This window comes from Perognathus longimembris, chromosome 10 (assembly GCF_023159225.1).
Source record: "Perognathus longimembris pacificus isolate PPM17 chromosome 10, ASM2315922v1, whole genome shotgun sequence".
Taxonomy (NCBI): Eukaryota; Metazoa; Chordata; class Mammalia; order Rodentia; family Heteromyidae; genus Perognathus; species Perognathus longimembris.
In genome coordinates this window covers 70,466,633-70,536,050 of record NC_063170.1, presented here as the reverse complement: position 1 = coordinate 70,536,050, position 69,418 = coordinate 70,466,633, and the positions used below count along the sequence as shown (strand labels likewise).

The 69,418-nt window shown below is 61.9% G+C and overlaps 1 protein-coding gene across 1 annotated transcript; it reads right to left on the bottom strand.

Moving 5' to 3' along the window:
• Positions 1-18,491: 18,491 nt before the first annotated feature.
• Positions 18,492-52,718, bottom strand: Wnt7a (Wnt family member 7A). The gene is made up of 4 exons (XM_048355063.1): positions 52,648-52,718; positions 50,688-50,914; positions 41,226-41,497; positions 18,492-19,086 (listed from the first exon to the last, which is right to left on the bottom strand). Exons 1-4 carry the CDS (start codon positions 52,716-52,718, stop codon positions 18,607-18,609), a joined length of 1,050 nt encoding a protein of 349 aa, XP_048211020.1. The 3' UTR covers positions 18,492-18,606.
• Positions 52,719-69,418: the final 16,700 nt, after the last annotated feature.

Genomic DNA, 69,418 nt, shown 5'->3' with positions numbered 1-69,418 from the left:
AGCATTGCAGACGTGAGTCAGCAGTGTCCGGTGACTTTAGTTGTGTTCTGTTTTCATAGCTACCGTGTGCCAAACCCATCTCCATTTTGATGACGGTGCTGCTTTTAGTGACAGTAAAGCAGGCGGTGAGTTTTAAAAGCTGACTCGGGTAAAACTGTAAGTAATAGCAAGGGGTGCGATCCTTTCAAAGCCTACCCTATGCAGAGTCGCCCCGCCCTGCCTGGCTCCCGCTCACTAAGCGTTGTGGGGCTCTTCTACGCCAGCTAGACTGCTAGCAGCACCAGAATACGGACAATCTCTGCCGTGTCAGCCTCAGCACCCAGCAGAGCCTGGCCGCAAAGCGCTCGGTCCAGCACACCAAGGGAGCATGCTACGTGTTTGGCAAGCGGCCTCTTCCTGAAGGAGTCGACATCTCACTTTATTTTTCTTCCGTTCTGCGTTTCCTGCTGTGCTGGGGATGGAACCCAGGGCCTGGCCCATGACAGGCAAGCACTGTGCCACAGAGCCACATCCCTGACCGGCGTCTTCTCTTGTTCCTTTGCTGATACTTCCCAGACGTAACATCTTCTTCCCATTTCCCGGCCTGGCCTGCTTCCGCTAGTGGCTCCAGACACAGCGTTCTGTGGCCCGGTGGCTCCTGGTCACTTAGCGGGGCGCTGCTTAGAGATCTTTGCTGGCTCTGATGTTGGCGACTCCCAGCCGCCAGCCGCACGGCCGCCCAGAGCCTCGCAGGGCCTCTGTCCGCAGCTGGCTCCGCGCTTCACAGGAGCCCATGTGTCCCCTGGGTCCTAGCTGGCAGAGGAAGAGACCAGGTTGTGGCGGAGCCGAGCCGACAGCTTTGCCATTGATTCTCGATGACCTGATTCCTAAAGATGCCTAATGGCAGGGGGCCAGGGTCTGATGGCACTCTTGGCCATGACCTGCAACTGCACACACATTACAGGGCCGTCCCCCACCGCGCACCTGCCCACGGCTGCCGCGAACGCCCGGGCCTGAGGTGGAGCTGTCCAGCGGCACCCGGCGCGTCTGGCTGGCGCTCAGTGCTAAGGGGAGGTGAAGGCGCGGAGCTGGGCTGCGAAGGCCCGCTGCGGGCACCTCCCCAACCCCGGCCTGCCCACACCCTGCAGGGCGGCTCCTCTCAGGCCCTCCGCCGGGCACACCTGCGCTGGACCTGAGGTGCTGGGGGGTGGGAGGGAAGGCGCCGCCGCCCTAGGATGGCTGGGGGGGGAGGTGGGAGGGGAGGAGCTGCCCTAGGATGGCTGGGGGGGGGAGGTGGGAGGGAGGGCACTGCCCTAGGACGGCTGGGGGTGGGTGGGAGGGAGGGCATCTCCCTAGCATGGCTGGGGGGGGGGGAGGTGGGAGGGGAGGCGCTGCCCTAGGATGGCTGGGGGGGGAGGTGGGAGGGGAGGCGTCTCCCTAGCATGGCTGGGGGGGAGGTGGGGAGGGAGGGCGCTGCCCTAGGATGGCTGGGGGTGGGTGGGTGGGAGGGAGGGCATCTCCCTAGCACGGCTGGGGGGGGAGGTGGGAGGGAGGGCACTGCCCTAGGACGGCTGGGGGTGGGTGGGAGGGAGGGCATCTCCCTAGCATGGCTGGGGGGGGGGAGGTGGGAGGGGAGGCGCTGCCCTAGGATGGCTGGGGGGGGAGGTGGGAGGGGAGGCGCTGCCCTAGGACGGCTGGGGGTGGGTGGGAGGGAGGGCATCTCCCTAGGACGGCTGAGGGGGGTAGGTAGGAGGGAAGGCGCCCCCCTAGCACGGCTGGGGGGAGGCCGAGCACAGCTGAGGTGTGAGCACACACTATGTCCAGGCCAACCAGCGCCTCCCACTTGCTCTGGCTGGTCTTTGGCTTGGCTCTGAGAGGATAGGTGTAAAACCTCCGGCAGGGCGCGTGCCCTTGGCCACCTCCCCTCTCCCCCCCCCCCCCGTCCCCCTTCCTCCCGTCATCCCTTCCTGTTCACCTTGGCTTGACCAGCTGGGCCCGTGGCTGAGTCTGCGGAGGCCGTGTTTGGTCAGAGGACTCAGGCTTAGGGGCTGGACACCATGTTGAAGTTTGTTCTCTAGTTCTTGCCAGCTGAGCGGCCGTGGACAAGCCTCTCGTGCACACGCGCGAGGAGGAGCGTGCGGAGAGCGCTGGCGGCAGGCCTCGGCGGTGGGGGCGCCGAGAGGGTTCCGACACGGCCCCCCGGTCCCGCCGAGCCCCGGGGCCTTCTGTGCTTCATGCCAGGGGGGAGTTACAGCTTCTCCATCTGTGAGAACGGGGTGCTCCCCACCTCGGAGGCCGGGAGCAGCCTGGGTACGGAGGAGGAGTTAGAATGGTGCCTACGCACAGCAGGTGCTTGGTCTTCTGGGCTGTGAGGCTGCGAGACGGCGGGGGAGAGGGCGGAGGTCAGGACCGCGCCCCCTTTGGTGTGACGTGCCCTCCTGTGATAGAGCCCTCGCCTCGCAGGCATCAGGCCCCCAGCTCTGGCCAGCCACACACACACACACACACACACATACACACACACACACACACACACACACACACACACACACACACACACACACACACACCACCATTTCTACTGAATACATACGTGGCCTTTCCACGATCATAAAGTAAAAAAAGGTCAAGGCCTTCCTCAGTTAACCGGAGCCCCTGGCATGACTGTGAAGCACCGCAGAGCTCCGAGTCACCCTGTCCCTCCCGGCCTCGAGTTTTCTAGACCCGGATTCCCATCGCTTTGTGTTTTTCCACGGGTGTCTTCAGAGCCTCTCCCCGCGCTGCCCCTTGTACGTGACCCCCCACGCCCACCCGTTCCTGTCTGTTCACGCGCCAGTCCACGCGTCTTGGGCCTCCTTGCATTGGGTCTCACACCCCACTCCTCTAAAGTGGCCTTGTGACCCCCGAGGGGTGGCTGCCCCCGTGTGTGGACGTGGGGCTGCTCTCGTGGGGACGCCTATGCCCCCCACTTGCGGGCTCAGCGGTGGGTCAGCGTGGCGTGGCCTATCCCTTGGAGCTCCGGGGAACCCCTCTGAAGCAGCCCCTCTGTGGAGCTCCGTGGGAACCCCTCGGAAGCAGCCTCTCCCCTGGAGCTCCGGGGAACCCCTCTGAAGCAGCCCGCTCTGTGGAGCTCCGGGGAACCCCTCTGAAGCAGCCCGATCCCGTGGAGCTCCGGGGAACCCCTCTGAAGCAGCCCGCTCTGTGGAGCTCCGGGGAACCCCTCTGAAGCAGCCCGATCCCGTGGAGCTCCGGGGAACCCCTCTGAAGCAGCCGCTCTGTGGAGCTCCGGGGAACCCCTCTGAAGCAGCCGCTCTGTGGAGCTCCGGGGAACCCCTCTGAAGCAGCCCGCTCTGTGGAGCTCCGGGGAACCCCTCTGAAGCAGCCCCTCTGTGGAGCTCCGGGGAACCCCTCTGAAGCAGCCACTCTGTGGAGCTCCGGGGAACCCCTCTGAAGCAGCCCGCTCTGTGGAGCTCCGGGGAACCCCTCTGAAGCAGCCGCTCTGTGGCTCCTCCCTGGCTCAGGGCCCCTGGGGTTTCCCTGGAGTTTGAGTTTGAATGGAGGCCCATGCGTTGAAGGCTTAGTCCAGTGGAGCTGCTGGGAGAGGCGGCCCAGTGGGAGGAAGCAAGGTCACGGGGCATGACCTTGAAGGGGTTACAGTGGGGCCTTGGTCCCTTCTCTTTCTTTTTGCTTCTTGGCCATGAGATGAGTCTCTTTGTCTTGCCACCTGCGTCTACCGGGAGGCGCGGCCCCCACCAGAGGCCTGGGAGCAAAGGGTCCGCCCGGTCATGAACTGCAATCTGTAAAACTGTGAGCCCAAGTCACCTTTCTCATCCTAAGTAGCTTATCCGAGGTATTTAATCTCGGTAACCGAGAGTGCGTAAAGCGACCTCCTTTTAGGACAGAGAGCCAGGCCCATCCGTGCTCCCCTCTTCCCCCACCCCCCCCCCCCGCCCCAACTGGCCAGCGCTGGTCTGTTGTGTGACTTGTTAGCTCGTGCTGTAAACATAGGGGTTTTCAGCTCCAGGATGAAACCGAAGGTGTGCATTTCCTCAAGAGAACTCCCCCACAGCCCCGTTCTGAACAAGGGAAACTGAGGCGCCTCCTTGAGCCACCTCGGAACTCAGGCCAGCAGGCAGCGGCTCGCTCTGGGTCTGGCTGTGGGGCCCGCCCCTCCCCCACGGGCCTTTGGCCTGTCCCTTGGCCTAATCCCGTTTTCTGCCCAGTTGAGCAGCGAGAAGGCTTATTTCTCACCCATTTTAATGCAAAGGAGTTTGCCGGGCCTGGCTTGTTCTGCCAGTGGTGACAGTGGCCATGAATGGGGACCCCAGTAACGGGGACAAAAATGTGACAAGGCCCTTCATCATGGTATTGTGTGGCGATCAGGACATTATGACTCGGTCCGGGAACCCGCTTTGGAGGGGGCGGGGCCTCTGCCGGGTATGCTAAGCAGACAGGGCCCAGGCCGCCCCAGCCACAGGCCTCGGCCTCGCCACCGCCGCCCACACACTGTGTGAGGGGCTCAGCGCTGAGGGGCTCCGGGCTCCCCGGCTGCCTCTCCCCCCTCACCTGCCCTGGAGGGGTGCTGGGCCCCGTCACCCTGCCGTGGGCTCGCTCTGAGCCCGCACTGGCGGCGTAGCCGGGCCAGCAGCAGGCGCAGGGGGTGGTCTGTGAGTGCGCTGGACACCGTGTGTCTCTCTCTTCCTTTTCTCCCGGGAGCCCCAGCAGAAGGAGTCGGAGTCCCAGCTGTAGACAGGGACATTGGGCAAGCAGCCGGGGGCCAGCAGGGTTTGGGCCTGGGGCATGCAGTGTGTGCCAGAGGCATGAGACGAAGTTTGAAAGTCTATCTCATACAACTCCACCGGAGGGGCCAGGAATGCGGCGTAGCGGCAGAGCGCTTGCCTGGCGTGCATGAAGCCCTGGGTTCGATTCCTCGGCACCACATACACAGAAAAAGCTGGAAGTGGCGCTGTGGCTCAAGGGGTAGAGCGCTGGCCTTGAGCAAAAGAAGCTGAGGGGCGGTGCCCAGGCCCTGAATTCAGGCCCCAGGACTGGCCAAAAAAACCCCAACACCCCAAAACAAAAACAAAACACAAAAACCTCAGCTGGAATTACGACGACACAGCCGAGCGGAGACTGCCATTCCCTCATGCTGCCTCGCGTTCGTGCTGTGAACGGGGTCCACTTCCCCTCTCCTGAGCCCTCAGGAGCCGTGCACCCTGCCCGACTCCTGACCCCGGTGGGCCTGGGTGCCTGTCGCGGGCGGTCCCGTCCCCTTAGGAGCCGGGCCTAGGGCGAAGTTCCGGGTGAGGACCCAGGCCACGGCTGGACCGCCTCCCCTCTCCGGGCCCAGTGGGATCCAATCGCTTCTGGTGCTGTCCTGGGGTGGAAGCTACAGGCAGCGGGGTGCAGGTGGGGTGAGCTGGCCGGACATGGGAAAACCCAGGAAGAGGGTCCCAAAGACCGCTGCCCTCCAGTCCAGCTTTTCCGCCAAGTCCATTTGCGGCAGCAGAAATGCAGGCCCCGGGATCGGGGGCGGGGGGGGGGGGTGGCAAGCTCCTTCTGGCCTCCAGGAGGAGTCTGCCTGGGAAGTCCAAGGTCCTGGCGGGGGGCTCGGCCTTCGCCAGGCCGGGGGGTGGGTGAGGGGGGGGCAGCCGGCTCCCAGGCAGGCAGCACGCAGCCACGGCTCCTTCCTCCCTCCACCTCAGCCTTTGTGGCCCCATTGATCAAGGAGGCTCCCGTCCTCACAACCACAGGCCGGCCCGCTCCGCCGGCCCCCGGCTCCCTTCCATTTGCCACTGGACGGCTTCCAGGGCCGGAGCTGGGGCAGGCAGCGGGAGAGCACAGGCCGAGCGATGGAGGCATGAGAGGTGGGGGCTGGGCTGCCGGGCGCAGGCCCGCGGGCCCCTCCTCCGCCCTCTCCCCGGGCGTCCAAGGCTGGCATGGCACCTCTACCTGCCCCAAACTGGAGACCGCCCCAGAGGCGCACAGGGGCTCGCGAAGGATCCCGAGATCCGTGGACTTGGGGCTTTGAGGCACTTCCCCACCCCATCCTGAGCCACGAGTCCTTCCCTGCCGGCTCAGCACCCCCTGCCCTGCCCGCTGGGGTCTTTCAGGCCCGCCCTCGCTCCTGGGCTCAGACTGAGCCGGCCTGCTGGAGGAGGCTGACTTCCTATTTCCCACCTTCATGTGGTGGGTGAACTTGAACGCAGGTCTCACCAATCAAGGTCTACGCCCAGCACGAGGGAGGCGACTTCTGTGGTGACTTTACCTGGGTCCTGTCCCCGGGGGCCGGTTGAGAGGAGCCCCCTGCGGGTGGGAGGAGTCGGCCCCGGGTGGGGGTGAGTGCTGGCCGGGCCTCTGCAGGTCGTCCTGCCGCAGGATCTAGAGGACAGAGCTCAGGGTGCATCTGACAGGGCGAGCGGGGCACAAGGCAGGCACCCCGGGGTGGGGCAGACTGAGCCGCGGGGAGGCGGGTGTGGATGGGGGGTGTGGGGAGTGGGGAAGGGGCCTGGGTAATTGCCAGCCCCCCTGTGGCCAAGGGGCAGGAGATCAGGCTCTGCCTGGGAATGGGGTGCCCAACGAGCAGCCGGAACCACTGACATCCACAGACGGCCAGACAGACGGCCGCCCGCTGTCCATGTTACCATGGCAGCCGCAGGCCTGCGTCCCAAGCAGCAGGGGTGCTGCTGGAGCTTCACGCAAGCCCCCACACCAGGCCTTTACAGCGGCACCGTCCCCTTCTCTCTTTCCTTGCTTGCTCTCCCCTCCCTCCTCCCTTCCCTTCACCCCTCCTCCCTCCCTCGTTCCCTCTCTCACTTGTTCTGCAGTTGGCGTTAGGAATCAAAAGGTGAATGGTTCCCTACATACCTTCTGCATACTGTGCCTTCCCCTGCAGCTCGTGACCATGCTTCTTGCTGATAACTTCCCTTGGCCTCAGTTTCCCTAGAGAGCAGGAGGGACATTATTCCAGGCAGTGCTACTAATCCTGATAGGTCTGCATTCCAGGCTCCTCATGCTATTCTGCCATGGGTTACTGCATGGCTGTTCTGCATGGGTTACTGCATGGCTGTTCTGCATGGGTTGCAGTGTGGCTGTTCTGCATAGGTTACTGCATGGCTGTTCTGCATAGGTTACTGCATGGCTGTTTTGCATAGGTTACTACATGGCTGTTCTGCATGGGTTGCAATGTGGCTGTTCTGCATGGGTTACTGCGTGGCTGTTCTGCATGGGTTGCAGTGCAGCTGTTCTGCATGGGTTGCAGTGTGGCTGTTCTGCATGGGTTGCAGTGCGGCTGTTCTGCATGGGTTGCACTGTGGCTGTTCTGCATATGTTACTGCATGGCTGTTCTGCATGGGTTACTGCGTGGCTGTTCTGCATGGGTTGCAGTGTGGCTGTTCTGCATGGGTTGCAGTGCAGCTGTTCTGCATGGGTTGCAGTGTGGCTGTTCTGCATGGGTTGCAGTGTGGCTGTTCTGCATGGGTTGCAGTGTGGCTGTTCTGCATGGGTTGCACTGTGGCTGTTCTGCATATGTTACTGCGTGGCTGTTCTGCATGGGTTGCAGTGTGGCTGTTCTGCATGGGTTGCAGTGTGGCTGTTCTGCATGGGTTGCAGTGTGGCTATTCTGCATGGGTTACTGCATGGCTGTTCTGCATGGGTTGCAGTGTGGCTGTTCTGCATGGGTTGCAGTGTGGCTGTTCTGCATGGGTTGCAGTGCAGCTGTTCTGCATGGGTTACTGCATGGCTGTTCTGCATGGGTTGCAGTGTAGCTATTCTTCATAGGTTACTGCATGGCTGTTCTGCATGGGTTGCAGTGCGGCTGTTCTGCTGTGGGTTACAGGGCCAGGTCCTGTGGAGACACAGCTTCCCTGCAGCTCTCCATGTGAGACTGCAGTCTTTGAGCACTCTGGGTCTGAAGCCTCTGCGATGCAGGCACTCGGAAGGGGGTAGGAGGGCCCTAGGCCACCCCAGTGTGGAGCTGCTGTTCACTTTGAATTGTCTGAACTGCTTCAGTATGCTTGTTCTGCTGCACCCTGGGCTGGCCAGGTCAGTCACTCCATCCCTCCGCACAGCCCAGTACTCAGCGACTGCACTCCTGTCCCGGGCCACAGCACAGGGAAGTGAGCGGAGCACGGTGCTCCATCCTGCCTCCGCCTCCCTCTGCCCAGCTTCCAGGAGGGGCGCTGTCCTCCTGTCTGCGGTCTGCGCCTGTGCAGAGAGCCTGCCCCTGGCTTCAGCTCTTGCACCCTGTCCTCCCTGCTCCCCTTGTGCTCCAGGTAATGCTGGGTGCTCGCTCCTCTACCAGTGGGCTCTTCATACGCCTTCCACCCACTGCATTCACAGGTGTCTCTGTCCCCACTGCAGTGGGCATGCGCTGGCCTGGAAACAGTCACACCTGCTAATTCATACCTGCGCCTTCACACCTGCTGCCTTCACACCTGCTGCCTTCACACCTTCTGCATTCATGAAACCCGCTCCTTCACACCTGCGCCTTCACATCACCGCCTTCACACCTCTGCGCCTTCACACCTACTCCTTCACACCTGCGCCTTCACATCACTGCCTTCACACCTGCACCTTATCACCTGCTCCTTCACACCTGTGCCTTCATATCACCGCCTTCACACCTGCTCCTTTCATACCTGCTTCTCCACACCTGCTCATTCACACCTGCTCCTCCACACCTGCTCCTCCACACCTGCGCCTTCACACCTTGCTCCCACCCCTGCGCCCCCAGACGTCTCAGCGTATCACTCCCCGCAGCCTGGCACAGGCGTGCTGAGGACCCTGGCCTAGACTTCCATCCACCAGCTTCCCAGAGCTGGCGTGCCCCCTCTCCCGTCCAGCCTGTAACTGGAGCTGCAGGCAGTGCAGCCGAGTCCCGGTGGCCTGATTGCACAGGTATCAGCTGACCGCCAGTGTCCCGTTTTCCTTCACACGAGGTGCAGCTAACAATGGCTGACAGTCCTCACTGGGGCCCAGCCCCCCCCAGGGAGAGGCCCCCTGGCATGCTATCGGGCCACACGATCTCACCCCTTAAAAGGCCTGCCCTCCCTGCTGACATATTGCACAAATGGAGCCTTCAGTTGCTGCCAGCGACCGTCTGCCGCCCCAGGAGTGCAGACCGGAACCTGGGCCCCCATGCCAGCCAGGCCCGCATGGCTCGCCCTTTCCCTGCGTGTGAACCTGCCTCTCAATACACCTGACCATTCTTTCCCCCTCATCCTGGGTTACACCTCGTGAAAGCCCTTTGTTCCTTGGCCCTGGGTGAAACTGGGCTGCCCTGCTTCTGCCAAGGGAGCCATCTGCCCACGGGCGGTCCCCGGGGTCCTGGCCACTTGGGACGGCACCAGCACCGGGCCAGGCATCAGACTGGAGATGATTGTCACTGGGACAGCGATGCTACTGTGCACCAGCTGACCCAACAGCATGGGAGTGCTGATCCCACCCCCGGTGTGGCCCAGGGCTGGGTGTGCACCCCCCTCGAGCTTCTGTGAGAGCGGGAGGAGGGGGGGTGTCCACAGGGATGGAGGAAGGACGAGTTCCTTCACAAACACAGCCATGCAACAGTGGGCTGCCAAGGCCCAGGCCCGCACGAGACTGAGAGGTGACTCTAAGCTAACACCTCCCCCTGAAATATGGCCGAGTTGAAAAGAGAAGAAACCCACAGGCTCATGTAGAACTTTTAAGTCATTTTTGGCCTTTGATAGAATTCCCTTTCTAACTGGATAACCTTAGGCAACTGGCCCTGTTTCCCTCTCTACCTCCGTGCAGCGAATCTGAAAATGGGTGGTGGGGGAGGGCTGCAGCTCAGCAGTAGAGTCCTCGCCTGGCTTGCATGAGGCCGGCACCGGGAAACAGCAAAAACTAAACGAGGATCGTAGTGACTGAAGGGAGTCGCTCAGGGTCTCGGGAGGAGCAGTCCAGGTGGGTTATTCTGGAGGCACCTCAGTGCCGTCGTACCCCCCTGGCGGGTGGCGGGTGCCTTATCAACAGCGTGGTAGCCAGGAGCAGACCCTGCAGGCTGCCGACGGCCCAGGCCTGGCTTGGAGTCTCAGTTTTACTGTGAAGTCGGGGCTGCTCTGGGGGTTACCTAAAGCACTCTGCACTATGGCACAGAGAACCAGGCCGGGTGCCTGCCATGCGCTCTGCCAGTCCGTTGTTCGCGGTGATCCTTCGCGTCCCTCGCTGAGGTCGTATACAGACCTGACCCCCATGATGGCTGGGCCTGCGGCTCAGAGAAGGGCGCGGGCCAGGAACGTGGCCTAGAGCCAGTGCCCGGCTAGATGGGGTATGGACTCTGAGAGCCTCGCTGGCCTGCCCGGGCCTGGCGCTCTGCGTTTCCACCCTCCCTGCCCCCGCTCTCCTCAAGCTGTCCAAACACGGGCCGGGCGCCTGAGGACGGCTGCAAGGACGGGCCCTGGGAAAGGCCGGCCGGCCGCCGCGCGCCTCTGGAAGGAGCGGCCTTGTTTGCTTTCCCGCAGCCCAGGAGCTTCCTTCCCGCTTGTGTTTGCTTTGCTTTCCAGCGGCTGCCCGCTGTGGAGGGTGGGCTGAGTGGCGGTCCCGGGCCCTGGAGCCCCAGATGCCTCTGGAACTCAGGAAGCGTCCTGGAAGAGCGGCCCAGGCCCACTGAAGCCCAGCCTACAGCCAGCCTGTGCCCACTGCCCACGGCGCGCCAGGCCCCGTGGCTCCTGACCCACGTGGATGGACAGCTTGAACATCTAACAGGCATCCTGAGCCCATTATGCTATCCCCACTGACAGCCCGGGACACTGAGGCACAGTGTCGAGTCAGCTGACTCAGGTTCTCACAATGAGCAGGGTTTAGACTTGGTCCACGGCAGCCTGGCTTGAAGCCCCTTGACCTGGCAGCCTGCCCAGGGCCTTAACCTAGCGGGGCTTAGCCTTAGGACACGGGAGCGTTGCAAAGCCAAAGCACAGAACCCAGAACTTCGAAAATTCTCATCAGTATGACAGGATCTTATGATAAAACAAGAGACAGGTTCCTACGTTCTTAGTCTCATCATATCTTCTAATAAAAGACACCCCCAGCGTATCAGAGCCCCCTAATGCCCCCCTCCTCCCCAAGCGGCTAGCGTCAGGCTCTCCCGCCTTCTCAGCCTTGTGCTGCTCTGTCATTGAGGCCCCAGATCGCAGCCCCCTTTGTCTTTCCCTCCTGCGGCCTCTTCCTGCTCACCTGCAGACCCGAGCCCGTGGCCCTTCAACTCCTGGTGGCAGCGGGGAGGGGCATTGACTTTAGCGTCTGTGTGTCCCTCATCTGGGGCGGATAGGGACACCACCATTTCGTCATCCAGCCGATCACTGGACTTCTTCCTGTAAGACAGGATTTCTGATGGCGGCTGCAGAAGAAGCTCATGCAGGTCTCAGGCTCAGTGCCCTGAAGGTTTGCACAGAAATAAGATCTGTTAGTGGGAAGAAAGGGAAGGTCACTTGGGGCCACTCAGAACTTGGAGGAGGAAGTGCTCTGCACCGTCCTGAGGGGGGTGTTTGTACGGCAAGGCCCTCCCTACGCACGGTCCTGGAAGGGGGGCACGGTCCGGACGGTGGTGTTTGTCTCTCCCCCCCGCCCCAGCAACGGCAAGCCCCCTCCCTCTGGGGCACTGAAAGGTTATGTAGGGCCATGGTTGTAGATTGCCACTCTGTCCTCTGCTCTCTGACATAGTAGTCAGGACAAGTGTTCGTAGAGTGTCCCTTTAATTAGCAAATGTGTCAAAAATGGGAAGACCCCCACTCTTTGACCTAGAGGACCCCCCTTCCTGAGGCATGATCACACAGCATGGCTTGTGCAGGGATAGGAACATGGGGTCTTGGTTACACTAGAGAAATGGCCTTGGTGCTGTGACCGTTCACTTGTGCGTCGTGTGGGGGGCAGAGAGCAGCCTGCAGGGCAGTCCGCGCGTGGGGCTGTGTCTGGCTTGTCACTGGGAGGCCTGGCGATGGCGGTCGCCTCCTGCATTTCAGCAGCCTGGAACGGAGGTAGTAAGGGTCCTGCCCCCTCGTGGCTCTCCCGCCGGGCAGCTGGTGGAAAGAGGGATGGGCAAGGACGTTTCTTTCTCGTCCCACTTGGGAGGCGATGGTTTCTCCTCTGCCCGCTCCTCTGTGGGACGGTCTTCTTGTCTAAGGAGACCCTGCTGCACAGGAAGAGGGAGGGGAAGATGCTGGCGCCGGTGGAAAGCGGCTTTGCTGAGCATTGCAAACTCAAATGCTCTGGGTCCCTCTGCTCCTGCTGCTAATGTCTGTGTGGCGGTTGATGAAGCCGCCATGTCTTCCCCGCAGTCAGTGGGGCTGTGGAACCTCATGGATACCCGGGTGGCCTGAGTCCAGTGCCTCGGAACCACGTCTGGGCAGGGCAGGGCAGTGTGGGGTCTGCTCACAGGTTCACATCTAAAGACTCTGCCGTGTGCTGTAGATGTGGCGTTGCTCAGCTTGCCCCAGCTCTACACACACGTTCCACACACCAACCACCCGGGGGCTGCTTGGGAACGGTCCGGAGAGATGGAGCGGGCTGGGGTTGAGGTACAGAGGGCGGCTCCTGGGCCCTCCAGGCCGTGGCCGTGTGGCGTCCTGTCTGGAATGGTGCGTGTGTTGGGGGAGAGACAGCAGCGGGCCCCGCTCAGCCGAGAGGCCCGCGTGGCCTGAGCAAGTGGGGAGGGCCGCGTGGGCCGGGCGCGTGGCTGCTCCGGCTAGGAGCCGGGGGAGTTGGACCGCTTGCAGTCTTCCTGGGAAACCAGTGAGAGAGAAGCTTGGCACGGGGCTGGTGTTGCAGCCTCGAAGGTCGGACTGGAGGCCAGACGTGGGGCTGGCGCGAGGGCCGTGCCGGGAGCGCGGTTCTGGGGAGGTGGGAGTCAGGCTGGCTCTGAGAGGCCATCTCCCCATACCCTGGCCTTTTGAGGGCATGGGGCTGGGTCTCCTGCATCCTGAGTCCTCCTCCCCCCCAGGCACGCACACCCATGCACCCACGTGCACATGCACACCCATGTGCACACATATATGCACCCGTGCATTACACCCAAGCCCTGGGGCCTGCGGCTGCCGGGGCCAGAACTCCAGGTCCAAGTGGAGGCTGAGCCCCTGCCGTCCCCGGAGGCGGTGCTATCGGGTGCTCCCTGTGCCCTTGGCTGGTTGTGATGTTTCCCTCCACGAGGGCCTGGTCTCACCTTGGCTGTCTCTGAGCCAGTGTCTTTGTGTGACTGTGGGCCTGTGTGTGTGTGCATGCGTGTGTGCATGTGCGTGCGTGTGTGTGTGTGCGTGCGCGCGTGTGATGGGGGATGCTTTCTCTGCTGGCGCGAGGACTAAGCAGGGGAAGGGGCAGCTGAGCTTTCTTGTTGTCTCCAGCTCATTCTTCTGGGGCGGAGAGTGTTGTCATGGCAACCAGTCGCTGCGCTGTCAATGGAGCAGATGTGCGTGTGGGCATGGCAAGGGGCCTTGGTCCGTCTCAGCCCCCACTCGGCCCCTGGGCAGGTCAGCAGCCCAGGCCTGTCTCCGGTCCCTCAGGCCCCCACGAGAGCAGCTCTCCTGAAATACACGAGCATCGAGTGCCCAAGAGCTTTGCGGCAGGCGGGGCACCGAGCATGGACTCTAGCCACTTCCACTGCCCGGTTACTGCCTCTATTTTAACGGTGGAGAGGTGAAACTACCACCATGAAGCACAAAGCCAGTAGAAAGCAGACCTAGGACTCAGGGCATCAGGCACCAAGGTCTGTGTCCTTAGCGACTACTCTTGGGTCATTGGCGGCTCCATTGTCTGCATTCCACGGCTTACCATTCTGTGGCAGGGAACGCGTGGGGGGGTGGGGGTTGGGCCAGCAGGCAAAGCATATCCAGATTGTGATCACATGGCCCAGCGGAAGGGGTGAGGTGGGAGGGCCAGCAGCCTCGTGGCACGGTCTCCAGTGGGAAGCCGCGGGGCCGGGCTGCTGAGGAGGTGCGTGGGAGACAGGCCCGCGTCCTGCCAGCGTCGTCAGCCGCTGCCTGGCCAAACCTGTTGTGCACACCACAGCCCGGCGTGCAAGCGGCCACGTCCGTGGACTCGCGAATGGCAGCAGACAGTCCTAGGCCTCGTAACTCCGGTCAGCACCACGAAGGTGCAAAGTACTCTTTCCTAGTGTGTCTACTGTATTTTTTTGGCAGTTCAAGGATTGAAGTTTAGGATTTCCTATCTGTTAGGCAGGTGCTCTGTTGGGCTCCGGCTATAGCTTTAAGACGCGGTCCCGAGAGGCCTGCCTCTTCTCCCGCCCTGGGGCTGCGTGGCCGTTAGCCGCTCCTACCCTCTCCCGGGTCCGGAACCAGAAAGGGTGGCTCTAACCAGATGGCGGCGGGCGGGACCCAGGGGGCGGTCCTGTGGGACAGGGCGATAGTCCATGGGGGGAAGTCCTAGGACGTCGCTCTTGGATGGACAGCTCAATCAGCCTATCGCCATGCCGAGGGAGCCACTCCGAATCCCTCCCCTTCCTGACGCCATTACTGCTATAAATGTGACTGGTTTTCACTGAATAAGCCGGATTTTCGCCAGACGGATCCCCATGCGCCGGGCATCCCGAGCCCTTATTTAAACCTAAGGGGGGCTGGGTGGGCGTTATTCGCGCCTTACACGCGTCCTCGGCTCCTCTCACCAGGGCACGCTCCCGCCTTTCCCCCGCGGGTCGGGAGAGAGCGCACGCAGGCCGCGGGCCCTTGTGCTCTGCCGCTTGACCCTGACTCCAGCCCTTTGTGCTCTGGTGATTTTTGAGATGGGGGCTGCCTTCACTATCCCCTTCTGCTTCCCGTGTCGCTGCGAACCCAGTGCTCGTCGCTTAGGGACAGGATCACCCCGAGGAGAGCGTGGTGAGCGACGCCGTCATCGTGTGCCTGACACACCATGTGAAGTGTGTGTGGACACAGCCCGGGGCGTCCCCGCTGCACGCTGGCGTGTGGCGTGCGTGTGACGTGCGTGTGTGGACACAGCCCTGGGTGTTCCCGCTGCACGCTGGCGTGTGACGTGCGTGTGCGTGTGCATGTGCGTATACAGTGCGGGGTGTCCCCGCTGCACGCTGGCGTGTGACGTGCGTGTGTGGACACAGCCCGGGGCGTTCCCGCTGCACGCTGGCGTGTGACATGCGTGTGTGTGGGGACACAGCGTGGAGCGTCCCCGCTGCATGCTGGCGTGTGACGTGTGTGTGACGTGCGTGTGTGGACACAGCCCGGGGCGTTCCCGCTGCACGCTGGCGTGTGACATGCGTGTGTGTGGGGGGGGACACAGCGTGGAGCGTCCCCGCTGCATGCTGGCGTGTGACGTGCGTGTGTGTGTGTGTGGACACAGCCCAGGGCGTCCCCGCTGCACGCTGGTGTGTGATGTGACCTGTGTGTGTGGACACAGCCCAGCGTGTTCCCGCTGCACACTGGCGTGTGACGTGCGTGTGGGGACTCAGCCCGGGTGTCCCCGCTGCACGCTGGCGTGTGACGTGCGTGTGACGTGCGTGTGACGTGCGTGTGACGTGCGTGTGGCGTGCGCGTGGGGACTCCGCCCGGGCGTCCCCGCTGCACGCTGGCGTGAGTCTCCCCCGCGTCTCCCGCAGCCTGTGGACGCTGTGGGATCCGCTCACACTGCGAGCACACGCTTCTCCCGCACACTGGGCAAAGTGGCTTCCCGGGAGGCTCGGGTCCCGGCTCGGACTTGCCTGCTGTGCAGGAGGGACCCCTTCTCCGCCTGCGTGTCCGTGCACCTGTCCTCCCGCCCTCCGCTTGGGCCTGCACCCTCGTCGGCTCCACCGCCCGCTCGGCTCACGGTGCCGGCTCCCCGCCGCAGGCCGGCATTTTGCTCTCTTGAGCCTTGGGCTGGTATGTTCTCAAGACCAGTGTGTGTGTGCATGCACACGCGTGTGGAGGAGCTCTGTCCCTCCTCACCTTCTCCCCCTTTAGTCACCTTGCTGCCCCAGTGGGTGCACTGTGGTCCTGACGGTCCACCCCGGGAGACAGGTGCCACGGTGGCCTTCTTGCTGCTGGGCGCGCCCTGTGACTCTTACACGCCCCTCCCCCGTCCTCGCCAGGCTGCGCACTCGTGACCCACAGGCCGGCGCAGCCCGCTGCCGGGTCTGCCCCGCGGCCCGTAGCTGGTCCACGAGCCAGAGCTGTGGGAGGCCGAGCGCGGGGCGCGAAGCCTTGCGGGAAAGTTAGGGCTCAGCAGCGCGTCTGCAGGCTCCGGTGAGGTCTGGTTCCATCTCAGCACCATGGGAAAGCCCATCGCACCTGGTAGCGGGGGCCCACGGGGGCTCACCTGGAGCCTGCCCGCACCGGGCCCGGCCCCTGGGCTTTCAACACGGAAGGCCTGGACTGGTGCCCATTCGACGCAGCTTCTTTAACGTTCGGACGTTTCTATGTCAATGATGTTGCAACGACTTCAGGAATAAAACAAAGGGGAGAAGGAATCTGTTTGCTCACAATAGAGCCAAATATTTATTACCATAAGAATCTTATGACTGGGGGAAGGTTAGTAGCAGCAATAACAGTAGGAACAACAATGATAAGCATTCATCCATTGTTTTGCAACTCAGGAGGCCGTGCAGTCATTCCTGGGAGAATCGTCACAACGCCCGAGAAGTAGTGCTATTGTTCTAGTTTCACAGATGGAGAAACTGAGGCTCAAGGCACCTCTGAGCTGGGCACTCAGATCTCTGGCAGGGCTGGGAGTCCGCGTGTGCCAGGGGAACAGGTGACGGGCTAGCAGCCAGCCCAGCGGTCGGCACAGGTCCTTTGTTCACCTGGGGGGGGCGTGGTCATGGGAGTGACTGGCCTGAGGTCACATTCACGTAACTAAGTGACACACAGCCTCCCTCCCCTGCTCCAGGTGCCAGTGAGACTAGGTACTGGGGGACTGCAGGCTGAGAAAGCCATCCATCCTTCTACCCACCACCCATCCACCCACCCACTCGCATCCACCCACCTGTCCATTTACCCACCCACCACCCATCCATCCATCACTCCATCCTTCTTCCCATGTCCACTCATCCAGATGACCCACTGAAGGAAAAATCACAACTATATCCAAGGGCAAGAGCTCACCCACCGTCCAGCCGTGTTTGTGCCCCGTGCCATGTCCCTGGCCAAGTGCTGAAGCTAGGGAGCCGGACGCGGCCTGCCGGTGCCGAGGGCGCCCGGCACACAGCCGCCGCCGTGGTCCCCGAGGTCAGTGAGCTTCGCCAGCGGGGGACAGAGCTCAGGGGCCAGCTCCCGTTGGTTCCACGCAACCACAGAAGTCCCTGCTGTGCTGGTCACTGCATGCACACGCACCCCAGAGACACTCAGGTCAAAGCTCCGTGCACGTAACCCGGGCTCCTGGAGACACACACACGTGCTCTGGGATGTGTCGAGGCACAACCATGTGCGTGCAAATGCATGTGCATATACACAAGAACACCCACAGCCTCGTGGAGCAGGTTTCCAGGCTGACAGACCCCGGGTACAGCTGAGGTAGGTACCCCAGAGAGGGCATGCCCGCCCCCTCTCTCTGCCAGTCTGTCCTGGGAACGAGACATCCGGGAGGTCCCCTGAGCCTGGCGGCACACGGCCTTTCCTCCGCCTGCTACAGGCGGCAGCAGAGCCCACCTCTGAGTTACCAGTGTCCTGAGCCGGCCTCCGCCTGGCTACGGCAGCCAGGCCCCGTGACAGTCCACAAAGCGGAGGACGTTCGCCCACTCCCCTAGTGGCTCGTCCCCGACACCCGAGCTCCCCAGACGCCTCCGGCTCCGGGACGGCACTCTGGCCCCAGGCATCCGCCTGAGGATGACTTTGGCCTCCTTGGCAAACAGAACTCCAGAACCCAGCTGCACAACTGGCCCTGCCCCCGCACCCCGCGAGCGCGCCAGCACTACGTACGGGCCGGGGGATGGCACGGGAGACGCCATATAAATAAAATCGTCATAGAAAAATAGTCTCTTACAAAATACTCTCTTATCCAGTGGCTCACTTCCCAGAAGACGGAATCTGCTGCGAGTTTTTTATTATTCTTCCCCTCGCGCTCTTTCTCTCCTCCCCCTCCCCCCTCATCTAATGGCGCAGATTAAACTAGGAGGACAAAAGAATTGGAAACGTATTCTGGGTAAAAATGTCTCCAAGTCTGGACCGGCTTAAACTTCTGGATAAGTAGCAGCAAACAGCAAAAAATATAAACGTGTGTATTATATATATATGTATATGTATATGTATAAAGGATTTTGCTCTTTAAACATCTAGTTCTGTGGGGAGGAACTGCAGAATCGACGGGGAGAATCACCCGGGCAGGAGTAACTGTGCGCAGTTCTACGTGGCTCCCAGGCCTCGGGACAACACCGTCCCGCCAGGACAGCAAGGGCTCCACCCTGATGGCAGAAAATGGGTCCTGACCAGGCGGAAGAATTTTTTAATTAAATAAATTAATATTCTTATCAGAATAAATTGTTAAATATTGCTATGATGAGGCCCCCGGGGGTGAGCGTGAGCGTTCTCGGGGGAAGGCTCCGCTCCCCGGTCCAGGGGCCCCGGGGAGGCCGAGGAGCCCCCTCAGCACCCCCTCAGCAGAGGAGACAAGCGGGGCGCGTCTGCGGTCCCCGCGGGGCGGAGGCGGCGGCGGTCGCCCTGCAGTCCCGCCCGGGCGGGCTCACTTGCACGTGTACATCTCCGTGCGCTCGCTGCACGTGTTGCACTTGACGTAGCAGCACCAGTGGAACTTGCAGTTGCACTGCCACACGCGGGCGTACTGGTGCGTGTTGTAGCCCCGGCCGCAGCACATGAGGTCGCAGCCGCTGGCCTGGGGCGCCGTCTTGTTGCAGGCCCGGCCCTGCGTGCCCACGCTGCCCGTCACGGGGTCCTCCTCGCAGTAGTTGGGCGACTTCTCGATGTACACCAGGTCGGTGTCCATGGGCTTGCGGTAGGACAGGGGCTTCTTGATCTTGAGGAAGGTGGGCCGCTTGTTGCGGCTGGCGCGCACGGGCTCCACGTGCACCGCCTCGTTGTACTTGTCCTTGAGCACGTAGCCCAGCTCCCGGAACTGCGGCAGCGTGGTCCAGCACGTCTTGGTGGTGCAGGAGCCGGACACGCCGTGACACTTGCACTCCAGCTTCATGTTCTCCTCCAGGATCTGCGGGGCGGAAGGGAGGACGAGGACAGTGTGCGTCACTGCGGACCGGGCCGGCGCGGCCCCGCCCCCCACGGCGGACGAGGCCGGCCCCGCCCCCCACGGCGGACGAGGCCGGCCCCGCCCCCCACGGCGGACGAGGCCGGCCCCGCCCCCCACGGCCCCGCCCCCCCCACGGCGGACGAGGCCGGCCCCGCCCCCCACTGCCCCGCCCCCACGGCCCCGCCCTCCACGGCCCCGCCCCCGACTGCGAACGAAACCAGCGCAGCCCTGCCCCCCCCACTGCCCCATCACTGCGGACAAGGCCGGCCCCGGCCCCACCCTTCACTGCGGATGAGGTTGGCCCCGCCCCTCATGGCCCCGCCCCCCACTGCAGACGAGGCCAGCGCAGCCCCACCCCATCACTGCGGACGACGCTGGCCCCGCCCCCTATAGCCCCACCCTCCACTGCGGACGAGGCCAGCCCCGCCCCCCACGGTCCCGCCCCCCACGGCCTCGCCCTCCACTATGGACCAGGCCAGTGCAGCCCCGCCCCATCACTGCAGACGAGGCTGGCTCCGCCCCCCCACTGCTCCGTCACTCTTCCCCGTCACTGCGGCCGAGGCCGGCCCTGCCCCCACGGCCCCGCCCTCCACTGCAGACGAGGCCGGCCCCGCCCCCCACGGCCCCGCCCTCCACTGCAGCCGAGGCCGGCCCCGCTCCCCACGGCCCCGCCCTCCACTGCGGCCTAGGCCAGCGCAGCCCCGCCCCCCACGGCCCCATCCCTCCTCACTGACCGTGGTGTTAGGCGTTCTCCTTGGTGCCACCGATGGAGACCCGTGCTGCCACCCCGGACCTGCATGCGTGTCCTGCCTGCCCCTCAGCCCCGGTGGGGCCCTAGTTCAGTGCCCACACCGGCGCAGTCCAGAGCACACGCGGGTTCTCTTAGCCACGCAGATCTCAGATCAACTGTGAGCCAATACTTTACAAGGCGGGGGGCTCGCCTTCAAAGACGGGCGTCTGGGTTTTCTTGGCAACTCGGGTTGTAATCACCAGAGGAGCTGAGCCTGACCTGCCGGCGTGATAGCACCACGACCAGCACCGCCACCCACTGCCCCCGCGCAGGCACACACAGATATCAGGGACCCGGGCTTCAATGACTCCCACACACCTAGGCTCAGACATGGGCATGTGTTCAAGAAACAGGGTCCAGAATGCGTGCAGCGGCCCCTGGGAGTGCCCGCCCTCACGCCATCCAGACACCCGCCAGCCACAGCCAGTGACCACCAAGGCCCTCGCCTGCCAACTCAGCCACGCAGGGGAAGAAGTTAGTCATAACGGATTGCCACGGGGTGGCAGGGCAGGGGCCCATGTGGAAGGGGACAGTGCAGGAAGGAGGGTCACCGAGACCACGGGGGGGGGGCTCGTGCTGCGGTGGGGCACGGTGGCAGTGCTCTCTTCTCTTATGTGGGCAGTGGCTCCATAGATTCTGCTTTAATAAGCCGAGATGTTCCCAGGACTCCTGCACCCTTTATAAAGAGTGTAATTCTCAGTAAACACTCAGTAGGAAAAGACACTCAGTATCCTTAAAGTCTAACACACTTCACTCTAGTGGAGCCGACATCAGAAATAGATGATGGAGAGGTAGAGGAAGCAGAGATGAGGGACCCCCCCCCCCACTGTGGGGTGCACGGTTCTGACATCACCGCCTAGATGGGCCTCTGCTGTGCTGCCGCGATAGAGAAAGCCAGTGTGCTGCGTACTTGAAAAGCTAGAGAGAGGGTTTTGAATGCTTTCATCAGATAGCGTCAATGGCCGCATTGTGTGGGGTAGGGGAGTTATACCAGTACAGCCATTTTATTTAAAAAGGCATCCTCGAGCGCTGAGAGTTCTAGAACGAAGGCAGCATAAATACCAGTGTGATGGTCCCTGCTGCAGTGCTCCCCGGACAACAGGCCCTGAGCCACAGGCCGGGCTCCGGGTGCCGGGGGTGTGGCTGCCACACCCATCTCCGCCTCACCTTCGGCCCTGGGCTCCCAACTCGTCTGTGGCCACTGAGGGCCTCGGGCCCGGAAGCACTGGGGGGCCCCTGCTCTGGGGAAGCCAGAGCCTCGGGGGCTGCGGTGCATCTTCAGTGAGTGGCCAGAGCTGGCGAGGACCAGGGAGGCGGCAGCAAGCGCAGGACACGGCTGCAGTCCCCACCTCCAGCCCGCCCCGCCAGGCCAGGCACTTCAGGGGCGGATGCTCTCCGGCTGAGGCCCTGTGGCGGCCCGGCCCCGCCCCTTCCCAGAGCGGCAGCAGCAGGAGGTCAGGAGGGGCCCTGAGGAGCCTCACCAGGCGTGCAAGGCGGCTGCACTGCGCTCCAGGTACAGCAGGGAGGACGCCACCCACCGGACCCGAGCACACCCGCCCACTGCAGCCAGACACACCCACCCGACCTGAGCACACCCCCACTGCAGCATGACACACCCACCCGACCTGAGCACACCCACCACTGCAGCATGACACACCCACCCGACCTGAGCACACCCCCACTGCAGCATGACACACCCACCCGACCTGAGCACACCCCCCACTGCAGCCAGACACACCCACCCGACCTGAGCACACCCACCCACTGCAGCCAGACACACCCACCCGACTTGAGCACACCCCCACTGCAGCATGACACACCCACCCGACCTGAGCACACCCGCCCACTGCAGCCAGACACACCCACCCGACCTGAGCACACCCCCACTGCAGCCAGACACACCCACCCGACCTGAGCACACCCCCCACTGCAGCCAGACACACCCACCCGACCTGAGCACACCCCCCACTGCAGCATGACACACCCACCAGACCTGAGCACACCCGCCCACTGCAGCCAGACACACCAGACCTGAGCACACCCCCCACTGCAGCATGACACACCCACCAGACCTGAGCACACCCACCCACTGCAGCCAGACACACCAGACCTGAGCACACCCCCCACTGCAGCATGACACAGTCTCCCAGACCTCTGGCTGTGCACCTGCTGTGTCCTTATCTGGAAGGCCAATCTCATCCCCACTCACACAGTCCCAATGAGACCGCGGTTCTGCTGCTGTGTCGCCCTCTGTGCCGTGTGGAATCTCACAGACGCAGCCTCAGGGCTTGGGGAGGCTGGAGGAGTGCACAACCCCCAGGGCACGGCTGTCTGTGACGGGAGATGGCGGTGGGCCTCCGGCCTGCCCTGTGACTGCTGAGGTGCTGAGGTAGCTCTGCACTTGGCAGAGGGCTGGTCTGCGGGGTGCACTGTGAGGAGAGCAAGGCGCGGCGAGGGAAGCGTGTGCTGTGCCTCCTTTGTGAGGGGAAGGAAAGCCCTGCGCCCTAGTGCTTCTGGGAGAGCAGGCGCTTCGCAGGGCGGAACAGGAGAAATGGTCTGGAGGGGAGCGGCCGCCCCCGGTGGGCCGCGGCGGGGGGGGGGGGTGCATGGACAAGAGCCTTGCTTATTGAAATCTGGTTTTCAGCGGTGCTGGTGGAAGAACTCAGGGCTCCACGCGTGCCAGGGACGTGCTTCACTTCTGAGCCACACCTCAGTGCCGCCCCGCGGAACAGAACAGTCCACCGAGTCAGAGGAGCCGCCGCCTCCACAGGGCCTCCAATTCCGGGAGACAGAGACGCTCTTCCACAGCCCCCCTGGACGGCGGGGTCGGGGGCGCCATGGCGACCCACCCATCGCCAGAGCTCCGCTGGGCCATCAGCCCCCCGGGTGGAGCCAGCGTGATGCCCCGGTCACCCCGCAGGGAGGACGGCTGCCCGCCGGCTCTGAACCAAGCCACAGGACTTCCCGGGTTCCATGGGACAAAGCAGAGGCGGCACCCAGGGTGAAGCCAGTGCCCGCTGACCTCGGGGCCCCCGTGCCTGGTGTGGCCAGTGCCCGCTGACCTCGGGGCCCCCGTGCCTGGTGTGGTCAGTGCCCGCTGACCTCGGGGCTCCCGTGCCTGGTGTGGCCAGTGCCCGCTGACCTCGGGGCCCCCGTGCCTGGTGTGGTCAGTGCCCGCTGACCTCGGGGCCCCCGTGCCTGGTGTGGTCAGTGCCCGCTGACCTCGGGGCTCCCGTGCCTGGTGGAGTGAGTGCCGGGTTCGAGCCCCGCAGCTCTGTGGCGGCCGCCTCCGGTCCTGAGCGAGGTGGGGCCCATCGTCTGGCACTTCCCGCCGGAGCAGAGCGCTCTGCCGAGCGCAGGACCTGCCCGGGGGGCCCCTGCGGAGGCCGGGCACCCGCTCCCCTTTCCCTGCCAGCCCTGCCCCTCCCTGCCCTCTTGCGGTCCCCCAACACACACCCTGAACCTGAACCTCCACCTCACCCTCTGTTCCCAGAGGATTTCCCTGTGACCTGCTGGGGGCTGCCGGGACATTCACCCCGCTCCCCGGCCCCTGGCAAGTGGCTGGCATGGAATGAGCGCCAGCCCGTTTGCTTGGCCAGGGGCATGAAGGGCCACTTGAGCTGGAGCCGGGCAGTGGGCACAGCCGACTCCCCGGAGGAGGGAGGCGCGTGAGCCGGGCGGGTCCCGAGAGGTGTCCACGCCAGGGGCGATGGTTTGGGTGACACCTGTGGGGACCTCTCGGGGGAGGACGGGGAGGGGCCCTGGACAGGGCTGTGGTCAGTGCCCAGGCCAGAGGTGGTGCTGAGAAGGGCCAGCATCCGGTGCGTGGTGGATGGGGAGGCTCGGTGCTGAGGGGCTCGGCATGGCGCCCAGGCCGGAGGGCACGGCAGCAGCGGGAGGAGGGACGTCTTTGCACCCGGTGTGCCTGTGAGGACCGTGGAAGGGGCCCCTCGGAACACAGCCCATCCCAGGCTAACCATGCCCCGTCCAGACAGCAGGGAGGTGAGCACCCAGGATTCGCCACGGGAAACGTAGGCTGCAGCTGGGGGCTGGTGTCTCCGAGCACCGAGAATCCGGGCTACGCAGGAGTCTGAGACCTGAAGGACTGGGTGTGGAGTCAGCCCAGGCACAGCGGTCCACTAGATTGCCTCTCTAATCAACCAGCAAAACGCCAGACGCAAGGCATGCATCCAGTCGTAGAGTACCAGCCGTAAGCAAAGAAGGCAAGCAACAGTGTGAGGCCTTGAGTTCAAGACTTAGTTCCTGCACCAAGAAGTTAAAAATAAATAAACAAATAAATAAATGGCAGGAAAATTCTTTAAAAAAAAAACCCCAAAACCTTGAAAATTGCAGAAACACAAGTTAAGACTGACTTGAGAAAGACTGAAAGCTTTAGGTGGCTTAGTGGCTAAAGAGCCAGTGGGCTGAGGAGGTATTAACAGAGCTAGTGGACCCAGAGGGCGGGCTGATCTCTCTTTGTGATTCCTACAACTAGGGTATGGCATGGCAGATAGGCAGAAACGAGAGCTGCTGGGTGTATTGGTGCACACTTGTACTCCAAGAGCCTGGGAGACTGAGGCAGGAGGGTTGTGAATTCAAGGCCAGCCAGGCTACATATCAAGTTTCAGGCCGGGCTGGACTACAGTGGGAGACCCTGTGTCAAGAAAGTAAAAGAGGAAGCAGGTCTAGAGGAAACTGGAGCTGCTTAGTTCAGAAACACTGTCTCTGGGATTCTTGATCACTGTTCCACCGCTCTGCTGCCCTGTCCTGGAATGAGCAGGGGGGACCCCGAGAAGATGGAGGTTCAGGGAGGCAGAGCCTGGCAGGGGGGGAGATCAGGGTTGGGTGGTGGCTCCGGGCCCAGGGGTGGGGCCTCAGCCCAGCACCTGTGTGGGGAGGGGCTCCTGGGTGAGTGGGGGCCCCGCTCCTGGGTGAGTGGGGGGTTCCTGGGTGAGTGGGGGGCTCCTAGGTGAGGGGGGGGGCTCCTGGCCCAGGGGTGGGGCCGCAGCCCAGCTCCTTTCCTGTATGCAGCCATGGCCCACACCTGTCTGGAGCAACAGGAAGGACTTTCCGCACTGCTGGAGGGAGGAGAATCAATCTCCTTCTGACAGGTCCCCCAGGAAGTGCCAACAATGCCCCAGATGCTGTCCCAGAACTCCTCAGGGTGAGGCTCTCAGGCTTGGGGAGAAACTTGGCTCCAGAAAATTCCTTGATTCATCATGCCGAATAGATAGAATCTAAGTTGGCCTCCTGGGTCCACTGGGCTCGGGGCTGCCTGGAGGGTCCAGAGCGCACGAACTTCCTGGAGAAGGGCCGGGTCTCCAGGGAGGGAGGCTGGACGGTGGCCGCTGGCGCCTACTGGGTCCCCGACACAGGACACTGCTGTAAGCAGCTGTCCACCGCCAAGCATTCATCTTAAGAACCAGAGGGGCATGGGGTTCATGCCTGAGGCAGAGGCGGGGAGGACTGCAGGTTAGAGACTGGCCTAGACAAGAAGTTGTGAGGGGGCTGGGAATGAGGCTTAGCGGTAGTGCTCGCCTAGCCTGCATGAAACCCTGGGTTCGATTCCCCAGCACCACATACACAGGAAAAGCCGGAAGTGGCGCTGTGGCTCCAGTGGCAGAGTGCTAGCCTTGAGCAAAAGGAAGCCAGGGACAGTGCTCAGGCCCTGAGCCCAAGCCCCAGGACTGGCAAAAAAAAAAGTTGTGAGACCCCTCTTGTCCAATCAAAGGCTGGATGTAGTGCACCCACCCGTCCTAGCCGCGTCTCCCCGTTGCCCTCCCGCCTCTCCTCCCTCCGCGAAGGCCGAGAGCGGCAGCCGGCTCCTCTGGCCACTCAGATGAAGGTGGGAAGGCGACTTTCTCCTGTCAACATGGGGGGTTTGGCTCTTTGGCCACTGAGCGCAGGCGAGTGCAGGCCGGGCTGCATTCCGCAGAGCACAGCAGTGCCCAGGGGGCCTGGCCCCGCCCACCGCCCGCCCGGCCCCGCCCACCGCCCGCCCGGCCCCTGCCCACCGCCCGCCCGGCGCCCGCCCGGCCCCGCCCGCCGGCCCCGCCCACCGCCCTCCGGCCCCGCCCGCCGCCCGCCCGGCCCCTGCCCACCGCCCGCCCGGCCCCGCCCACTGCCGGCACCAACGCCCCTGCCGACCGACACCTGCCCTGCGGCACCTCCGCTGCAACTGACCTCAGTCCCGTCCCCGGGACGCAAGACCTGCGTCGCGCCAACGGTCCCTTACTACGGCGGATCTTTCTAGAGTCCTCCTCACCCACTCCCCCCTGCTGGGCTGTGCACACGAGCTCCTATGCAAGAGCCCACATCCTCCCTCCTCCCCACCTTGGCACACCAGCGCGTGTACAGGCTTTCACACCTCCCCGCACACCCACACACCCTCCCACCCAGCGGGTGAGCTAGCTCACTGCGGCCTGGGCCTTGCCGGCCCCTGGGCGTCCGTCGGAACAGCGGGATGGATCCAGAGGAGCTGGATGCGGGGGTGGAGGCTTCGGCTCACGGGGCCTACCCCCCAGATCTGCCTGTCCCCCACCACCGCTCCCCTCCTCTCCCCTGCCACCAGAGGACCTCGTCTGTGGCGCACGGGCTACCCAGGGGCCTCCTGGCTGGGCCTGGGTGCCCATCTCCTGGCTTATTCACCGGCCCTCCCTCCTTGCGCTTCGCTTGCACGCTAATTTAGTGCCTGCCCGGAGCCAGGCCGGAGGAGGGGGCAGGGGGCAGGAAGGCCCTCGTGCTTTGGAGTGGGAAGTGACCACAGCTGTCCAGCTGTCGTGACACCGGCCCCCATCGCGGAGGCTCTGAAGGAACGCGGCCCGCCTGTATGGTGGGTGGAGGGGGTCCAAACGGATGGGGTGCCAGTTGGAAACAGGGCTGTTGTGGCTGCGCTCTGCAGTCCTCACTGACGTCTCAGGGGCTGGTATGGAATCCCGTGCCACCCGTCCCCAGCTCTGGGGAGCACCGATGATGATGTGGGCTAAGTTTGGGGTCTGTGAAGCTGGGGATGGGTGCGTGGGGTCCCTCAAGCTCTCTGCGTCTCTGACCTCATCCCCTAAGTCCTGTCCGCTCCACTCGCCACAGTGGACTCCTTGCCATTCCTTCTGCACGCCAGGTATGCTCCAGGCTCAGGGCCTGGTCACCCGCGGTCACTCTGCCCTGCGCCCTCTTCCTCTTCCTCCTTCGTTCAACAACAGGTACTAGAAGAGGAACCGGTCCCACGGCAGGGGCAGCACGGGGCAGAGGCAGTGAGCTCGCACGGATGGGAGCAGGAAGGGCCCCGCGCGAGGCGGGGTGGCCGGCCGGGCCCCATCGAGCCGAGTCCTCCCTCTGGACGGTGGGGCATTAGACACTGGTCAGGGGGCTTTAGACACTGCCACGCGTGGCCACCCCGAGGACAGACCCGACATCCCAGCACATGCGGGGCGACACAAGCCAGGCAGAGCCAGAGACAGACGCGGGGAACCGTACAAACACCGGGGTGCCGGCCATCTTCCGGCGGAGGGCGCCGTCGGTTCCCCGAGCCGCAGTGCTCGGCCAGCTCCCCGGGGCCCCGCCGGCACCCACGTGACCCACGGACGTGACGTGACGTGACGTGGGGACGCGCAGCCGGGGGCCCAGGGCAGCACAGCGCAGCCTGACATTCAGCCTCGCAGGGACAAGGGGAAGAGAGGCCTCACAGGTGAACCAACGCCTCAGCCCAGGGAAACGGTCAGGCCCGAAGCACCCGTCCACGCCCATCCACGCCCGTCCGCGCCCGTCCACGCCCGCCCGCGCCCGTCCACGCCCATCCACGCCCGTCCACGACCGTCCACGCCCGCCCGCACCCGTCCACGCCCGTCCGCGCCCGTCCACGCCCGTCCACGCCCGTCCACGCCCGCCCGCGCCCGTCCACGCCCGTCCGCGCCCGTCCACGCCCGCCCGCGCCCGTCCGCGCCCGTCCGCGCCCGTCCGCGCCCGTCCACGCCCGCCTGCGCCCGTCCACGCCCGTCCGCGCCCGTCCGCGCCCGTCCACGCCCGCCCGCGCCCGTCCGCGCCCGCCCGCGCCCGTCCACGCCCGTCCGCGCCCGTCCGCGCCCGCCCGCGCCCATCCACGCCCGTCCACGCCCGCCCGCGCCCGTCCACGCCCGCCCGCGCCCGTCCTGTCACGCGCGGCGTGGGCAGCGGGAGTCACAGTTACCCCCTGGGTGGATGAGGTATGAAGATGGTTAGCCAAAACGGAGCCATGATGGTCCCACTGCATGAAGACGGGGAGGAGGGGACATGACGGCGCAGGGGCCTGTCCCGGGAACCCCCGGGGGTCAGCCCACCGGGCACAGCTCGGCCCTACGCCGCCACGCCTGGGGGGTGGGCCGTGCCGCTCCTGCTGGAGCCCAGCACAGCCAGGCGCCTGGGGAGGGGGCGGCAGTTCACACCTCCACCCTGGGCCTCGGGCCCCGGACCCCCACTGCCTCCCAGCCTGGGCTCTGGGCACTGCAGGGCCCCCCCCCCCGCCTCAGCTGCTCCCTCTGCCTGCGCCACTTCCTGCTCCTCAGCCGCAGCTCCAGGGCCCCAAGCGATGCGTCCCTCGGGGCCCAGCTCTGTCCCCCCGCCACTCAGCACGGGGTGACTTGGGGCTCCCCTCCCTGCCCCCACACAGAGCCTTCACTGCCTTACGGGTGCGGCATCCAGAGCCTGACCCTCTGGCCAGCCGCCGCCTGGCAGGTGCGCACCCTGGGAGTGAAGGGGCGAGGGGAGGGATGGAGGGGAAGAAAAGGGCGGATGAAGGGATGAGTGGGGGGAGATGAGCAGAGGGGATGAATGAAAGAAGAGTGACAGAGGCGGGGGTGGCCGGAGGGAGGGAGGGAAGGAGGGAGAGAGGGAGGGAGGGAGGGAGGGAGGGGGGGTGAAAGAACTCAGGAGCCATGGTGGCCGCCCCACCACGCTGGGTGTGGGTCAGCCCACAGAAGGCCCGGCCGCCCGGTGGGAGAGGCTTTGGTGGGAGGGCTGGGGAGGGTGCACCTGACCAGAAGCCATGGCAGGCCTGACTCACCTCTCTGTGCCTCTGACTGCCCCAAGCTGAGCTGCGACCCCAGCAAGGCCCTGCCTGGTGGCCGGTGAGCGGCAGCCCCCCCACATCCTGCAGGGGTCCTGAGACAGAGGGCAGCCCTGGTCCGTCCCATGATGCTCTGCGGGCCTCCAGGCCACCCCCCCCCCCCGGACCACCTCCCGCCCAGCCGGGTGGCCTGGGGAAACACCAGCTCCATCCTTGGCAGCCGTGTGCCGAGGTGCTGAGGCCTCTCCCAGGCCCCGGCTGGGGCAGGGTGGAGGGGGGCGCCTTCCCGGTGCCCCGCGCTGCAGGGCACTGCTGCAGGAGCCAGGGCTCACGCACGGGTCCGCGCTGGCGTCCAGTCCCCGCCGTCGCCAGAGGGCTGCTCTCCCCGCCCTCCTGGAGGCCCTGGCTCCCAGGACAGAGGACCGCCCACCTCCTGCGGAGGGGCCGGGAGCCCCCTAAGCAGGCGGAGGGAGGCTCCCAGGTCCTCCCGCGAGTCCAGGCCTGGCCACCCACGGTGTCTCTTGGACCCCCTGGGCTAGGAAAGGTGGGGCTTGAGCACAGCAGAAGCCGCCTCAGACGCCAGGGAGCCCGAGCCTGCCCGGCCCTGGCCGAGCCGGCACTTCCCGCGACCGTGCTGAGTGGAGAATGTGGCTGGCTGGGGGGCCCAGGCAGTGACTCGGTCTCCCCACTGCTCCTGGGGCTCCGGGCCTGAGGGCTGGCGGGCACCCCGGGTGGGGGGGGGAGGTCTAGTTGTGCAGGTGGAACGCGGCTGTGAGTGGGTTTGGCTTGCATTCTGCCACCGAGCCTCACCCGGCCCTCTTTCATCTTTTTTTTTTTTTTTGGTGGTTTCTAGAACATGTTACACGTTTGGCTCACGTTACCTTTCGATTGCACAGCGCTGGGGAGAAACCTGGCTCTGCCAAGTGTGGTCCCAGGACCGCACCTCAGTTTGCTTTCTGTGGCTCTAACCAAATACCCAAGCCCGGCCCGGTGTGAAGTCCCGGGGGGCCCGGTGTGAAGTCCCGGGGGCCCGGTGTGAAGTCCCGGGGGGCCCAGTGTGAAGTCCCGGGGGGCCCGGTGTGAAGTCCCGGGGGCCCGGTGTGAAGTCCCGGGGGGCCGGTGTGAAGTCCCGGGGCCCCGCCAGGGCCTCAGCGCCCAGGGCAGGGCCCACGCGGGGGCAGAGCTGTGTCAGCTCAGGTCACCGCCCGCTTCCAGCCCCACTGGCGCTCCCGGGGGGACCCCACCCTCAGGACCCCACGTAAGCAGCACCACCTCCCAAAGGCCTCGCCGCCAAAGGCCATTTGGAGATTTGGGGTGACGTTCCCAGCGCCCGCACTCCTGGGGTTCGTATTCCAAGCGCAGTACCGGGTGGCGTGCGCGTCACCTGGGGGCCAGTGCCGCCCCAGCTCCGGGCCCCACCCAGAGCCCAGCCCGGAGCCAGGGGAGCCAGGGGAGCCAGAGGGGGGTCCCCACACAGCACCCCGGCGCGGCCCGGGAGGGAGTGGGGCCAGCACCCCCGTGGAGGCCGCCCCACCACTTCTTCACGACAGCTAAAACCCCCCAAACCGAGCCCCCCTCCCCCGCGTCCCCACATTCCTCTCCCTTCTTCTCTCTGAAAACTTGGCCAACAGCATTCAGTGGCACTAAATATAGAAATGAGCAAGTAAATCACTCAGAGGTGCCGCATGCTGCCCAGGGCCTGTTTCACGCTTGAGCTGCAAACCATTGAGAGCTGGAAGCTGTAATTAAAATGCTGACGGCCTCCCCACTGGGAGCCATGGGGTGCCGCAGAGGGGCCCCCCGCCACTCGGGCCGGCCCCCGTGGGTCCTTCGGCCCTGGGAGGTGCGTGTGCCCATCGTCGGGCACACCTGCCTGTGGCCTCCCCCTCCGAAGCCCACTCAGCCACATCCTCCCTCACTGCGGTGCCCCGGGACTCCCGAACTCGCCAGGCCCCTCTGACTCGAGTGGGGTCCCCCAGTGGCCCATTTCCTACCCCGAATCACCTCGTCAGAGGGGCCTCTCCCGAGGGGCTCTCTCGGGTCACCCTGCTGTTCATCCTGCCTCAGTCTTCATCACAGCATTTAGTACTCTCCAACAATAGATTCTCTCTACGTTCGATTGTTTGTTGTCAGACTTAGCCCAGAATGTCAGTTCCATAAAGGCAAGTAGCATGTCTAATCCTAGAGCCTAAAACAGTACCAGACACACAAATAGCTGCTTAATAAATATTTGTTGGGCGAATGAATGCGTGGATTTCCAACCCTTTCTTTCAGCAGGTCTGGTGATCTCACTGGGAAAATGTCCAGCTTTCCAGCAATGAGCTCAGCTTTTTTACCCATTCATTCAGTCAACCGGCCTTGCAAAGAACCAACCATCCATCCATCCAAACATCCATTCAGTCACCCGTTAATATCCACCCATCCACCCACCCATTGATCCGGCCGCACTTCCAAACACTTCCTCCCTGTAATCTCAAATATCTGTGGGTCCATCCGCCCACCCATCCAGCTACTTATACCAGTCCCCAAAGGGAGGTCTCCTTTTCTGGGGCTCCCTCCAACCAGGGCCAGCCATGCTGTCATATCTGCAGGTATTAACACCCTCTGCTCCCACATCGGCCCCTCAAACCCCTGGCTTATTTACCTCCGATTTCCAGAGCTAGCATGCAGTTTCTGAATGAGTATCTGTTCCCCTTCCTCGGCTTGCGTAGCATCTCCTCCTGGACCATGTGCCCCCCGATAGCAGTGACTACTTCGTTTAGTTATCTGTTGCTTCTCTAAAGTCTCATCCTCACACCAAGAAGACACAGCACACGTATTTAATGAACACGTGAGTGAACGAACACAGAAGGGAGCCGCAGAGCGAGACTGTGGAGCAGAGGCAGGCTGCCTGGGCTCCGCTCCCGGCTCCGTGTCACCAGACCTGCCCTCAGTTTCCCCATCTATACGAGGGAGAGTGTAGCCTTACTTACTGGTCTGGCTTCTTCCGAGGATTTTGAGCATTCATATAGATGACATACTTAGAATAGTGCCTGGAGTAAAATAACTAGAGCTCTACTGGGTTTGAGACAAAACACCGGTGTACCGCCGGCCTCCTGGGGCTGTTCAGGTACGGAGGGAGAAGGCAGGGAGGGGGCCTGGGTCTGCCTGTGCTGTTCCCTGGGGGGCCCTTCTGCAGAAAACACCGGCTCCCAGTAGGCACTCTGTTTCCCAGCAGGCACTCTGTTTCCCAGCAGGCACTCTGTTCCCCAGACATACTGGGACTCCTTGGCAAACCACCAGTATTGTGTCAGGTGGTCAAAGCGCTACGTAGGAAAACAGGACCTGGGAGGGACCAGGAAGCCGTGACCAGTGGGAGGGAACTTTCAAATACAGTGACCGGGAAGGGCCTCAGTGGCGATTCTGGGGCACGGGCGTTAGGAGGTGATGGGGTGCACAGGAGACAGCCTTCCGGGCAGGGAGCAGCCGGTGCAAAGGCCCTAAGGGAGGGACATGCCCGGCCCGCTGGAGGCCCAGCGAGGAGACTGGCACAGGAGGAAGAAAATACGCCAAGGGGGGCGGGGGTGAAGCCCAGGGGCAGGGGACCCAGGAGGTTCGGGCAGTTTGGGGGGCCAGAGGCATCCGGGAGGAGCCGGATGCAGGAGGCTTGGCCGGGAGCAGGAGGGGCGACTCTGTAGGATGTGGGGTGCGGCAGGCAGCTTCCTCTCCCCGAGTCCTCACAGCATGCATGCCGTGTGGCCAGGATGGAAGAGACAATGGCGTCTCAGGCCTTCCATCCTTGGGGATGGGATGAGGAGGTAGAGGCTAAAGCTTGATTGGCTTTCAGGTTACCATGGCGACGGCTGCTCGCGACACTCCATTCGCCCTCGCTGGGCTTTCCCCGGCGTGCCGCCAGTCTCTGCCCAAGCCCTTGGTGGGCATCATCTCACTGAGCCCGCACAAAGGACCTGACAAGGACATGCTCAGGGCCTCCTTCCCAGTGGGGAAACTGAGGCGCAGCACGGGGTGACTGCCCAGGGCCACCAGCAAACAAGCGGTGGGGTCAGGGCTGCATCCCCCCCCCCCCCCCGGCACGGAACAAAGGCCCAGGTCGGAAGCAGGGCGTGGCGGGAGCCGGGCGCGGTCTCAGGCCCCCCCTCCCCGCCCCGCTCACCCCCAGGGGGCTGGCTGGGGTCTCATGGCACGTGTTCAAGTGTTTCACAGACGTAGCTGTCAGACGCATGATTTCAAAACCCCACCAGCCCCCGACGTCTAAAACGGCGCCCGCGTGTGCAGAAGGGGCTGCCTGGGTTTGGGGGGCGGGCAGGGGGCGAGGCGGCCGCCGGCAGGGAATAGGAAGCCAGTCTGCCTGCGGACAGTTCCCCTCGCCGTCAGAGGACAGCGGAGCAGTGGGCCCTTTCCTGTCCCCTCTGTGCCGGCGGGCACAGAGAATGAAGCAGGCCCGTGGCGTGGGTGACCTCGGCGGGGGCAGAGGTGACACCCGTGAGCCGTCGAGAGCTGGCCTCACCCCTGCGCACGGCCGGGCCCCGCCTCAGCGCGCAGCCTCCTGCCCCGCGGGCTGCCCTGCCGCCTGGCTCGTGTGATGTCACTGGGGACCCCCGGAAGGCGCAGGTTACCCCGCGGGGAGCCGGCGCCCTGTGGGGGGACACGGTCTCCTGCACTGCCTCTCGGGGGCACGCCGAGGGGACGGGTGAAGGAACACCGCCAGGCAAGGCGCCCCGGCCGGACACCACCCCAGCACACGCGCGCGTGCTCAGGAGCGGGGGCCACGCCGTCCTCCCCGCCCCCTCCAGGCCCACCCTCCCCTGCCCCGCGGCCCCTCCCCTCTCCTCGCCCAGCAGATTTGATCACTCTGGGGAGCTCCGTCCCCTCCTGAGGACAAAGGGGGCCATTGTGCCCGCTGGACGCCTTGGCCTCGCGCGCGCCGCGGTAACGGAGCCCCGGCCTCTCACCTCACCGCCTCCTCGCGGGGCTGGGCCTGGAGCCCCCGCCAACTCTGTCCAGGAGAAACCCGAAGGCGGACCCTGGAGCCCCCTGAGCTGGCTGGAGGCCAGGGCTGAGTGCGGGGTGGCCACCCCTGGGGCCTGCCCATGGCCCTACCAGCACCCTAGTCCAGCCCCGCACCTGGGGCCTGCCCATGGCCCTGACCAGCACCCTAATCCAGCCCCGCACCTGGGGCCTGCCCATGGCCCTGACCAGCACCCTAGTCCAGCCCCGCACCTGGGGCCTGCCCATGGCCCTACCAGCACCCTAGTCCAGCCCCGCACCTGGGGCCTGCCCATGGCCCTGACCAGCACCCTAATCCAGCCCCGCACCTGGGGCCCTGCCCACGGCCCTGACCAGCACCCTAGTCCAGCCCCCCACCTGGGCCCTGCCCACAGCCCTACCAGCACCCTCGTCCAGCCCCGAGGCACCCAGCGCCATCCCGGCACTGGAAGCAAGCGGGGAATCAAACTTCTGCTCTTACTTGTCGTACGGCCCAGGTATGTTTAAATAACTGCATGGCCGGCTAGCGACCCACTGAGCGGGGCTGCAAGCAGAGAAGCGCGTGCGCTCCAGGGCTCCATGCCCGACGCCGCGCCCCCGCCCCTCGCCCGCCCACCCCTCTGCCTGCAGCCCTCTGGTGGCTCTGGAGTCACAGGTGAATCTCGTGACTGCCAAGGAAGAGAAGGAAGACACTGAGGTGTCTGGCCGGGACAGCAGCCTGCAGCCTGCCCCTCCTCGGGACCGAGCCCGGAACCGGGGAGACCCCTGCCGGCATGCCTGCTGGTCCAGACCCCCCCAGAGCCCCGACGGCCACATCCCTTGGCCCCCCTCCGCACAGCCGCATTTCGTCTTTGCCCGTCGCCGGGCCCCGGCCACAGGGGCGGACCACAGTCCCGGGATGTCCACAGCAGGGCTTTCGAGCGCCGGGTCTCTGAGAAGCCCGGGCTGGAGCGTCGAGGGCACTCTGGAGTCACAGGGCGCGAGCATCGGGAGAGGACGCGCCCCGCCGGCCCCGGAGCAGGCGCCATGGCTCAGGGGTTAAGAACTGAGTCTGTGGCTGCGTTGCCGGGGCTTGGTTACCGGCTGTGTGGCCTGGGGTGACTTTCTTAAGCTCTCTGGGGCGTCATCTTCCCAGTGTGAAGCGGTACTGATGGGGGGGTCTTGACCCGGAGGATGGGGAGCAGCCGTTGTGGGCATTAAATCAGAAGATACTCAAGCGCTGGCTTGAGATTTGCCTCTCTTCTCCCGGCGACACTCTGCCCTCCCTCTGTGTCCCCAGGCCCCCTCCTGAAGGGGCCGCAGCTTCTTTCTCTCCCGAGCTAAAGCCCGTCTTTCGCACACGGCTCCCTCCCCCGTCCAGGGCCGCTCCCTGGCCCGCTCCCTGGCACTTGGGGACCGGACCCCTCGGGCATCCCCAGCCTCGTCCGCCTCCTGGCCCGGCCGCTTGGGGCACTTGGGGCTGGCGGAGGCCGCTGTGCGTCCCGGCAGCCGGAGCGTGCTGGGGCGCCACAGACCGGGCCCCACAGGCTTGGGGGTCCCCGCGCACGTGCCTGCGGCCAGCCGGCTCCCCGCTCCGTCCCCCTCACCTCAGCCCCTCGCTCTCGCGGCTTGGCCTGATGCCGGCGTGGCGTCCATGACGGGAGCCGGCCCCGCCGCCCCAGCGGGCACCTTCTGCCCCCCTTGGGCCAGCCCGCTCAGACTACCTCGCCGGCCTCCGTTCCCATCCCTTTCCGGATCCTTCCCAGGGGCTCTGGCAAGCGGCCCGGTCGGCCCCCGGGGCACCCCGGGCGCCCGGCCTCCGCCCGCGGGCCCGCCGACGCCGGCCGGCGGTTGGGTCCCCTTGCGGGAGGCCCCCGAGCCACCGCACGCGCGGAGGCGGAGTGGAAGGCCGGCCGGGGGTGCGGACGGGATCGGGGTGTCGCGTTCCCTGGGGACAGAGTCAGCCGGGAAGATGGAAGTGCTCCGGACGTGGGTGGCGGCGGCAGCTGGACAATGGTAACGCGCTCGGTGCCACCAAACTTGCAGACAGGAAACGGTGCACGTGCTGCTGTAGGAGAGGCACAATTCAAAACGAGTCGAGAGGGAAGCGCCGGGCACTGGGGGCCCACAGCTGTCATCCCAGCAAGGTGGCTGCCGCGAGGGGGACCACAGTTCCGGGCCACTCGGGGCAGAAAAGTCTCCGCGACTCCACGTAACGGGAGACACCGGGAGCGGAGGCATCCGCCCGTCAGGACGACGGGAGGTCAACAGGCAGACTGTGTCCAGGCGCAGGCGCAAAGAGGCAAAGCCCTCTCCGAAGGAGGACCGGCGCAAAGAAGGCTAATGGTGTGGCTCCGCAGTAAAGCACCAGCCTGGCAAGCCCGAGCTTAACCAACGAAAAGAAACAGATCCCAGACTCAGGTAGATAGACGCGTGTTTAAGGCGGATTCTCACTATGTAGCCCAGGCTGGCCTCAAACTCTCAATCCCCCCCATTTAGCCTCCCAACGGCTGAGATGGTAGGTATATGTTATCACACCCAGAAACGTAAACATAAGTGAAAAACTTCTAGAAAAAAGAACGTGGAGGAAAATCCTCAGGATCTAGGCGGAGGGAAGCATTCCCGGACAATACCAAAAGCCCTGAGAGTTTGGGGCCAGCCTGGGACATTGTGCGAATCCTTTCAGAAGGTGGGAGAGAAACGCGGGGAGCCCGTGAGTGTCTACGGGGTCGGCGGGGTGAGGGCGGGAACGTGGCGGTGACACCCACCGGGCGGGCTTGGGTGCGGGGTTTGCCGGCTACCACTCGGGAGAAACTGGGTGAAGGACACAGCCTTCCCCTAGGCTCAGGACTGCGTGAGCACCGACAGCATCTCAACGTAAAGTTGACCCGCACCTTCCAGAAAGCCTAGTTAAAGCTGAATTTCGGACAATTAAGGAATAACTTCTCAGTGGAACCCCAGCTCGTACAGTGCCAAGTACGTGCTGTCTCAAAGTGACATTCAGCGGCAGTCCTGCGACGTGTGTCACAATGTTGCTGCTGAGAAATACTCCGGAAAGACCGATGCTCCCCATTCCTTCCTTCCTTCCTTCCTTCACTCAGCTGACACCCGAGCACTTGCGTGAGCCGGGCGCGGTTCGAAGCTGGGGTACGGCTGCGGGCGCGGCTGTCCCCGCCCTGGGGGTGCTGACCGCACACTGGGAGGGGACAAGCAGCATGGACATGGAGACCGGAAAGAAGGTGTTGTGTATACAGTGTAACCGGGACTGACGTGCGTGATGTGCGCGAGACCGAGCGGCCAGGCAGGGCCTCCCGGGGCAGGCGCCACGGGGGCCCCGAGAGCTCCGAGGGACCCCGGGCGGGGGCCGGCCTCGCGACGGGGGCTGGCACGGAGACGCCACTGGGCCGCTGTCCTAAACTCTGTCCTCCTTGCAGGTCGGCCCTGGAAGGTGCTTCTGGGGCTGGAGGAAAGCCTCGTCGTGGGAGGGGCTGGGCCCCCCGAGACCGCCGCGTGCCCGAGGCCTCCACGGTCCCACGGTCCAGGTCCCCAGTCACGGCTGCCGGCCTGTCTGTTCTGGGGCAGATGCCCAGATGTGGAGGGCACAGCAGCCGTGCCCGGCCTCGCCCGGTCAGCCGGCTTCGGGCAGGGTGGGGCCCGGTCCCTCCCGCCCTTGACGTGCCGCCGCCACCGTCCCCTCTCTCCAGCCAAGCACGCAAGTGGCCCTCGGCCCAGGGGCCGCGCGTCTTATCTAGGCCCGGCCCCCCAGCTGCACCGGGCGGGGCCCCCCGGGCCCTGACTCACTAGGCTCCCTGCAGCAGCGCGGGAGTGGGAACCGGGCTCCCGGGAGCACCCAGGCCCGATGGGGCCGGGCAGGAAGGGACAAGACCGACACCCCGTGAGCGCGCGCACGCGAGGCTGGCAGGGCCGGGCGGTGACGGCGCTCAGGTGGAATTCCATCCTCCTGAGCTCACCTCCCCCTGAGCGAGCCGCGTGCATTCCAGCCGGGCCCCTCCCCAGGCCGGTGCGGAGCCCTCCCCGCCAGCCCTCCCCAGGCCCCTGGTCCAGGGAAGGGGCTGTGTGAACCAGGCCGGCGACTGGGGGCAACGGGGGGGGGGGGGGTGAAGCGGCTTGCTGGACCAGAGAAAACAGAAGAGTGAAACCTGTGGGCATTGTTTTAAGGGAGAAGAGAGCAAGCGAGGTTGGTTGGGAAACATTATGTGTACGTGTGGAGGTGTCACAATCAGAGCTCCCCTTTCACAACAAATAGATGCACATTTAAAAAAGTGTGGCCCCGGGCTGGGCGCCAGTGGCTGACGCCCGTCATCCTAGCTACTCAGGAGGCTGAGATCTGAGGAGCACGGTTCGGAGCCGGCCTGGGCAGGAAAGTCTGTGAGACGCTTATCTCCCATTAGCAACCAGAAAACCAGAAGTGGCGCTGGGGTTCAAGTGGTAGAGCGCCAGCCTTGAGCTAAAGAGCTCAGGGACAGCGCCCAGGCCCAGAGTTCGAGCCCCACACACAAAAAAAGTGCGGCCTTGGAAGTGGTGGTGTGGCTCAAGTGGTAGAGGGCTCGCCTTGAGCACAAAGAGGTTCAGGGGCAACACCCAGGCCCTGAGTTCAAGCCCCAGGACCGGCAGAAACAAAACAAAAAACAACAAAAAGCGTGGCCTTGCTTCTCTGCACCCCACGACTGCTCAAGCCCAGGATTCCGAGCTTTCGGTTACCTCCTGCCGACTCTTCCATAACCACGGGCTCTGTCCCCTCTGCTCCCCTTCCTGCAGCTCCGCAGGGTCCAGAGCTGGCCCCCAGGAAGCCGCCCCACCCAGGAGCTCTCTTGGGTTAGGAAGGACTGGGTGCCGGTGGCCTAGCCGCCCCCTCCCCATTTTCTCCCCTGTGCTCCCTCCCACCCCACCATGGAACGCTCTTCATTGTCTGCCTCCAACACAGGTCTCCTCTGCCCGGTGCACAAGCCCAGGGAGGACCTCAGGGCTCCGGGCTGCTGTGGCCCCTCCCCGCCCCCGGCCCTGCTGCCTTGGCCCCACCGCCTCCAGGGCCTGTCTCCACTCACCCTGCCTGCCGGGGGGGGGGGGGGCAGCGGACACTTGCCCACCACTTGCCCTCCCCGCGTGCTTTCTAGGCACCTGTAGCCCGAGGAGGAAGTCCCAGGCCCCAGGCGGCCATTCTAGGACTTGCGCTGGACACGGGGCCTCCCTCTGCTTTTTCAGAACCTCGTGCTCTCTTTTCCGTCCTGGGGATCTAGCCCAGGGCCTTATGCACGCATGTGCTTTGCCATTCTGCCCGCCTCCCGACCAGATGCCCCCCCTCTGCTGCCCGGTTAGCTGGAGGGCACCCACGAAAAGGTCCCTGTGTCTCCCCTTGGCAGTCTCCAGACATCTCCCACGGGCCACTGCGCCTTCCCTGTCCTGCCCACTCCGGCTCGGGGCTCTCGGGGAGGTGCAGCCTGATCGCCCCTCTCCCCTGACTCCCCAGACTGTGCGGCTGAGGGGGTGACCCGCGCTCCCCACTGCCCACAGGAAGGAGGCGCAGCCACGGGAGACTCTGCCACCCAGAGATCACGACACAGAGCGTCCCCCTCCTCCCCCTCCCCACCCCAAATCCCGACTCGGCGCCCACCGTGGAGACCTGACCGTCTGCGGCCCCGCTCCTCGCGTGCCCCTTCCGCCCAGCCCTCCCAGAAGGCCGCGGGCCCACGGCTGCCTCGAAGCCGCCCTGCTCTGACCCGTATCACCGCCCAAGTGCCCCGCAGGCCACGGAGGGGGCGGCGGTGCCCGCCTCCCCCGCCTGCGGCCACGTCTGCCCCCCTGAGGCCGGGCTCTGCCTGGGCTGGCGCCTGCTGGAGATGCCCATGGACTCGTCCTCCTCTGCCCCTGGGGTGGTGGTCAGCTGGCAGCCCCTGGGGCTCCCCTGGCTCCCCGCCCCCTCTCTCCTTGCACCAGCTGCCGACAGGCCTCGGAGCCCGTGGTCAGGTTGAGTCTTGTCTCCTCGCAGCAGAAGGGAGGCCGCGAGCCATAAACACCACGTGATCCTTCCCAGTGCAGCCAGAGCTGCCGCGGACCAGCCCCCGCCCCAGCACGCACCCCCAGTGCAGCCTGGTGTGGGGGAGGGGCCCAGGAACACCTGCAGGGGAAACTGAGGTCCTAACAGGGGACAGACCCACCATGGCCGCTCGTGGCTGACTTGGCTCCAACCCAAGCCCTCCGTGTCTGGGCCCTCGGGAGCCTGGGCACCGTGACCCAGATTCTTCCGCTAAAACGAGGCCTCTCAAACTTTGTTTCTGTCCAGGCCGGCCTAGAACCCTGATCACAGCCTCCCACGTAGCCGGGGTGACGGGTGCACACCATCTCACTCAACTACTAGTTAAAGTGGGGTCTTGTGAACGTTTTGCCCAGGGCGGCCTTGTCCTCCGCCTCCTGAACAGCTAGGATCGCAAGTGTGAGCCACCAGCGCCCGTCTGCTTTGCCTGTTTTTTAAAGACCAGCTTCACGGAGGCAGGCTCGCACCTACGAATCAGAAGGCCTGGGCCCCGGAACCCACAGTCACGACGGGCCAGCCCTCTGTTGGGGCCTCGTGGGTGGGCCTGCGCTCCGGTCCCCCCCAGCTGCCGAGGCCCCTCCTGAGGGGCCTGCGCCCTCCCCGGCCGGCACGTGGCCACCCCACCTGGCTCCCCGCCTCGTAGATGACTCTCGACAGCACCCCTGCGCGGCCTCCGAGGTGGGCACGGAGCGCCTCAGCCTCCCAGGCCTTCCGCAGCCCATGTCCAGCCCAGGTCTCCGCCCGGAGCTCTGCTCCAGCCAGGCAGCCCTGACCTGGGTGCTCGAGGCACCTGTCCAGTACTTCCTGGGACGGGCGAAACCCTGCTAGTGTCACCTTTGTCCTTTTTCAATGGCTGTGGCTGTGGTCTGTGCTTACAGTGGCAGGGCCTCTGGGGCTCCCCACCCCGTGCCCTTGGCCTGCAGACCCCGTGGTCCTCCTGCCCCTGGTCGGCTAGCTCTGGGTGGCACAGCGGTTCCAGCCCCTTTCCAACCCGGGGACGCGCTAGGTCATCACTGGCTCTCTTCCTCTGGGCGCAGAACCCAGAGTATCTGAAGAGGCAGCGGCAAGGCCACGGTCGCCTCTGTTTGTTTTCACGGGGATTTGGTGGTTCGGCCTCGGCTGCAGCCAGCGAGATACGTGCCAAACACGCGTCCTGGGCCAGCAGCAATCAACACGGTGATCACGCAAGAGGAAGGACGGACGGGCAGAGCCCCGCGGACCGCGCACACCCGCCGGCTCCCGCCCCGGCTGCCTACCTTGCGGCCTGCCTCGTTATTGTGTAAGTTCATGAGAGTCCGGGCATTCTGCTTGATCTCCCGGGCATCCACAAAGACCTTGGCGAAGCCGATGCCGTAGCGGATGTCGGCAGAGCAGCCGCCCCACTTCCAGCCCTCGTCCCGGTGGTACTGGCCTTGCTTCTCCTTGTCGCAGCCGCAGTCGCTCAGGTTGCCCTGGGTGCAGGCGGCCGTGATGGCGTGGGCCACGCCCGCAGCAATGATGGCGTAGGTGAAGGCGGCCTCCCGGCTCCCTGAGAGGGCAGAAGAGCGGAGAGAGCTTTGTAGAGCCGACTCGAGGCCACGAGCCCGGGGCATCGCGGTTGAGGACGGAGCCCGGCTCAGGAGCTCAGGGTCGTGAAGAAGACCACGCGAGCGTCCGTTTCTAACTCTGCCTGGGTCCCCGTCAGGTACACGCGCCTCCCGCCCCTGCCTCTGGGGAGGGGACTGGCACAGGCTGGCTGCCCGGCTCCTGGAGGCCCGGGGAGGGGAGCTTCCAGCCCATCTCTACCCACGGCCCCTCCCTGGCCACCCCAGCCTGCCCACGGCTCGAGTCACGCCTGCAGCGGGCAGCAGCCAGCGTGTGACCTCCAGAGCACCCGCCCTGGCTCGGTCACTGGCCAGTGGGTCCCCAGGCCCCCGCCTTGGTCTCCGGGGCTGCACGATGGGGCACACGGGTAGTATCTCCTCGCAGCAGCGGCTCTCGGGCTGGGCCGTGGCTCCCTGACCCTGCTGGAAAAGCAGCTCCTAGTCCTGTGGCCCTGGAGGTACTGTGTGTGCTTCCCGAGTGTCTTGTGTGTCCCCACCAGAGGCCACCGGCTCTGGGGCTGGGGTGGCTGCCACCAAGCCGTGCTTCTGGGCCTCGATCTCTCCCTGCACAATGGGTTCAAGAGCAGCCATGTCCCGGCTGGAGGGGCGCTGGCTGGCGCTGAGCCCCTGGGGGAGCTCCAGGTGCGGGCTGGCGCTCGGGGAAGGCGCCTGGAGGACGAGGCCCCGGAGCAGACAGCACAGGCGAGGCACGAAGGGCTCTGGGCGGCCACGCAGGGCGGAGGGGCCGCCATTGGCTCCGGCCCCCCGTTCACACTACCCATCTGGTGCTCAGGTAGATCCTTGGGGCAACCTCCTCACCCTCCCTCGGGGCGGTGCCCCCAGACTCAAAGGACAGCAGCCCGCCACACCCCACTGTCCCACCCTGCCGGACGTTATGCACCCGGCAGGGCGTGAGCCCGGTCAGCACTAGCACCCGGGTCTGCTGTCCGCCTTCCGTCCCCGCTGTCACTACCGTGGCTCGGGCAAGCCTCCTCTCCTCCCAGAGCCCCCGTCTCGTACAGGAAGCACCACAGTGCCGGTGCCAACCCACAGGAGCTGCCCGGAGGGGACACGAGGGGGCCACCTGAGATGCTCGGCCCGGCTGAGCCCCGGGGGGCGTGGCCCCCGCCCTGCCCTCACCTCAAGCTCAAGCTCTGAGCCTACGAAGAACACGGGGCGCAGGCTGGGTCCCCAGCTCCACACATGCCCTTGGTATTTATTACAAATGTGCAGGGAGCACACGCCAACCGGGCCAATGCACGAAGTCCCGGGGGTCCCGGGCCCCTCCCCCCCAGCCTGCGATGGTCTAGTCGTGACACCCAGCAATGCTTCTCCTGCGTGAGATCCAGAAAGCCACGTAAGATCCGGCGACGCGCGGCCGGGCTCACAGGGCGCGTGCTGCAGACGCACCAGAGCAGGTGGAGGAGAATGTGGCTGCCCGCCCCGCCGAGGCTGCACCAGGAAAGAGACAGCGGCGCTGACCAGCAGCAGCTCAGGGAGAGGACATGCAGGTTGAACCTGTCTGTGCCCCAGCAAGGAGACGCAAGCGAGCACTGCAGAGGGCAGGAAGCAGGGGGTGGGGGTGGGAAGAGAGGGGCGGGGAGCGGTGCAGGGGGCAGGAAGAGAGGGGTGGGGATGGATCTACCACCTCCCGGAAACTGCTGGCCACATTCCTGCCTCCCCACAGGTCAAAAGCCCACATTTATCCCCCACGCAAGGCCAGGGAAAGACAGGCCTCGGACTACTGGCTCCCAGAGACCCTGGAGGGGCTGCCACCAAGCCCCCCACTTCAGAGCACCCAACACTGGTACAGGAAAACAGAGCCTGGTGCCGGAGAGACATGTCACCAGGGTGCGGGCCCGGCGAAAAGGCCCGTCTGACGCAGTGTGCTCCGTGACTCCGGCACGGTGACCCTGGGTGATTCAGCTGCCTCTCTGTGCTCCAGACCCCCCCACTCCACAGCGGGGTGAGGGCCATGCCCAGCCGCCCGAAAGATTCCATCCACCGCCCGCGCTGCGCCGCTCGGCACCGGAATATTATCTGGGTGTATTTACGGTATCTCACTGGAAACCACAAAGTGCATTGTATTGTTTTTCTCTTTTGCTATTTAAAGCCAACTGGTCAGAGAATGAGCAATCCCTGATACAAGCTGAAATGGGGCGATCTGGAAAACAGATGGAAAAAGGCTGCCCTTGCCAGCCTTGAGCACTCGAAGCCCTGGCCTCGGGGTCCACAGCACCGCACGGAGCTGTCGTTACAGGGAGACCTGAAGCTCTGGGGGCCGGGGGCCAGTCAGTATCTGCTCTGAGTGACGCGGGGTGACAGCCAGAAGCCATGCCAGCCCCCGCCCGCCCTGCTCAGGCACAGCACCAAGATGGGCACCCATGCCCCTTCCTGACACCCCGCGCCCCGCTGGTGCCAGCCCTGGCCCATCCCTGTCTCTGCGCTGACTTTCGTCGCCACGCTCTCTGAGCCGGGCCGTGAGGACCCGGGTGGTTTATCCGTGACGTCTCCGGAGTTGCCTGCCTGAAGCCGTGTGTGTGAAAGGAAGACTGCGCGTCTGGGTCTGACTGCCCATCACAGGAAAGCTGGGAGAGAGACCAGGGTAACAAAAGGCTCATCTCAAAGAATAGCGTCAGGAGAGCTAAAATCCAGGATGAACTGAGGCTTGCAAAAAAAAATGCAAACGAGACAAAAAGCCCTTTGTTGGCAGCTTTCTAAGCGAGAATGGGGGGGAAGAATAGGGCTTTTGCTTGGGCAAGATGGCGCATTGTTAAGAAATGGCAGAGAGAAAAGCGGAGCAGTCCGCCCCTCGCTCTGTCTCCCTCTTGGAAGGGGCTTCAAGCCCGTGGCTCCCAGCACCCACTAGCTCACCAGAGGGCCTGGGATGGAGCCGGGTGGGGACCTGCTTAGCTCCCCAGGCCAGGGGCCTGGCCCAGACTCCCACCCCAGGAGAGGAGGGAGGAGCTCAGGCTGCCTGCCCGAGGGCATCGGGGTTTCCCGGCCGGCGGACCGCGGAGGGTGGACTCCGGGGACTGACCTCGAAGCCATCTGCGCCCATCCTGGAAAAATTCCAGCCAGCGCGCCTCGCGGGGCCGTGAGTGTGTGGAAAACATCACCCGTCGGGAAACCACTGTGCCTTTATCTAGGATCGCGGTGGAGACGCAGAACGCGGTGGTCCCCGCACGTCCTGTCTCCGCCCTGATCCAGCCCCTCGCTCGGCCCCCTCCCCCGCAGAACCGGCGCGATGGCTCCCTCCCCACCCCTTCCTGCGGCCTCTTCTGCCCGCGCTGCCCAACGCCCCGGCGTCCCCAAGGCCCAGCCGCCGCCCCCCCCCCCGCCCCCCCGGCTCCGGTCCTGCCAGGTCACACCGCCAAGCCCTTCCTGTCCCCCGCCTTCCTCTCCCGGGCTTGGCTCCAGCCTCTATTTCAGGGGACCCCTGCCGACAGGCCTGTGCCACCGCGCGCCTGCCCCCCCTCCCAGGGCACATTTCCACACTGCAGGCCTCACCTCCCTGGCTCGGGCCAGGTGTGGTTCCGGCCTTGGCTGTGCACGGCCCCTCTGCCGCCAGGTAAGTACGGAGAGGTGTGGAGCCTCTCCAAGCACTTCACATTCACCAACTTAACCAAACACACCCAAGCACCAAAAAGTGAAGCCTCACGGACCTGCACGCGGGTCTGCGCTTTACCCCGTACGTAGGGCTTATTGCTGTCCCTAGTTCCTCGAGTGATTCATTGCACGGGGCGCAAAACTGGGTTTCAGAGTTTCACGGGCAACGGCAGGCACTAGCAAGGGCCGTGCTAAGATAGACTTCACCGTGCCTGTCCAGACCAGAGGCCAGAACGGGGCCCTGCTGCGCCCTTGGGGGAGCACGCTGAGCTGGGGGCGGCAGCCTGTTCCGGCCTGCACAGCGAGCCCCTGCGTCCAAGGCTGGGGCAAGGGGCCGCGCGCGAGGCCTCAGGAGCTGCCCCTCGTCTGAGCCCCTAACGTGCTTCGGGCACCGTGACACCGTCAGAGCCGGCTTCCCCAAAGTCATCTTCTGGGAAGCCCCACTTCTTCCCCCGGGGAAGCTGCCCTCGGCGGGCGGGACAGGTCGGCTCAGACCCTCGGGAAGGGTCTCCTGGCCTCTCCCTCCCCCCGGAGGGCAGCGGGCGGACTGGAAGGCGGGCTTGCCTCGCGGTGGAGCAGAGGTAGCCAGACGGCTTTGATGAGCGGGTGCGTGGAGGGGGACCGGACCCACACGGACCCTCATGAAGCGGCGCAGGGGGACTGTTCAGTCTCGTACGGGGTCAAAAAACTGGACACTTCCCGTGGGGCTCAGGGCTCCGAGGTCCCGAGAGCACACAGCCTAGGAAGGAGTCAGCCTCCCGGGGGCCACTGCCAGGCCCTGGGGGCGGGAGGAGACGAGGACGGACAGCTCCCAGCCCAGGACCCTTAGGCTCGGGGAGAAGTCCAGCTGCTGCCCCTACAGTGGCCACAGTGCCCTCCGCATGCCAGAGGCAGCCCCCCGATCCCCACGCCCGACTGAGCTTCCCGGCACGCGCGCGTGCGAGCGCTCCGCGCGACGTCGTCGAGTCCCCCCCCCCCCACCGCCTCCAGGACAGGCCCCACCTCTGCCACGGGGCCGAGCCTGCAGCCAGGAGACCACAGGCGGGGCGCTGCCCCGGGAACCCCGCCCCAGGCTGCCCACTGCGCGAGACAAGTCCGTCCCGGGGCGGCCAAGGGCACGCGCGGAAGACAGGTAGGGAGAGACGGGAGGTCTACACCAAGTACGGGTCACGGGCCCTGAGGGGGGTCAAGCGCACACACGGCCTGGGATCAGCACCCAGGAGCAGGGAACAGCAAAGGCAAAGCTCCCACAGGGGAGGGTGGGCCGAGGTCTTCAGGGACGGGGCGGAGGGCCTGGCTACTCTCCCGGGGCTGGAGGAGGGGGTCACCCCTCTCCTAAGGTCACTGCTCTCTAGAGATGCGCGTTTGGACCGGGAAGTGGTACGAAAGGCCCAGGCTTGGGGTCTGGAATGAATCTGAGGAGTTCAGTCTCTCCATCTGCCCAGCAGTTTCTACCACACCAAGAATAACACCCAGAGCTCGCCCCATTCCCGTGCTCACACGAGACGGGCAGCAGGCCTCCGGGGGAGAAGGGCGCGGCTGGTCTCCCACCCTCCGATGCCGATGGCACACCGAGGGCAGGGCGGTCCCGCCGTGGGGGGGGCACGCGCCACCCCACGGCTCCCCGGCGGGGCCCCTCAGCAATGGCCCACGCCACCCACCGCAGCCCGGCCACACACAGCCGCGTGACGTCAGTGAGCCCCTGCCGTGGCATGGACACCCCAGCCACGCGGTGACGCTCGGGGAAGGTCCTCCGTGGGGGCTGCGGCACCCCGGGGTGAACCCCAGGACGGCACCCCGGGGTGAACCCCATGGCCGCACCCCGGGGTGAACCCCAGGACGGCACCCCGGGGTGAACCCCATGGCAGCACCCCAGGGTGAACCCCAGGACAGCACCCCGGGGTGAACCCCAGGATGGCACCCCACCCCTGCAGCGCTGTGCTGGGGCCCCCACCCCTGGCAGCCCGAGGGGAAGTGGGTGCAAAGGAACCGGCAACTCGGGTGGGTGACACCTTTCTCCAGGGCCACGCTGGCCGCTCGCTGGGCAGGAGAGGGGCACCCCGCACAGCCCCGGGCCCCGGGAACCCCAGGTCTGCGTGCTCTACGCCATGAGCAGCACAGCCAGCTGGCAAAGCCAACGTGAAGCATTAGAAACAAGATGGCGAAGCTCACTTCTGGGAGGTCGCTCCTCGGATAGGTGCAAGCCAGTCCCTGTGGGGGCCCCCGGGCGGCGGGCGGCCTGAGGGGCAGCTGGGAGCGGGGCAGCGCCCACCCGTGCCCTAGCTGTGGGGCTGGGAAAGTAAGGAGGATCACCCCATCAGTTAAGGAGAGGTCGACGGGGAACACAGCTCTGTGGCTAGGCACTGTGCCGCACGCGCCCGCCCTGACTTCAAGCCCAGGACCGTCAAGCCGACAGGAGGCTACACTGCACGCGCAGTCCCCACACAACACACACACACACACACACAGTCCACACACAACACAAAATACACAGCACACACAACACAGGCCACACACAACACACACACAGCCCTCACAACACACACAACACAGTCCACACACAATATACACAGTTCCCACACAATACACACACACAACACAAAATACACAGCACACACAACACAGTCCACACACAACACACAGCCCACACCACACACCCCCACACACAACACAGTCCACACACAACACACACACACAGCCCTCACAACACACACAACACAGTCCACACACAACACACACACACACACAGCCCTCACAACACACACACAACACAGTCCACACACAATATACACGGTTCCCACACAATACACACACAACACAAAATACACAGCACACACAACACAGTCCACACACAACACACAGCCCACACCACACCCCCCCCACACACAACACACACACAGTCCCCAATCGAGACTTGTGGTAGCCGAGCGCCCCGCCCGTCATCTGAGCCCCCTCCCCGTCCCTGAGGCCCGTGCTCACCGCCCTGGGTGTCTGCCCGAGCCCCCTGGGGTCCCCGTTGCCCGGGACGGCGTGCTTGGGGCAGTGAACCCGCGTCCACCCTGAGACGCAGCCCCAGGACATTCACCAGGGTGCAGCCACGGCTCCGCCGCGGAGCCCCAACGTGAGCACCGGGCACCACGCTGGGCACCGTCCTGGGCCATGCCGTTCCCCGGCCGCGGGTCCGCGCGCGCTGAGCCGTGGCCCTCCGCGCCTGCGCGCACCCCGGGCCGAGCCGTGGCCCTCCGCGCCTGCGCGCACCCCGGGCCGAGCCGTGGCCCTCCGCGCCTGCGCGCAGCCCGGGCCGAGCCGTGGCCCTCCGTGGTCTGCGCGCAGCCCGGGCCGAGCCGTGGCCCTCCGTGCCTGCGCGCAGCCCGGGCCGAGCCGTGGCCCTCCGCGCCTGCGCGCACCCCGGGCCGAGCCGTGGCCCTCCGCGTCTGCGCGCAGCCCAGCATGGAGGCCCTTCACGGGCAGGGAGGTGCGCCTCACCCCAGGTGACCACAGGCCTTCGGGCCCTGAGGACGGCGCCCCACAGGCCTGAGCAAGGCAAGGGACGCGCCTGGGGCCGCGCTCAGCCTGGGGCGGCGGGGAGCGCGGGGCTGGGAGCCTGGGGCGGGACTCTGCTCGCCCTGGGGCGCGCCGGCCTCCGGGGTCGGCCTCCCTCCACCCGGCCCCCCCTCGGAAGCAGCCCTCCGCCGCTCCTGCGCGAGCCGCCCTCGCCTCCTCCCTGAAGCGCCCACTCCCATCCCGGGCCCACCCCGCCCGGGGAGCTCATGCTCTTCCCGGCCTGGCCTCCCGGGGGGAAGCGCCTCGGACCTCCCAGGCGACCCTGCCCCAGGCCCCGCCCCTGCCCCAGGCCCCGCCCCTGCCCCAGGCCCCGCCCCTGCCCCTGGCCCCGCCCCCCGCCCCTGCCCCTGGCCCCGCCCCTGCCCCAGGCCCCGCCCCTGGCCCAGACCCTGCCCCCTGCCCCAGGCCCCGCCCCTGCCGGTCCCCCGCCCGGCTCGCTCCGCCCGGCACACATGGCACGGAGCCCCCCCCCCCCAGTCAGGTAAGTCAACGTTAGAGGAAAGCACGGATTCTGCATCCACCTTTCCACGTCAGACAACAGCTTCGGCCGCACGTGGCAGCCGGGCCTCTGCCCTCCCTCTGTGCTCCTCCAGGGCCGACGACCGAGGCTTCGCAGACGAGACCTCCTAGACCGCCCCGGCCCGCTCCCGGGCGCCCGCACCTCCCCGCCCCACGGGCCTTCTGGGTGTCCTCTTTGGACTGGGATCCCCCGGCTGCCTCCGCCCGCCCTCGCCGGCTGGCACCCCTGGAAGGTACGGGTGCCGCCCGTGCCCTCAGCCCACGCGGGGAGGCCAGCAGGAGCGCCCCCATCCCGGTGCCCACGCCTCCCCCCTGCGGGCACAGTCACGGTGGGGCACAGACCGACCCCGCCTGCTCTGAGATGAGCCCTGTCCCGGGGGGACCCTGCCACTCTTTTGTTTGCTTTTGGTGGCAGCACTGGGCCTTGAACCCAGGCCCCTGTGCTCTCGCCTTGCTTTCTATCCCTCGAGCCACGCCTTCCAGTTGGACGTGGACGGGCTTTCCTGTCCAGACTGGCTTTGGGCCTGGGTCCTCCAAGTCTCCTCCTCCCAGGCAGCTGAGCCGCCGGGCGGGTCCCCTGTGAGCTTCTTGCCTTTAACACTTCACTAGCAAAGAAAGCCACTAGGTTTAAAGTAATGCCAGAGTGCCAGCCGAGGTCCCTGTTGGAACCAGGCCTGTGCCGAGCCGGGGCGCGGGCCCTGCTCCCCCTGGCTTCCCACCGGGAAAGCGAGGCCAGGAGAGGGGGTGGTAATTCCACGCAGGCCAGGAACAGGCTCCGCAGGGAGACTGAGGCTGCCCGCCTGCCCGCCTCCCCCTGCGCTGGGGCTGCAGGGACACTCGGTGCCTGCAGAAGCTGGTGACCGCGCAGGCCTGCCCGGCCCCTCCGGGGCTGACCGGGGAGCGCCTCGTGGGGTCCCAGGCTGGCCGGGGCCGGGCTGAAACAGCACACAATGCCAGCTGATGGAACACGGAGGGAGATTCGGGGGGCCGGGGGGGGGCGAGTGGGGGCGGCTGGGAGGAGACGCACACAGAACTCGAGCTAAGGGTCTCAAAGCCCCCAGGGACCGGGCGAGGTAGGCAGCCGTGGGGCGCGGCGGGGTGGCGGTGGCAAAGGGGTTACCGTCCACGGGAGCTTACGATCATGCGACATACGCTAGGGAATCAGAACATCTGCCCGATATTCCAGAAGAAGCGGGCACCCCAGACTGTGGGTGAGGCCGCCGCATTCCGTGGCCCGTGGGCCTTCGGGGCACCGGTTGCTGGTTTGCAGGTTGGCCCATCCACCCTCAAGGCTGCCCACGGGAGCCCCGGCCTTCACCAGGAGGCCGGCAGGAGCCCAGAGGCAGGGGCGGCTAGCAAGGGCAGGCGAGGGTCCCCGAGGGTCCCCCGGGTCCTGCCGTCCTCCCCTGAGACCCCGCGCGGAGAGTCTGGGCGAGCACGTACCCACTTTGAGCTCCTTCCCGAAGACGGTGCGCTCCCCCAACGCCGAGCAGTTCCAGCGGCCATTGCGGAACTGAAACTGACACTCGTCGAGGCCCATTTGCGAGCCTTCTCCGATGACGATGATGGCGTCGGGCCGGCTCTGGCAGATCGCCCGCTGTCTGGGAGCGAGGCCTGGTATCTTGTTACAGATGATGCTTGCGCCCAGAGCCACCACCGAGGAGAAGCCACTGAGGGGGACACGGAGACAGAGGTTGAGGCCGGCGGGAAAGCCCTCGGACGGCAGGTGCTGGAGCTGGCAGAGCCTCAACCCATCTGCCGACACCTTCCACCCCGCAGCCCGAGGCCCGCGGCGCTGGCGAGGGCGGCAGAGTGGGGAGGGGTGTGCCCGGGCCCCGTCGGGAGAGCCCCCTCCAACACCTGGCCCAGATGCCAGGGCAGAGCCGGCCCTCGGAGGCTCACCACCTGCGCGGGCCGCCCCCTGCGGCCTTCCCTCCTGACTGTGCTGGAGAGGGGCGCCCGCCCCCTCCTGCCCCTCGCCCTGGGGCACCCGGCCTCTCCTGCCCCTGGCCCTGGGGCGCCCGCCCCCTCCTGCCCCTCGCCCTGGGGCACCCGGCCTCTCCTGCCCCTGGCCCTGGGGCGCCCGCCCCTCCGGCCCCTCGCCTGGGGCGCCCACCCCCTCCTGCCCCTCGCCCTGGGGCGCCCGCCCCCTCCTGCCCCTGGCCCTGGGCGCCTGTGGCGGGGCTGCGTTTCGCAGGTGTCTGGCCCACTGACGTTGGGTGACTGCTTTGGGATCTGGTGGTCACCAGGGGGAAGTGCAGGAGTCTCCGGAACCAGAGCATCCCACCAGAGCCCCTTCCGGGGCTGCCAACAGGGACTGGCGGCTTTACCCTCATGTCCGACCAGAGGATGGAGACGCGGGGCCCGGGCCCTCTCCGCGGCCTCTCCCCGCCCCCCCTCCCGAGCCCTTCCTTCGGGGAGGGCGAGGGGCGCAGGGCGGTTATTTTCTGCTGTTTTCCGCTCTCTCCCCCCGCCTGCGCCTCCAGCCCACTTTTGATTAAGAAGGAGGCCGAGCCCCCGCTTCCCGGGCGGGCGCCGAGGCCGCAGCAGCGCGCGCGCCCGCCGGGCCGGGGAAGCGGAGCCACGGCGACCTGCAGATCAATAGCACTTAAGGCGCCGCAGCCCGGCCCGGCCGCTCGGGTCCCGGCTGAGCCACCGGGGCCGCTCTGCGCCCCGGCCTGCGCCCCCGCCGGGTGAGCGCGGGTGGCGGGGGGGGGGGGGAGCCCAGCGAGCGAGCGAGCGCGGAGCCAAGGCACAAAGGATCCGCCACAGCCCGCGCCGCCCTCCCGCAGCGCCCTCCCCACCGCTGCGGGGGCGGGGGTCAGGGGTCAGGGGAGCCGGGCGGGCGGGCCCTCGCCCCGGCACCCCGGTCCTCTCAGAGCGCCCCCAGCCCACCGCCCCGAGCACAAAGGGCGACTGGCCGTGACTTTGCTGCGCCCCCCGCCCCCCCCCCCCAGCCACCTGCTTCCACTCGCCAGCCCCGGGCGGCCGGCCGGGCTCCGGGATCCCGGGCCCAGCGGAGGGCGGCGCCGCGCCCGCCCCAGCGTCCCCCGCCCCGGCTCGGCCGGTGCCCTCGCCCCCCGCCCCGGCCCCCGCCCGGCCCCGGCGTGGTGCGGTCCGTCGGTCGGGGCCGAGGCTCTGGCCGGGCTGAGGGCCTGGGGGTCCCCGGGACCCGGGCGGTGCCGGGCTGGGAGCGGGTCCCGCGAGCTCCCCGAGCGCCCGGGCTTCCGCCCCCGCCCCGGGCGTCGGTGTCCCAGGGTGGCCGGTGCCCCGGGGCGCCCTCCGCGCCCCGGCGCTCGGCGGGGCGGAGGAGGCGGCGGGGCGCGGGCGGCACGCCTCCCTCCGGCCGGGCGCGGGGACCGCGAGGGGACGCGGGGGTCGGGGCGACGCGGGGCGCCCTTACCCGATGCGGAGGTAGACCATGCCCAGGCCGAGGAGGAGGTGGCCCAGGCAGCGCCGCGCCTTCCGGGGCATCGTCCCTGCCGCCCGCCGCGGGGAGCGCGGGGAGCGCGGGGGGCCGGGCTGCGCGGGTCCCGCGGGCGGCACCGGCGGGGCGATCCGCATAGCCCGCCGGGGGCGCGGCCGCGGCGTCCGGGGTCCGCGCGGGGCGCCGGGAGCGCGGGAGCCGCGGGGCGCGGAGGGCGCGGAGGGGCGCGGGCGGCGGCGGGCTGCGCGAGCGGCCGCCGCGAGTGTTCGAGGCGCGGGGACTGAGGGCGCCGCCGCCCCTCCCCGCCGAGCTCCCGCCCCTCCCCGCCCGCCTCCCCGAGCGCCGCCCCGCGCCCAGCGCCTGCGGGACGCGGCCGCGGGCCCCAGGCGCGCTCCCGCCCGGCTCCGGGCGCGGGGCGGGGAGGGGCGCCGGGACCCCGCCGCCCCCCACCTGTCGCCGACCCGCAGCCCGGGGCGAGCAGGTGCCGCGCCGCGCGCTCCGGCGGGGATCGGGCCCGCCGCGGCCCCGGGGCGGGCGGGGCGAGGGCGCCGGGCCCCTAACCCGCGGGGAGCCCGCGCGGGGAGGCGCCGCGTGCGGGGCGGAGCGCGCCGGACGCCCCGGCGCGCGCGGGGCCGGGGACGCAGCCCCTACCCGCCCGGTCCGCGCGGGCCGGCCTCCCGCGCCCTCCGCCTCCTCGGGGCTCCGTGGGCCGCGGGCGTCGGAACCGGGCTGCAGCCCCCGGTGGCCGCGGACCGAGCCGTCCCGGAGGCCGGGGTGCGGGTGGCGGCTCCGCGCGCGCGGACGACCCCTGGCGGGCGCGGCCGGCAACGCAGCCCGGCCCTGCTGGGGACCGGACGGGACGGGGCGGGACGGGGCGGGACGGGGCTGGCGAGCGCGGGGCACAGCGGCCCGCAGGCCTGCGCTTCCGCCGAAGGAGCGGGGCTCGGGGGGCGGAGGCTCGGGTTTCCCGGAGCCCCAGCCCGGGCGCGGCAGAGCCGCACTGGAAACCAGGGCCCGAGCCAGCGCCCGGCCTCGCGGGCCGCGGTAAAGGTCACGAACGCGGCTCCCAGCAGCGGCTCCGCCCGGGGCGGGGGGGGGGCTTGGGGGGGTCGCAGGTGAGCGTCCACGCAGGCCCGGGGCGTCCGGCCCGGGAGGGGCTTGCGGACCCCGGAGGGCTGCGCCACCTGCCCGCCCGCCCGCCCACGATGGCTCTGGGACCCAGGACAGGGCGCTGCTGTGGCTGTGTGTGCCCGCGACGGGCGTTCTTGGAGCGGATTCCAGGCGCCCACTCCTGGGGGACGGTCCCATGTGTTCTCAGATGCAGAACCCCCGGTGATGAGCCGCGGGGTGGGCCCGGCTCCCCTCCGCGCCCCGAGCTGGAAACGGGGGAGGGCTGGGGACCGGTGCGCACGGGCCCGGTGCTCTGGCGCCCCCTGCTGGAGACAGAGGAGGCCGCCTCCAGACAGGTGCGCACGGGCCCGGTGTTCTGGCGCCCTCTGTTGGAGACAGGGGAGGCCGCCTCCAGACAGGTGCGCACGGGCCCGGTGCTCTGGCGCCCTCTGCTGGAGACAGAGGAGGCCGCCTCCAGACAGGTGCGCACGGGCCCGGTGCTCTGGCGCCCCCTGCTGGAGACAGAGGAGGCCGCCTCCAGACAGGTGCGCACGGGCCCGGTGTTCGGGCGCCCTCTGTTGGAGACAGGGGAGGCCGCCTCCAGACAGGTGCGCACGGGCCCGGTGCTCTGGCGCCCTCTGCTGGAGACTGGAGGCCTCCAGAGGGGTGCGCACGTGCCGGGTGCTCTGGCGCCCCCTGCTGGAGACACGAGCTGGGGTTCACCACCTCCCAGTGGAGCCCAAGCTGGGGCCCATGCTTTCTCCACACAGCCTTGGGGACTCTCCAGGACTAGACTCCAGCAGCTGCTCCGCGCTGAGCCTGCTGAGCTCCTGACGGCCCCTTTCTGGGTCCTCACCACCGGCAGCGTTCTTTCCCAGTGGAGCCACGCGGGCCCTGTGACCTCATTCGCGCAGAACACTGCACCCCCCAGGGCTCCCCCAGCGAGGAGCACCTGAGCCCTCCGCCCCTCAGGGAAGCTCTTGGCATGGCCTTATTTAGCTTCCTGGAATTGTTCCCCGCCCCAGCTTTACCTTATGTATTTACTTGGTGGCTTCACTTTTCTTTACTTCCCCTGCCGCACTTCCAGCCCTGTGGAGATCTTCATCACACTGCCACTGAATTTCCCCCAAGGATGCTTACCGGCCCTGGGTGCTTACAACTGGCGATAGTTCGGTGGGCACATTCATCATTGGGTGCATCTGGTTTTCTCTACAAGCTCACTTTTCACTGGAGCAGACGGAGAACAAGCAGGTGCCCGACGTAAGTTAGCTGTCACTGCTGTCTTTTGCGTTCCCAATGACAAGAACAGGGCCTTGGCGCTGATTCCATACGCATGACCTCCTTATCCCTGCTAGGCATCAGGCAGAACGCCCCGAGAAGATGACCTGGGCCTTCCCAGGGACCCGAATGGGCAGGGCCGGAGCGTCCTGTGTGGTAGAGCTGTGGGGGGGGGGGCAGAGTGTGGGGGGGCAGAAAGGGAGCCAAGAGAGACGGGGACTGCAAGCTCCTGGGTGCGAGACCCGGCCAAAGGCAGCGCCAAGTGGACAGCACTTGAGTTCTAGCTCAGTCTCTTGCTTTGTGGCCCTGGGGATGCGAGGCCTCCGCCTCCATCTCCTCACACACGGAAGGCACTTAGCAGGGTGCCGGCAGGTGTCAGGCCGCCGCCACCGGCCCCTTAGACAGTGGCCGCCAGGGTGGTGACGGGTTGGAATCCCGTCTGAGGGGCAGAGGGAATCCCCAGAGGGCGACCCAGCCCGTCTCCAGCCGCTCCTTGCCTCTCAGAGGCCCGGGCAGGAGGCGCAGGCCTTCCATTTCCAAGTCCCGACCATTTCCGCCGGGTCGGCGCCCGGGCCTCGCCTCCGGCCGGCCTGGCGAGCTGCCCCGGTCTCCCCCGGGCTCCCGGGCGAGGCCCAGGCGCGGCCTCTGCGGTGGAGTGTGGCGTGGCCATGGCCAGAGCTCTGCCATGGATCCGCCGGGCGAACAGCAGCGGGCCTGGGCGCAGTCTCACCGTCTCGGTGCCTCAGTTTCCTCATCGGTACGATGGACGCGACATTCCTCACTTCCCAGGGCTGCTGTTGGAATTAGATAAGGTAGCGCACAGTAGGTGCTCTGTGCACGGTGAGTGGTCCCCACGTAGCCCGGGAGGGCAGGCCTCTGGCACCCGGGATCACAAAACCCCGGTGGCTCCGTGCCCGGCCATGCTAGCACGTGAGGATCTCTCCACCAGTGAACCAGTGAGCAGCTGCTGCCGCGCGTGCGGAGGTGTTGAGGAAACGTGAGCTGTTGTGAAGACAGTGTCTTTCCCTCATGGATGTGAAAACTGCGTTCCTCCACATCCTTCGCAGGCAGGGGTGGCCAGGACTGGGGTTTCCTGCAGTGAGGGTGGGCAGCTGCTGGCTTTAGCTCTTGGCTCCCCGCTCCCTCGGCCCCCAGGCTCGCCAGCCTGGAAAGGAGTGGCGGAACGGGAACGGGAGAGCGCTGGGCTGCTTCGGGTGAGCCCAGATCATGTGCCCAGAAGCCCGCGGCCCCCACTGCAGGGAGGGGTCCCGGGCCTGGGGGGGGGGGTCCTGCACTACGCAGTGCACATGCAGGCCATGCCCCTATGGGAAACCAGGAAGCCGCCAGCCCAGAATCCCTGAGGCTGGCTTGTGGACTGCAGGACGTGCTCCCTGTTTCCACTCGGTGTCACTGGGATGTGGGAGGAGGGCAGTGTGCTGAGCAGCAGGGACACCCATGGGACAAGTCCCTTCAGAAGGGCAGAGCTGGCCGAGCGGCCCCGGGGGCCCAGCCCGCAGTGTGGCCTCTGTCCGCGGCCCCTCGAGCGCCCTCGAGCCTCCAGCAGCCCCGGCGAAATCCGCGTCCCCTCCAGACTTTCACTGCCATCTTCAGGGGGGCCCCGGGGCCCCACTCCCGGCTCCGTCCTGTCCCCGGGCGCTTTGGGGTCCCAGGCCAAGGGGAGTGGTGCCGTGTGGAGGACGAGGAGGCCCGGAGGGTCTCCCGGAGCTGGCCACAGTGGGCGTCTTGGTAACCAGACCGTCCATGTTAATTGGAAAAATGAGAACAGGGTTTGGGGGGACGGGAAATGAAGAGCTTAGGAATTTGCTGGTAGTGAGGGTTTGCAGGGGCTCCATGTCCCAAAGACTGCACACCCTGTCCCAAGGAGAAGGGTGGCTTTTGAAGGGGGGGGAAGCCCTAGGCGGCTTTGCAGAGCACTCGCCCCCACGGGCATCCGTGTCTGAGTCGCGTGGTGGCAGCTCGGAGGTCCGGGGGTGCCCGCCCGCTGATCTACTGCTCCCCATGCCTGTCCCGCAGCTGGGGCCCAGCCCTGACCCCGGCCTGGATGGTGAGAGCTTCCCCCCCCCTCCAGGTGAGGGACGGGGCGGGACGGCCAGATGAGGCTCAGCAGGGGCTGCAGGGCCTCCCGCAGCAGCGGCCGCCTGCAATCCCAGCTACGGGGGAGGCCGCCATGGGGAGGACACAGTCTGACTGTTCTAGAACGGGGTTCGGCTGAGTTGCGAGTCTGTTCCTCCTCCCTGAGGGGCTGCGCATTCTCACCATGAGTGCCAGCTCTGTCTTCAGAACTCCCATGCCCTTCGCTTCTTGCTTCCCCAGTGAACCCATCTCTATGCTCGCGACTGCCTCTGGGGGGGCCTCTCGGAGGGGCGTGGAACCCCCGCCCTCGGGCCCCGTAAGCTTCTGGGCTCTTGGCTTGCTGAGGCGCTTGGCTTTATTTGCTATTTAAATATCTTATTTTAATTGCCTATCTTCTTTTTGTCTTTTAATTGTATCTTTTATCCTCCCTCCATCCCTTTCTCGCTTCTTCCCTCCCTCCATACACATACACACTCACACTCACACACACACGTGTATGTGTGTATGTGTGTATATACACAGGCACGCATATAATCTTCCTCCAAATTGCCTGCCCCCAGCGCCGTTCACTTGAGCAAGTGCTGGGGCTTGACATCAGGGTCTTGTGTAACGCCTTGGCTTTTCCATTCACAGCCGGTGCTCCGCCACTTGATGTACGCCTCCAGTTTGCTATCACGCCATTGTTCAATTCTTTTCTTTAAATAAATTCTAGGAAAAACAAATGATACTGAAGCATTCCTAGTGACTTAATTATGTGGTAGAATTAAGCAATCTTTGGTTTTATAACATTCCTTGTGGGACATGCCAGGGCATGTTACATCAGAAAGAGGCAACTAGCTGGCCCCGCCTGTTTCCCAGCCCCGGGGTCACGTGTGGCTAAGATGGCGCCTGATGGTGAACCCGGAGGTGGTCCTGTGGGCTGTGACGTAGAATTAGGCCACCTCTTAGGATTGGTCCCTCGGCCCTTCCACCCTTGACGGACAGCTCAGGCGTCCCTTCACAGTCCCTGGATAGGTGCACGTACACCCCTCCCCTTCCTGCCAATCTTTGACCTGATTGGCTCCTGTGCCTTATTTAATGGTGGGATCAACCTCAATAAACGAGACTTTGCACTGGACTTAGCTCCCGTACGTGTCTGTTTGTCCTCCAGTGTGGGGGGGCTGGGTGCGGGCGGTCTGTCGACCCTTCTCCTTTCTTGGCTCATCTGGTCGGGGCGTGCTTCCCCATCTCTCCCGCAGGTCAGGAGAGCGCTGGGAGGCTAAAGACCCCGACAATTCCTGAATTGTTCTTCTGAAATATTGAATAACACAATAATATCATCTACAACAATATCGCTGATAATATTTTATGTTTTCTTTATTTTTGTTATTTTTAAAGGCATGTTACAAGTACATGCTTTTCATGGCATTAATTGATATCAAAGGTAGATTCTTTTCCATATCTGATTTACTTTGTGAATTTGGAGTGTTGACCTCATAAAAAATTTTGTGATACTGCCTAACCGAATCTACAGGATGAATTTCTCCTTCTTCTTTAAAGAAACTGAAAAATAAGATTTAGACCTCTAGCAATCATCTTCAAATCATTGGGACAAATGTGCCATGCATGTTTTAAAACCATTGAACAGGTGCTGGGAGTGTGGCTTAGCGGTAGAATGCTTGTCTTGCATTCACAAAGTCCTGGGCTCCACTACTCAGCACCACATAAACAGAAAAAGCCACAAGTGGCGCTGTGGCTCAAGAGGTAAAGTGCTAGTCTTGAGCACACAGAAGCCAGGAACAGGGCTCAGGCCCTGAGTCCAAGCCCCAGGACAGGCAAAAAAAAAAAAAAAAAAAAAAAAAAAAAAAGAGGAAAAATGTATTCCCAACATAAAAAAAAAAAAAAAAACAGAGAAAACACATTGAGCAGTTACGTTTTGGCACTCTTAGAATCTTGTCACTTCGGTTTTTAATTTCAGACAGAATGTTTGTTTTTTGTTTTTTTTGCCAATCTTTGGACGTGAACTCAGGGCCTGAGCACTGTCCCTGGCTTCTTTTTGCTCAAGGCTAGCACTCTGCCACTTGAGCCACAGTGCCACTTCTGGCTTTTTTCTATATATGTGTTACTGAGGAATCAAACCCAGGGCTTCATATATACAAGACAAGCCCTCTACCACTAGGCCATCTTCCCAGCCCTCAGACAGCATGTTTTCACCTTCAATTAAGGTAATTGAAGATATTCTTATTACGACAAAGCACATATAACATACACATTGGCATTTTGACCATTTTGAGTGTACAGTTGAGAGTCATTTTGTATATTCACAGCGTCAGTCAGGCATGACCAAGCCCATCTCCAGCCCCCCCCCCCAGGCACACCCCTCCTCTTGAGCTTCTAGAATATGTGGTTCTGTTTTTGCCTTTGTCAATTTGACTACTCTTAGGTTCTTCTTTGAAAGAGAAGCTTCAAACGCTATTTCTTCCTATTGGTTGACTCGTGTCACTTAGCTCAGCTAATTTCGGTTGTGTTGCACCATCGTCCAGGATGCACTGGATAATCTTCCACTATAAGTAGAAACTACATTTTGTTCAAGTTTTCATGGTTCCTGACACTAGGTTCTTTCTGGCTTTGAACTACTGTTAATCATCTTGTTAGCAGCATAGTTGTACAAATGACTATTTGGGTCCGCCATGCAGTTCTTTTTATTATTATAATTTATTTATCATCAGTGATGTACACAGGGGTTACATTTTCATATGTAAGGTAGGGAATACATTCCTTATCAAACTTGTTACGTCCTCTCTCATTTTTCTCCCTCCTTCCCACCCTCCCCGCCATGAGTGTACAGTTATGCCGGGCTAGATTTACCTCCCCTGGTGTGGGGATGCTAAGCTTACTCCCTTATCAGTGCTCCCCTTTTCACCCTCTCCCCTGGGCACCCGACCAGCAGGCGGCCAAGGTGGAGTGAAGGGACACGGGCTAGCCTAAGGTGCACATGGCCGAACGAGATCCCCTTTTCCTCCCTCCTTACCCACCAAGGAAGCCAGGCGCAGACGGATCTCGGAGACGCTCCGGAGAGCAATCCGGTTTATTCGGGAGGGGCTCACAGTAATATAGTAGTGATGACGAGGATTGAGCAGGAGCTGGCGATAGGCTGGCGAGCTTGTCCATCCAAGAGCAGCTCCCAAGGACCTCCCTCATGGGCTAATGTCACTTCCCATAGTACCGCCCTGTGGGCAAAGCCCACCAAAAAGGGAGCACACGTGCTCACTGGCGCAAGGTGGGGGATGGTCTCAAAGCTACCCCTTCTGGTTCCGGACCCAGAAGGAGATAGGTGTGGCTCACTTCCACACTGCCCCAGGGCTGGGGGAAGGGTGGCGTCTCGGGAGCGCTCTCCTTGCCCTTCCCCCCTTAAGGCCAAGATGAATCCTCAACACAGTTAATCGTGGTATATAGTTTTGTAAGTATTGCTGTTGCATTTTGTTCTGCCTTTTACCCTTTGTCTCTCCATTTTGATATTCCCCTTCCCTTCTCTAACTCCAATAAACATATATACAATACCCACAGTACCGAAATAAGTAACAGTGACATCAGGGATAAAACCCAGGAGAAGAAAGCCAAAAGAAAACAGCATAATTTTACATGGTACATTGAAAATAACCATAGCAATGGAAAACCACTTATTTCCATAACTTGAATTTCATTTCACTTAGCATCATCTTATGTGTTCAGATGTACATAGCTATTGAGCTATTGTGATGTTCCTCTAGGACTATGCTAGACATATACTAATTATTAACAATGAGGGAAACCATAGAGTCCATGTTTCTTTGAGTCAGGCTCACTTCACTTAGTAAAATGTTTACCAAGTCCTTCCATTTCCTTATGAAGGGGGCAATGTCATTCTTTCTGATAGAGGCATAGAATTCCATTGTGTATAGGTATCACATTTTCTTTTTTTTTTCCTTGCCAGTCCTAGGGCTTGGACTCAGGGCCTGAACTCTGTCCCTGGCTTCTCTTTGCTCAGGGCTAGTACTCTACCTCTTGAGCCAAGGTGCAACTTCTGGCTTTTCCTGTTTATGTGGTACAGAGGAATGGAACCCAGGCCTTCATGCATGCCAGGCGAGCACTTTACCACTAAGCCATATCCCCAGTCCCTCACATTTTCTTGATCCATTCCTCTACTGAGGGGCATCTGGGTTGGTTCCATATTTTAGCCATGGAAAATTGTGCTGTGGTGAACATAGTGGTGGGGTGGCTTTAGTGTGGTCTTGCTTGTAATCTTTTGGGTAGATGCCCAAAAGTGGGGCTGCAGGGTCATAGGAGAGCACTAGGTTTAGCCTTTTGAGGAACCTCCATACGGCTTACCAGAGCAGTTGAACAAGTTTATACTGCCACCAACAGTGTAGTAAGGTTCCCTTTGGGTCACATCCTCTCTAGCATCTGTTATTATTAGTATTCTTGAGAAAGGACATTCGTGCCGGGGTGAGGCACGAATATTGTTTTGATTTGCATTTCTTTTCTGGCTAGGGACGTTGAGCACTGCTTCATATGTCTCAGCAATTCTCATTTCCTCTTCAGAGAAGTTTCTTTTTAGGTCTTTAGTCCACTTTTTAAGGGGTAGTTGTTTCTTTGAGTATTTGCTTTTGGAACGAAATTTTTTGAGTCCGATGTGTATTTTACATATGAGGCCCTTGTCTGTTTTATGGCCAGTGAAGATCTTCTCCCAGTCTGTGGGCTTTCTATTTATCTTGCAAGCTATCACCTTTGCCGTTTGTACACACAGTTCTTTTTGGACTATATGTGTGTATTTCCTGGGTCTTGTCATAATTTAGGATACCTAGTGTTTATATACCTAGTTTGACTAAAGAGTGATGACAGAAAACTTAATTATTGAAAAATGTCCCAAGCTATCACATATTAAAAGTAGTACAGACTAACCCAAGCCATGTCAGGTGGAGTCCATCTCCCAGGTCTCCCTTTCTTGAGAGCCAGAAAAACCCTTGTAATATCTCAGAGCTGCATGTGATTTAGTTTGGTTTTATGTTTTATCCATACATATATTATGCATTTGTCTCATAAACTGAAGTGTATCCCTTATACCAAAATTGTTAGTTCTGATGCCATTACACTGTTCATCCTAAGGAAACCTATGTATCACTAAAGAATCAACAACTTACTCTTTTCCTACATATGGATCTCAAAAAATTAATGATACGCTTTTCAGTACTGAGGAACACCAGAGGGCTGACTGTGGCATAGCTATGGGCCACAACAATCTGGATACAATAAAATATTGGATCATCATTTAAGGTAACTCTTGAATAGGAAATGATGCTATCCAAAATGGACATGACCATAAAGAAACATATGAGCAGCAGAATGATCCGGGTGGCCCTTTGTTCTGGGGATGCCTTTGAAGAAGGGCTGGTTCTGTGAAGATGCTGAGATTGTCTCCTGTGCCTGAGTAAGAAAATCACCATGTATCCATTTGAGAAAGTCATGAGCCCCATACACAAGACCTCCCTGAAGGTCAACAGTTTGGAAAAGAGGTCCTGGTAGTGGGAACCCATGGGTGAAAGAGAGCAAGACTCAGAAATATACATAAGACTTTCTGAGGTCAAATTGGGGGTAGCAACAATAGAGACTAGGAGATGAGTGCTAATGGATACATAGAAAACCCACAGGAGAAGAAGGAAACACAGGCTGTGGTATGGGGATTTCCTTTTGAACTTTGCCAGGCAGGAGTTTCTGGGGCTCAGGGTGACAGCCTGGAGGACACTCAGCTGGCAAGTGATGCAAACAGACAGGCCTCTGAAAAACCTGTATGTGTAGATAAGAAATTTGCACATGATGTCATCCCAATAATTCTTATACACAAAAATGTCCATACCTATGTGCATTGTGACTATCAGCAGTGCTAGGTTTACTAGGGGCGAGAGACAAATAGGCAGGTCAGTGGGTTTGGGCTTGTGTTGGAGAACAAGTATAAGGAAGTGGAAGAGCAAAAGGATGGCATTGGCTGAAATTCCAATGCCAAGTTCAAAGAAAAGGGTGTTTCTTATGTGGATGTTACTGTACACTCTGTTGTTTTTACTCATCTTTATGGGAAAAGGAATCTATGGTAAATGTCTGGGGAAAAACAGCAACAAGGAAAGTGTTAGAAATGTAATCAGCTTTGTGAACCTCTGCCAACCCAATTTCCCTCATTAAAATTATAGAGACTCATACCAATGTATCCTTATTCCACATGAAAACCCAGCTCCACCTCACACCACCCGGAAGCCCTCCACACCCCCATGCCAGCATGTTCTATCTGACTGAATTATGTGTTCCACTGTGGGGTTCCCAGGATGCCATAAACACAGAAGGAGTAGGAAAGAAGAAAGTAGCATACAACAACAAAGACACAACAAATCAATTAAAACACAGATGGCAAGCTAGAGTCAAAACCAACACCCAATGACTTGTTGCCTACAAGAAACATATCTCCCACAGACAAATACGGGTTGAGGATGAAAGGCTGTAAAATGATCTTCTAAGCATATAGACCTCAGAAGCAGGCAGGAGTAGTCATAACTACATCTGATAAAACATTTGAAACAAAAATTAGAGGAGACAAAGAAGGTGATGTCATATTAATAAAGAGTAATCATTGAGAGGAAGTAGTGATTGTTAGCATATATACACATACAATGTTGATTATACAGACAGTTTTGGGCTAATAAGCACTGGTAGACCACAGCACAATAATAGCGTGTACTTCAGTACTCTGCTTTCACCAGTAGAGAGGTCATCCAAGAAGCACAAAACAAAAAAAGAGCGAGAGAGAGAGAGAGATGTCAGAACTAAAGGACACTGTAGATCAAATCAACTTGACAGACATCTATAGAAGGTATCATCCAATATGACAATTACACAATACACATTCTGCTCAGCCTCCCACAGAACTTTCTCCAAAGTAGATAATAATTTAGAACATGATGTAAGTCTTAGAAAATACAAATACTCGAAGTTACTACTTGTATTCTATCAGGTTTAATTCCATAAAAGAATTAAACTGGAAATCAACAGCAAAAGAAAGTACAGAAAACACTTGAACACATTAAGATTGAAGAATGACCAGTGGTCTTTGGAAAAATAAGAGGAGACATTAAAAAAAAATCAACCAAATGAAAGCACAATCTACGGGAACTATTGAGATATGCAAAGGCCATAAAAAGAGGAATGTTTATATAGTGATGGGTGCCCACATTAAAAACAGCAAGAATGGGCTGGGGATATAGCCTAGTGGCAAGAGTGCCTGCCTCAGATACACGAGGCCCTAGGTTCGATTCCCCAGCACCACATATACAGAAAACGGCCAGAAGCGGCGCTGTGGCTCAAGTGGCAGAATGCTAGCCTTAAGCGGGAAGAAGCCAGAGACAGTGCTCAGGCCCTGAGTCCAAGGCCCAGGACTGGCCAAAAAAAACAAAACAAAACAACAACAACAACAAAAAAAAAAAACAGCAAGAATGACCAAAGACATCCAGAGCTCTAATGATGCACATCAAATGTCTAGAAATAAAAGAACCAGCCAAACCTAAAAACAGCAGATAGAAATGAATACAAAATGCACAGAATGTAATGAAATACACTGAAAAAAAAGTCATATGAAGAATCTGCAAAACAAAAAGTGGTTCTTTGAAAAATGAGACTTGATAAACTTCCAGCAAATCCAACCAGATGGAGGAAAGAGTTCAAATTAATAAAATTAGAGATTAAAAAAAAAGCTCTCACAACAAATACCAATAAAATCCAGAAGACAACAAGGTGTCTTTTTGAAAATGTATATTTAAACAATTATATTTATAATAAATGGACCAATTTTTCAATACATTTGACTTACTTTAAATGGACCATGAAGATATAAACTATTTAAACAGATTCATAAAAAACAATGAAATTGCAGCAGTAAATTTTTTTTAAGTCTCTTAAAATAGAAAAGGCAAGGACCTGATAGATTCACTGTCAAATTCTTTTAGACTTTTAAAGAAAAAATTTTAAGGAAAATATTCCTCAAAGTTTTCCATGCTAGATAAAGCTCACTACCAGCTCATTCTTTGAAGCCAGTATTACAATCTTCACAAAACCAAACTTTACACTCATCAAAAACCAAACAAGGACATGACAAAAAAGAGATTCATAAGCCAATCACTTATATGAATATAAACACAAAATCTCTCAATAAAATTCTTGCAAATGCAGCAACACTTTAAAAGGATCACACACAATGATCAAGTAGATTTCATTCTAGACATGCAAGGGTGGCTCAACCTAAACCATCAATATATGTAACATAGCGCAAGGCTCAAAGACAAAAACCACATTGTTGCTGGACACTGGTTATCCTGGCTACTTGGAAGGCTGAAATCTGAGAACTGACATTCAAAGCCTGCTTAGGCAGGAAAGTCCATGAGGCTCTTATCTTCAATTAGCCAACAAAAGCTGGAATGGAAGCATGGCTCAAGTGGTAGCCTACCAGTCTTGAGCAAAAAGGATAAGGAACACTGCTTAAGTCTTGTTCCAAAATCAAAAGGAAAAAAAAATCACTGGTCATTTCAATTGATGCAGAAAAAAAGCCTTTGGTGAAATTCAGTATTCTCTTATGATAATAGTTCTGAAGAAACTAGCAATAGATGAAATGTACCTTAGCACAATAAAGCCTACATATGACAAATCTATAGCCAATGTCATAGTAAATGTGGGAAAACTGAGATCATGTCTTCTATAGTGAAGAATGAGACAAGGGTGTTCACTCTCAAACTTTTATTCACTATTGCACTGAAATGCATAGCCAGAACAACAAGTAGGAGGAAACAGTAAAATGGATTCAAATAGGGAAGGAAGAAGTCAAGTTATCCCTATCTGCTGATGGCATGACCCTTCATGTAAAGGTCCTTAGGACTTCCCCTCACATGTCTAGATCTACAAACACCTTCAGCAACATCACACAGTACGAAAGCAATGCACACAACTGAGTACCTTCTCTGAACACAAATCATTAACACAATGAGAAAGAAGCCAGGAAAAAGATCCCGTTCACAATAGACACAAAAAAGAAAACACCTAAGTGCAAACTAAAGAAGCCAAAGACTTCTAAATAGAAAATATAAAGCCTTGAAGACAAGAAATCAAGGTAGACATCAGAATGTACAGAAACATCCCATATTCATGGATTGGCAGAATTAATATCACCCATTGGCCATACTACCAAAAATGCAATCTACAGATTAGGTCCCAATGTCACTTTTCTATTTCATACAAATAGAAAAATCAATCCAAAAATTAGTAAGAGAGAATTAAAGACCCTGATAGCAAAAGCAATCTTGAGCAAAAGAGAAATGCTAGAGGAATCATACTAGACTTTCAGCTATACTATAGAACTCTAGTAACAAAACAGCAAGGCAGTGGTGCAAAGTGGACACGAAGACCAATGAAACAGAATAGAAGACTTTTAAATAACACCAAACAGCTTGGGCTGGGAATGTGGTGTAGTGGTAGACTACTTGCCTAGCATGCATGAATCCCTGGGTTGATTCTCAGAACCACATATACAGAAAAAGCTGGAAGTGGTGCTATGACTCAAGTGTTAGACTGTTAATCTTTGGTCACAAAGAAGCCAGGGATAATGCTCAGGCTCTGAGTTCAAGCCCCAGGACTGGCAAAAAAAAAAATCAAAAAACAACACAAAACTCTAGTCATCTAGTATTTGACAGAGGAGGAAGAAAAAAAACTCTGCAGAAAATCATACAACCCCTTTAAACAAATATTGCTGGGGAAACCTGTCATCTAATGCAGGAAAATAAAGCAAGCCCAGAGCCCCTCCCATTTCACAAGATGTACAAAGGTGGACTGCAAATAGATTAAAGACCAGAATGTAAGCTCTGAAACTGGAACTATTACAGGAAGACCGAGAGGGAACTCTAGAAGACATAGGAAAAGGGAACTATTGTCTTTTGAATAGGAATCCAATTGCTCAGTAAATTAAACCAAAAATTGACAGCATCAAATTAAAATGTTTCTACATATCAAATGAAACAATTACCAAGATTAAGAAACAACCAGTAGAATGGTAGGATAATCTTTGCCAATCATTCATTGGAAAAAAAAATAATAGCTGCAACATATAATGAACTCAAGAACTAAATGGGAAAAGAACAAATAGTCCAACCAATAGATGTTACCATGAACTGAGTAGACAGTTCACAAAAAAGACATGCTAGTAGATATACTAAAGCAGCCACGTATGTGAGCAATCCCTGAACCAGAAAAGAAATGCAAATCAAAAGTACACTAAAATTCCATGTCACCCAAGGCAGAATTGCAATCACCAAAACACAGACAATACCACTGCAGAGAAGGAGGGGTGTGGGACAGCTGTCCACAGCCACTGGTGGTGGAAGGTGAACTTGTGCTTCCACTCTGGAGATTAGGATGGAGGCTCCCAAAACTAAAAAGAGGCCCATGCACGGAGTGACCCTGCCAGACCCCACCTGGGAATGTATGCAAAGGAGTATAAATCAGTGCACAAGAGAGATACCTGCATACCCTTGTTTGCAGTGGCTCTGTCCACAATAGCCAAATGGTTGAATCAGCTGAGGTGCCCAACTACTGATGAATGGATAAAGAGAGTATGGTACATAGACGCCATAGGACATTACAAAGCTGTAAAGAAAATGAAATTATGTCATTTGCAAGAAATGGACGAAAATGGAGATGATCATCCGTGGGATAAGCTAAGGCCAAAAAGTCAAATATCACCTATTTCCACTCATTCATGCTAGACCTAAAAGGCATAGGTCTACACAAGCACATGCATCTACATCACAGTGCACCACAGCCATGTATGAAAAGGTCATAAGAAATCTCATGGAAACTGAGGAAAAAGAGTGGGATCACGGGAAGAAAGCAAAGAAGAGGTTATTCTGGTTAAAATGGAATTGGGGAGTAAGGAGATAGCAGGGTGAACCCTTGATACAGGACAGAAGCAAAGCAGGCTGTGCTGAGGGTGGAGTGCTAGCAGGTGCAGGAGGGTGGAATGTGGGTGAGCAAGCCTGATGTGTGGAAGTTGTCACAGGGCCTGTTGTGATGGTCTATTAAGAGGAAAGGGGAGGGCAGTCAGGGGAAGATGGGGAAGCGCTGTATGTGTATATGGGAGTATCACAGAGAAACTCCCTGTACAACTAATCTATGTGAATGCAATCTTTTTCAATTGCCATCTGCAGAGAGTACGAGGCAAGTGTGGTGTCACTCTGGTGTTTCCTCAGGGTCATCTGATCTTTAGGTGCATAGCAACTCTACACATTTCAGTGAATGGGAATGAGCAGCACTGAATAAAAGTAGCCAGGTTCTCAAGGACACCCATGTATGGCTTGACCTGCACCAGGTACCTTCCCTCCAGTGCTCACTTCATGCTCCTGGCTCCTTGAATGTTCTAGCAGGGAACAAATTGCTGAGTGGAAAAGCTGAATGAAGTAACACTGCCCACATTTACAACTAGTATCTGTCTCTATGAGGCTCTACAAAATATGGCCAGCATTATTACCTACATCCAGGAGACTTGATGAAACATGCATACCAAACCTGGAGATTCTTCTGGCACAGAATGGCCCCTACAGCTATCGTGGCTGTTATGTTTATCACATGCAGTTCCTCGGGCATTTAGGAGGATTAATGCCTGTATTTGAGTGGTTGACCAGCTCTGTCTCTTTCTGAAATAGAAAAGACAAACATTTCAAAAGCAGCCGCGTATTTGAGCAATCCCTCATCAAAAGCTCTGCTGGGACACTCACTCTCTCCTTTGGCCATCCCGATGCAACGGCGTGTGTCAGGTGTCTGCTTTATGCCAGGCCAGGATGACTAGCCAGTGTGGGAAGAGGGCCAGTCGCAAGTACAAGCAGGAACAGATCACACCTTTTCCTCGTGAGGAATGTGGCTTTCTCACCAAGTGCTTTGTCCATTAGAAAAGGAGGTAATTGGGGCTGGGAATATGGCCTAGTGGCAAGAGTGCATGCCTCTTATACATGAGGCCCTGAGTTCGATTCCTCAGCACCACATATACAGAAAATGGCCAGAAGTGGCGCTGTGGCTCAAGTGGCAGAGTGTTAACCTTGAGCAAAAAAGAAGCCAGGGACAGTGCTCAGGCCCTGAGTTCACGGCCTAGAACTGGCCAAAAAAGAAAAAAGAAAAGAAAAGGAGGTAACCATACCACTCCTAGGCTCCGCGAGCCAGAGGCCGTGAAGAC

Excerpts from the sequence above, each read along its gene's own strand:
- Wnt7a (XM_048355063.1), bottom strand. The coding sequence starts at position 52,718 with ATGCCCCGGAAGGCGCGGCGCTGCCTGGGCCACCTCCTCCTCGGCCTG. Across the intron at positions 50,915-52,647 it reads ATGGTCTACCTCCGCATCGG|TGGCTTCTCCTCGGTGGTGG; the intron begins GTAAGGGCGCCC and ends TGTCCCCCTCAG. Across the intron at positions 41,498-50,687 it reads CGGGAAGGAGCTCAAAGTGG|GGAGCCGGGAGGCCGCCTTC; the intron begins GTACGTGCTCGC and ends CTGCCCTCTCAG.